Source organism: Nerophis lumbriciformis, linkage group LG05 (assembly GCF_033978685.3).
Source record: "Nerophis lumbriciformis linkage group LG05, RoL_Nlum_v2.1, whole genome shotgun sequence".
Taxonomy (NCBI): domain Eukaryota; kingdom Metazoa; phylum Chordata; class Actinopteri; order Syngnathiformes; family Syngnathidae; genus Nerophis; species Nerophis lumbriciformis.
This window is the reverse complement of record NC_084552.2, coordinates 3,565,469-3,637,557: the sequence shown is the minus strand read 5'-3', so window position 1 is coordinate 3,637,557 and position 72,089 is coordinate 3,565,469. Positions and strand designations below refer to the sequence as shown.

At 40.6% G+C, this 72,089-nt stretch overlaps 2 protein-coding genes across 4 annotated transcripts; both read right to left on the bottom strand.

Annotated features, from left to right (window-relative positions):
* Nucleotides 1-42,180: 42,180 nt before the first annotated feature.
* gpr85 (G protein-coupled receptor 85) lies at nucleotides 42,181-55,362 on the bottom strand. 3 transcript variants are annotated; one of them, XM_061961400.1, is made up of 2 exons: nucleotides 55,344-55,362; nucleotides 42,181-44,284 (listed from the first exon to the last, which is right to left on the bottom strand). In XM_061961400.1, exon 2 carries the CDS (start codon nucleotides 44,058-44,060, stop codon nucleotides 42,927-42,929), a length of 1,134 nt encoding a protein of 377 aa, XP_061817384.1. In that variant the 5' UTR covers nucleotides 44,061-44,284; nucleotides 55,344-55,362; the 3' UTR covers nucleotides 42,181-42,926. The 3 variants fall into 3 exon arrangements, with proteins under 3 accessions (XP_061817384.1, XP_061817381.1, XP_061817382.1); XM_061961397.1 differs by lacking the exon at nucleotides 55,344-55,362 and adding an exon at nucleotides 44,720-44,953; XM_061961398.1 differs by lacking the exon at nucleotides 55,344-55,362 and adding an exon at nucleotides 44,865-44,950.
* A 4,115-nt stretch (nucleotides 55,363-59,477) lies between these two features.
* Nucleotides 59,478-60,204, bottom strand: LOC133605816 (small integral membrane protein 30). Its single transcript, XM_061959122.2, has one exon. The coding sequence runs from the start codon at nucleotides 60,146-60,148 to the stop codon at nucleotides 59,957-59,959; it is 192 nt and encodes a 63-aa protein (XP_061815106.1). The 5' UTR covers nucleotides 60,149-60,204; the 3' UTR covers nucleotides 59,478-59,956.
* Nucleotides 60,205-72,089: the final 11,885 nt, after the last annotated feature.

The following is a 72,089-nucleotide window of genomic DNA, read 5'->3' as shown; positions in this document are numbered from 1 at the left end:
GCGAGGAGTAATCAGACCCGCGTTTGTCGGGAAAAAAAGGCAAAAGTCTCACGAGAATCATCAGTCAGTGTGCGGCGTTTGAGTCCAGTCAGTGACAATAATGTGGTGTTCCCCCTTTAAAAGGGGAGGAATGAATGGAGTATTTAACAGCAACACATCTGCATTTGGACTTGAATAGACGGGTATTTTTCTCATGGGAGCAAATGCTGCGCAGTAATTCCACTCAGGAAATAAAATGTATAAATGCAGGATTGAAAATAATACATTTATTTGCTAAACAGAGCGTCCTGAGAATGGATCTGAATGCATATTAAAGGCCTACTGAAAGCCACCACTACCGACCACGCAGTCTGATAGTTTGATGAAATCTTAACATTGCAACACATGCCAATACGGTTAGTTTACTAAAGTGCAATTTTAAATTTCGCGCGAAATATCCTGCTGAAAACGTCTCGGTATGATGACGCATGCGCGTGACGTCACGGATTGTAGAGGACATTTTAGGACAGCATGGTGGCCAGTAGTGATGGGTCCGGCAACACCGATGCATCGGCGCATGCGTCGAGCTCATAGAGCAAAACCCTGTGTCGGTGCGCGTACCGCTTTTAGAAAGTCACGTGACCGATCATGAGCTGTTTTGGTCACGTGACCGATACGCGAACTGTGTCGCACTGACGCCTCCTCTGTGCCCTGTGAGCGGGTCTTTTCTACAGCCGGAGAAATAATAACTAAGAGAAATCGTCTAAAATGTAATACCGTATTTTCCGCACTATTAGCCGCACCTAAAAACCACAAATTTACTCAAAAGCTGACAGTGCGGCTTTTAACCCGGTGCGCTTTATATATGGATAAATATTAAGATTCATTTTCATAAAGTTTCGTTCTCGCAACTTCGGTAAACAGCCGCCATCTTTTTTCCCGGTAGAGCAGGAAGCGCTTCTTCTTCTACGCAAGCAACCGCCAAGGTAAGCACCCGCCCCCATAGAACAGGAAGCGCTTCTTCTTGTACTGTAAGCAACCACCCGCCCCCGGAAGAAGAAGAAGCGCGCGGTGCATGCTGGGATATGTGACGTTACATTTCCATTTGTGTGTTTATGTAAAGACCCCAAAATGGCTCCTATTAAGTGTGTTGTCTGTCTAATTATAAATAATGCAGACGAGGCGTGTTAACTGAGTTCTCAACGTTTACTCACAGCGTGCTCATAACCAAATTCTAACTGCCAGCATACAACAACGCTTCTCAGGGCTACCGCGCATGCTCGTAACTATCGTTGCATGCTGGGTAGTGTAGTTGTTATATTTGCTAGCTCATAACATCACATTAAGAGACACGCTTACGCGCTTAATTCAATACTCGCCGTCATTCCGGGTGGATTGACAAAAGACCTCCAGCCGCTAGATATTGGTGTCAACAGGGCATTCGAAGCTAGACTGCTAACTGCGTGGGAACAATGGATGACAGAAGGCGAACACACCTTCACTAAGACAGGGAGGCAGCGCCAGACGACGCCAACATTTGCCAGTGGATCGTAAATGCCTGGGCAGATATTTCGGTCACAACTGTGGTCCGAGCTTTCCGGAAGGCAGGATTCACAGAACTGCTGGATAACAGTGACACTGACTCCGATGACTTCGACGAGACGGAACCGGCCATTTTGGATCTCACATTTGCCCAACTTTTCACTTCGGACACCGAAGACGAAGGATTTACGAATGAAGAATAACTTCAGAAAGTGAGCGCTATGTTTATTTTGTGTGTTGTGACATTAACGTTCGAGCAACATTATGTTGCTATTGCTCTGCACTATTTTGAATTTTACTATGTTTGTGATTGCACATTTGCGTACATTTTGGGAGTGAACAGAGTTGTTAGAACGCTGGTTTTTAATATATTATTAAAGTTTGACTGACCTATCTGACTCTTTTTTTGACATTCCCTTTAGCGCAGCATAGGCGCGGCTTATAGTCCGGGGCGGCTTATTGGTGGACAAAGTTATGAAATATGCCATTCATTGAAGGTGCGGCTAATAATCCGGTGCGCCTTATAGTGCGGAAAATACGGTACGTCGGAATTTTTTTTTTTTTTTTTTTAATAAAAATGTGTAAAAAAATAAAATTAAAAAAATTCCCAGTCCACAATCATCCACAACACGTTCTCTTAGATTTCCATGTTATGATACATGTTCACATTATTTATTTACTGTATCTAAAAAAGATAAAAATATATTTTTATTTAAATGAAGATATGAAATAATCCTAAATGAAATACAATGACTTGGTTTATATTATTGTATATACTAGGGCAGGGGTCACCAACGCGGTGCCCGCGGGCACCAGGTAGCCCGTAAGGACCAGATGAGTTGCCCGCTTGCCTGTTCTAAAAATAGCTCAAATAGCAGCACTTACCAGTGAGCTGCCTCTATTTTTTAAATTGTATTTATTTACTAGCAAGCTGGTCTCGCTTTGCTCGACATTTTTAATTCTAAAAGAGACAAAACTCAAATAGAATTTGAAAATCCAAGAAAATATTTTAAAGACTTGGTCTTCACTTGGAATAAGCGGTAGAAAATGGATGGATGGATGGGTCTTCACTTGTTTAAATAAATTCATTTATTTTTTACTTTGCTTCTTATTACTTTTAGAAATACAATTTTAGAGAAAAAATATAACCTTAAAAGTGATTTTAGGATTTTTAAACAAATATACCTTTTTACCTTTTAAATTTCTTCCTCTTCTTTCCTGACAATTTAAGTCAATGTTCAAGTAATTTTTATTTTATTTTTATTGTAAAGAATAATAAATATTTTAGCTTCTGGTTTTTCGACGAAGAATATTTGTGAAATATTTCTTCAAACTTACTATGATTAAAATTCAAAAAAAATATTCTGGCAAATCTAGAAAATCTGTAGAATCAAATTTAAATCTTATTTTAAAGTATTTTGAATTTCTTTTAACATTTTTGTTCTGGAAAATCTAGAAGAAATACTGATTTGTCTTTGTTAGAAATATAGCTTGGTCCAATTTGTTAAATATTCTAACAAAGTGCAGATTGGATTGTAACCAATTTAAAACATGTCATCAAAATTCTAAAATGTATCTTAATCAGGAAAAATTACCAATGATGTTCCATAAATTTTTATTTTTTATTTTTTCAAAAAGATTCAAATTAGCTAGTTTTTCTCCTTTTTGTCGGTTGAATTTTGAATTTTAAAGAGTCGAAATTGAAGATAAACTATGTTTCAAAATTCTTTTTTTTTTTTTTCGTGTTTTCTCCTCTTTTAAACCGTTCAATTAAGTGTTTTTTTCATAATTTATTCTCTACAAAAAACCTTCCGTAAAAGGGAAAAAAAATGTACGACGGAATGACAGACAGAAATACCCATTTTTTTATATATATAAATTTATTTATTTAGCTATTCTTGTTTAAATCACACTTACGTGTAACTTACAAATGACAATATATTTATTTATTTAAGTGTGTATCAAACTGGTAGCCCTTCGCATTAATCAGTACCCAAGAAGTAGTTTTTGGTTTCAAAAAGGTTGGTGACCCCTGTACTAGGGCATCAAATCAGTGTCAGTTGAGTCGGTCCATAGGTTGCCTGTAGGGATTTTTAATGTCCAGCAGATGTCAGTATTTAGTGACACAGTATCGACACAGTATCAATACAGTTTTGCAATGTGTCGAAACGCTTCATGACGCCTCATCAACCCATCACTAGTGGCCAGCTATTAAGTCGTCTGTTTTCATCGCAAAATTCCACAGTATTCTGGACATCTGTGTTGGTGAATCTTTTTCAATGTGTCCAATGAACAATGGAGACAGCAAATAAGAAAGCTGTAGGTGGGAAGCGGTGTATTGCGGCAGGTGTTGTGCTGGATAACGCACCCCCGCCGTAGAATGAACCCCCTGACTGTTGTGCCGGATAACACAGCCTGTGTTTCATTGTTTACATACCCGAAAGATGACAGTCATGCTTTACCATCAGCCTGTGGAGAACTGGGATAAGAGAGACTCTTACCAGGAGGACTTTGAGTTGGATACGCAGACGCGGTACCGTGAGTACGCATGTAGCTGCGGCTTCCAAACATTTGATCGCTCGCCCGTACGTGCGTGCCGCTATGTGCATGTCACGTACGTAACTTTGGGGGACTTTGGGGAAATATATGTGCTGTATGAACTTTTGGGGAGGTGAACGGTACTTTGGGCTGTGGGATTGAGTGTGTTGTGCAGGTGTTTGAGTTGTATTGGCGGCAGGGCCGGCCCGTGGCATAGGCCGTATAGGCAAATGCTAAGGGCGCCGTCCATCAGGGGGCGCCACGCCAGTGCTACAAATGTTGGAGAAAAAAAAAAAAAAGTTGGTACTATTATTTCTAAATACAAAAAATAATCCCACGTTAATTAAAATGCAAAGTAAAGCCTATATAATAGAAATATTATTTGTTACAACATTCGCCCGGTGCGCCCCCTCCCTTCCCGTATCAAGACTCTTTTTGGACGTCACCACATCAAAAAATCAACACAAGATGTCAAAACGGCCAAAACTGTCAGGTGCCCAGGGAAGAAAAAAGAGAAAAGAAGAGGAGGAGAAACGAGAAAAAGACAAGAGGTAGCAGGTAGGTAACGTTAGCCTACATGAAATTATTTGTCTGTTACAGAATGTGATAGTAACCTGGCTTTTTAGCATTAAGCTAATGTTACATGATTCGGCAATTGCTAATCAATAAATAGCTAGTTCTGTTTTAACGTCGGGTTAATATTGTGGAGGGGGCTAAATTGTTATGGAAAATAATAATGTAACGTTAGGTAATTACAGTACTCCCACCTTACATACCTCAGGGACATTTGTATTAGATCTTTTAAGCAGGTATTTTTTGTTTACATTGTTATTGCCTTCTGGTTAGCTAATATTTGCCCTGCAGGTAATAGTCACTTTTCCACCCATTAGGTATAGTTGTAAGCCTAGTTGTTAAAGTGCACATCATTAATGTTAATTAAGCAATATGTATGTAAAAAATATTGTATTTCATATATTCATTTTTTATTTTTTGCATTCATTTATTTATTCATATTTTTTTTTATCTTGTTAACTATTCTGATTGTTAATTTGCTTTCTTTAAGTAAAAAAAAGGTCAAAGACAAAGCTATTTGGTTTCTTGTGAGTATATACAGTTCACTGCCGATGTGGGGGGGCGCCATCTAAAATCTTGCCTAGGGCGCCAGATTGGTTAGGGCCGGGCCTGATTGGCGGGTTATATGGACGGGAGGGGGGGAGGTGTTTGTTATGCGGGATTAATTTGTGGCATATTAAATATAAGCCTGGTTGTGTTGTGGCTAATAGAGTTGTGTTTATTTACTGTTTTAGTCATTTCCCAGCTGAATATCAGGTCCCACCCGCCTCTCACAGCATCTTCCCTATCTGAATCGCTCCCACTGCCCTCTAGTCCTTCACTCTCACTTGCCAAAAATATGGCAATATCGCAAAATGATCAAGTATGACACATAGAATGGACCTGCTATCCCCGTTTAAAGAAGAAAATCGCATTTCAGTAGGCCTTTAAGTAAATGCAATTCAAAAGATTAATCTAAACTGGACAAATGGTGTATATCCTTGTTTCCTGAAGTCAGATTTGTACCATCAAAAATAGAACAATATTTTCCGTACCATAGGGCGCACCGGATTATAAGACGCATTAAAAGAGTCATATTATGATTTTTTTCTAAATATAAAACACTTCCTTGTGGTCTACATAACATGTGATGGTGGTTCTTTGGTCAAAATGTTGCATAGATGATGTTTTACAGATCATCTTCAAGTCGCTTTCTGACAGTCGCTTCAGGATGCGCCGTTTTGTGGGCGGTCTTATTCACGTGGCTCCCCGTCATCTTTGTTGTAGCGATGTAGCGTGCAAGGACGGGTGTGGAAGAAGTGTCAAAAGATGGAGCTAACTGTTTTAATGACGTTCAGACTTTACTTCAATCAATAACGGAGCAGCGTCTCCTCATCCGTGGCTCACCAGTGCAAAAACGCCGGAAATGTGTCCCGTGAAAAACCGTCCGACCGGAACTCTCTAATAACCAGAGGTGGGTAGAGTAGCCAGAAATTGTACTCAAGTAAGAGTACTGTTACTTTAGAGATTTATTACTCAAGTAAAAGTAAGGAGTAGTCACCCAAATATTTACTTGAGTAAAAGTAAAAAGTATGTTGTAAAAAAACTACTCAAGTACTGAGTAACTGATGAGTAACATATACACACAAATCATATATATATATATATATATATATATATATACACACACACATACATACATATATATATATACACACACACACACACACACACACACACACACACACACACACACACACATACATATATATATATATATATATATATACAGTATATATACATACATTGATATATACAGTATATAATTTATATTTATTTTTTTTGCCGTTTTTGTTTACATGTTAATAGTGTTTTAATGAATATACATGCATGTTTAACACATATAGATTCCTTTCTTTCATGAAGACAAGAATATAAGTTGGTGTATTACCTGATTCTGATGACTTGCATTGATTGTAATCAGACAGTAGTGATGACAAACGTCCACGTTTTTAAATGGAGGAGAAAAAAAGTTCCTCCTTTCTGTCTAATACCACATGAAAGTGGTTGGTTTTTGGATTCTTATTTGTCCAGCTTCCATATTCGTTTTTATACACTTTACAAGAAATACATTGGCGGCAAACTCCGTAGCTTGCTAGCTTGTTTGCGCAGGCTTTCGGAGACTCTTATTTTGAAAGCGCAGGCGCGATGGAGCGGCACTTTTATTGTGAAGACAGGAACTGTGCAGTCAGTCTTTAGGCTTTTGACGGGATGTACGGTTGAAATAAAAAATTGTCTTTTTTCCTTCACACTTTTGATTGAATGATTGGAACTTTTATTAGTAGATTGCACAGTACAGTACATATTCCGTACAATTGACCACTAAATGGTAACACCCCAATAAGTTTTTCAACTTGTTTAAGTCAGGTCATGTGACCACCTGGCTCTGTTTGATTGTTCCAACGTCACCAGTGACTGCATCTGATTGGTGGAACGGAGTGAACGTCACCAGTGACTGCATTTGTTGAAACGCAGGCACTATGAAGGTCTGTCTGACAGACCAAAACAAACAAAGCGTGCATTAACAGATCGATAAAAATTAGTAGCGAGTAGCGAGCTGAATGTAGATAAAAGTAGCGGAGTAAAAGTAGCGTTTCTTCTCTATAAATATACTCAAGTAAAAGTAAAAGTATGTTGCATTAAAACTACTCTTAGAAGTACAATTTATCCCAAAAGTTACTCAAGTAGATATAACGGAGTAAATGTAGCGCGTTACTACCCACATCTGCTAATAACTAAAGTTCCTTGGGTAAATAATGTAAACTCACTACACCGGTAGTTTTTAGCGCTCCCATAGCGAGATATAAGTAATAAGAAATGGCAACAGCAGAGGGTTAATGTCCCATAACAAGAAGATAGTGAAAAAGAAGAAGCTTATCGACTAAGGCATGGGTGTTAAACTCTGGCCCGCGGACCAAATTTGGCCCGCCGTGTAATTTCACTTGGCCCTTGAGTCGATATCAAATTAACACTAGAGCCATACTTGCCAACCCTCCCGAATTTTCCGGGAGACTCCCGAAATTCAGCGCCTCTCCCCAAAACCTCCCGGGACAAATATTCTCCCGAAAATCTCCCGATATTCAGCCGGAGCTGGAAGCCACGCCCCCTCCAGCTCCATGCGGATCTGAGTGAGGACAGCCTTTTTTCATGACGGGAGGACAACAGGGTGACAAGAACTAAATCATCCAGACTAGAGATAAATTGTATTATTATGTTTATTTTACCTAAAAATAAATATATTTATTAATTAAAAAATAAAACAAAATAAATAAATTTTTACTATATTTTGCTAAAAGCATCAAAATTAATTGTATTTTTATTTGTATTTTTTGTGACTCCTTATTACATCCAGCCATAGAATTATACATTAAAATAAACATATTTGAATTAATTGATTTTAAATTATCATAATAATTCATTTAAAATGACCATATTTTATTATTAAAATAATTGCTTGTTTATCAACAACTTTAGCATTTTATTCATTACATTTTGAAACTCTAAGAAGCCAAGTTATGTTATATTCCTTAATATTTATTTATGCAAGTTTGAAGTATCAATTATCTAAACACAGTTTTGTTTGCATATTTTCAGGATGTAGATATCTATATATATATATAAATACCGTATTTTCCGCACTATTAGCCGCACCTAAAAACCACAAATTTACTCAAAAGCTGACGGTGCGGCTTATAACCCGGTGCGCTTTATATATGGATTAATATTAAGATTCATTTTCATAAAGTTTAGGTCTCGCAACTACGGTAAACAGCTGCCATCTTTTTTCCCCGTAGAAGAGGAAGTGCTTCTTCTTCTATGGCAAGCAACCGCCAAGGTAAGCACCCGCCCCCATAGAAGAGGAAGCGCTTCTTCTTCTACTGTAAGCAACCACCCGCCCCCGTAGAAGAAGAAGAAGCGCGCGGATATTACGTTTCATTTCCTTTGTGTGTTTACATCTGTAAAGACCACAAAATGGCTCCTACTAAGCGACAGGGATCCGGTTCATGAAAAGACGCAATCGCTCCATCCGCACACGGACTACTATTTCACAGCAACTGCCTAAAGACTTTCAAGAAAAGCTGGCTACTTTCCGTGCGTATTGTAAAAACAAGATAGCTGAAAAAAAGATCCGGCCAGAGAACATTATCAACATGGACGAGGTTCCACTGACTTTTGATATTCCTGTGAACCGCACTGTGGATACAACGGGAGCACGTACGGTGAATATTCGCACCACAGGGAATGAGAAGTCATCCTTCACTGTGGTTCTAGCTTGCCATGCTAATGGCCAGAAACTTCCACCCATGGTGATATTCAAAAGGAAGACCTTGCCAAAAGAGACCTTTCCAGCCGGCGTCATCATAAAAGATAACTCGAAGGGATGGATGGATGAAGAAAAGATGAGCGAGTGGTTAAGGGAAGTTTACGCGAAGAGGCCGGGTGGCTTTTTTCACGCAGCTCCGTCCATGTTGATATACGACTCCATGCGCGCCCACATCACGCTGGTTTTTAATATATTATTAAAGTTTGACTGACCTATCTGACTGTTTTTTTGACATTCCCTTTAGCGCAGTTAGATGCGGCTTATAACACGGGGCGGCTTATAGGTGGACAAAGTTTTGAAATATGCCGTTCATTGAAGGCGCGGCTTATAACCCAGGGCGGCTTATGGTTCGGAAAATACGGTATATATATATATATATATATATATATATATATATATATATATATATATATATATATATATATATATATTATATATATATATATATATTTTTTTATATATATATATATGTATGAAATACTTGACTTGGTGAATTCTAGCTGTCAATATACTCCTCCCCTCTTAACCACGCCCCCAACCACGCCCCGACCACGCCCCCACCCCCCGAAATCGGAGATCTCAAGGTTGGCAAGTATGACTAGAGCTGGCCCGCCGATTATATACAGCGGCGGTGCCACGGTACACCGCTAATTGTCATACTTGCCAACCCTCCCGGGAGACTCTCATATTTCGGTGCACCTCCCGAAAATCGTAACGTCCCCTTTTCGTCCAGTCCAACGAGTGCTGGCCCAGTCATATATTATGTGCGGCTATGGCACGCACCCACAATTGAATGCAACGCATACTTGATCTTCATTGAGACAGTTTACACTAAGGGTGCCCGTATAAAAAACTTTAATACTGTTAGAAATGTACGCCACACTGTGAATCCACACCAAAAAAGAATGACAAACACATTTCTGGATAACATCCGCACCGTAACACAACATAAACTTAACAGAACAAATACCCAGAAACTTTTGCAGCACTAACTCTTCCGGGACGCTACAAGGTGGGGGGGGGGGGGGGGTTGGTAGTAGCGGGAGGAGGGGGGGTGTATATTGTAGCATCCCGGAAGAGTTAGTGCTGCAAAGGGTTCTGGGTATTTGTTCTGTTGTGTTTATGTTGTGTCAAGGTGCGGATGTTCTCCCAAAATGTGTTTGTCATTCTTGTTTGGTGTGGGTTCACAGTGTGGCGTATATTTGTAACAGTGTTAAAGTTGCTTATACGGCCTCCCTCAGTGCAACCTGCATCGCTGTTGATGAAGTATGCGTTGAATTCATGTGTGTGCGTACAGAAGCCGCTCATATCTTGTGACTGGGCGGGCACGTTGTTAGAATGGATGAAAAGCTGACGTGACGACAGCTCGTAGAGGACATTAAAAGCAGTGCCTATAAGGCACGCCCCCAAGATTGTGGGATACGAGATATAATGACTGAGGAACACCTTTGTTCGATAATGAAGGTTGCCTCAGCTCAAAGCCTGAGCCCCGACATTAATGAACTAGCATCCAAGAAAAGATGTTAGGTATCTGGCTTGGGCACATTAGATTAGATCAGTGTCTTGATTATATCAAGACCCATGAGCCCAAAGATTCACACATCGAGTCACCGACGTGCATTATCTCGATATGGCGATAGCATTGAAATCTCAAATGTCGGCCGAAATTATCGTAAATATTAGGGGTGCACAAAAAAAATTCGATTCACACCCGAATTATTCATTCCGTATCTATATTGATTCAAAATAATCAAAAATATTTACAAAAAAAAAAAAGTTTTATTTATACATATTGTTTTTATTACAAATATATGTTTTTAAATACATTTTTAGGCCATCTCCATGAAACCAGAAGGATTTGTTCTAACCTGCAACCTGTTTATAGCTTTTATTCCAAATAATACATTGCGCGAATCGGTTTGAATCGAGAATTAGAATCGAATCGTCACCCAGGAATCGGATCGATATCGAGTAGATATCGCACAACACAAAGGGACACGACTGAATTTGAACCAAATTGTTGTTGTTTTGTCAAAAAACAAACTTACCGTATTTTTCAGACTATAAGGCGCACTTAAAATCCTTTCATTTTCTCAAAAATCGACAGTGCGCCTTATAACCCGGTGCGCCTAATGTACGGAATAATTCTGGTTGTGCTTACCGACCTCGAAGCAATTTTTATTTGGTACAGGGTGTAATGATAAGCGTGGCCAGTAGATGGCAGTCACACATAAGAGATACGTGCATCTAAATCGAATCATATTAAAAAAACTAAATAAATAAAAAACTTTTATAAATATATATACATTTTAAGATTTAATATTTTAAAAGACCCATGAGCCCAAAGATTCACACATCTAGTCACCGACGTGCATTATCTCGATATGGCAATAGCATTGAAATCTCAAATGTCGGCCGAAATTATCGTAAATATTAGGGGTGCACAAAAACATTTCCATTCACACCCGAATTATTAATTCCGTATCTATATTGATTCAAAATAATCACAAATATTTACAAAAAATAAAAAAGTTTTATTTATACATATTGTTTTTATTACAAATACATTTTTTAAATAAATTTTTAGACCATCTCCATGAAACCAGAAGGATTTGTTCTAACCTGCAACCTGATTATAGCTTTTATTCCAAATAATACATTGCGCGAATCGGTTTGAATCGAGAATTAGAATCGAATCGTCACCCAGAAATCAGATCGATATCGAGTAGATATCGCACAACACAAAGGGACACGACTGAATTTGAACCAAATTGTTGTTGTTTTGTCAGAAAACAAACTTACCGTATTTTTCAGACTATAAGGCGCACTTAAAATCCTTTCATTTTCCCAAAAATCGACAGTGCACCTTATAACCCGGTGCGCCTAATGTACGGAATCATTCTGGTTGTGCTTACCGACCTCGAAGCAATTTTTATTTGGTACAGGGTGTAATGATAAGCGTGACCAGTAGATGGCAGTCACACATAAGAGATACGTGCATCTAAATCGAATCACATTAAAAAAACAAAATAAATAAAAAACTTTAAAAAATATATATACATTTTAAGATTTAATATTTTAAAAGACCCATGAGCCCAAAGATTCACACATCTAGTCACCGACGTGCATTATCTCAATATGGCAATAGCATTGAAATCTCAATTGTCGGCCGAAATTATCGTAAATATTAGGGGCGCACAAAAAAATTTCGATTCACACCCGAAATATTCATTCCGTATCTATAGCGATTCAAAATAATCAAAAATATTTACAAAAAAAAAAGAAGTTTTATTTATATATATTGTTTTTATTACTAATACATTTTTTAAATACATTTTTAGACCATCTCCATGAAACCAGAAGGATTTGTTCTAACCTGCAACCTGTTTATAGCTTTTATTCCAAATAATACATTGCGCGAATCGGTTTGAATCGAGAATTAGAATCGAATCGTCACCCAGGAATCGGATCGATATCGAGTAGATATCGCACAACACCAAGGGACACGACTGAATTTGAACCTAATTGTTGTTGTTTTGTAAGAAAACAAACTTACCGTATTTTTCAGACTATAAGGCGCACTTAAAATCCTTTCATTTTCTCAAAAATCGACAGTGCGCCTTATAACCCGGTGCGCCTAATGTACGGAATAATTCTGGTTGTGCTTACCGACCTCGAAGCAATTTTATTTGGTACATGGTATAATGATAAGCGTGACCAGTAGATGGCAGTCACACATAAGAGATACATGTAGGCTGCAATATGACACCAATAAAAAACACCAAAACGTTAAATGTTCCATTGAAAATAAATAACAATACACACGGCACTCAAAAATCTGTCAAAATGTTTTAGTATGACTTTGAAGCCGCACCACTTGATGGATTGTCGGCGCATTACGGCTACCGTAGTCAGAGATACAAGTATTACTATGGTGTGTGTATAAGGACCAGTGTTGGGTTAGTTACTGAAAACCAGAACCAGTTACAGCTACTAGTTACTTTATTTCAAAAGTATTTCAATTGTTGTTTTGGGCAGTAGACGGGATCTTTGATCCAAGACACAACTTACATTTAACCAAAATGTTCTGTTCTTTGTGCTCGACAAAAGAAAAGAAGTGAGAATATCTCCATGTTAAAAAATTACCAAATTTCAATTTTCAAATCAATGCCAGAACACAACATTGATTAAACATCATCAAAAAGCATGTTGTTTCAACGTTGTATTTGTGTTGTAGAATATTGGTTAGGAAATAACCAAATTTCAATGGTCAAATCAACATGAAAACCCAACATTGATTAAACGTCGTCAAAAAGCATATTGTTTCAACTTTGTATTTGTGTTGTAGAATATTGGTTGGAAAATGACCAAATTTCAATGGTCAAATCAACATGAGAACCCAACATTGATTAAACGTCGTCAAAAATGCTTGTTGTTTCATATTTTATTTGTGTTGTAGAATATTGGTTGGAAAATGACCAAATTTCAAAGTTCAAATCAATGTCAGAACACAACATTGATTAAACGTCGTCAAAAAGCATGTTCTTTCAACGTTGTATTTGTGTTGTAGAAAACTGGTTGGAAAATTACCAAATTGCAATGGTCAAATAAACATGAGAACCCAACATTGATTAAATGTTGTCAAAAAGCATGTTGTTTCAACGTTGTATTTGTGTTGTAGAATATTGGTTAGGATATAACTAAATTTCAATGGTCAAATCAACGTCAGAACCCAACATTGATCAAACGTTGTCAAAAAGCATGTTGTTTCAACGTTGTATTTGTGTTGCAGAATATTGGTCGGGAAATGACCAAATTTCAATGGTCAAATAAACGAGAACCCAACATTGATTAAACGTCACCAAACAGCATGTTGTTTCAACGTTGTATTTGTGTTGTAGAATATTGGTTGGAAAATGACCAAATTTCAATGGTCAAATCAACATGAGAACCCAACATTGATTAAACATCGTCAAAAAGCGTGTCGTTTCAACGTTGTATTTGTGTTGTAGAATATTGGTTGGGAAATGACCAAATTTCAATGGTCAAATCAACATGAGAACCCAACATTGATTAAACGTCGTCAAAAAGCATGTTGTTTCAACGTTGTATTTGTGTTGTAGAATATTGGTTGGAAAATTACCTAATTCCAATGGTCAAATCAATGTCAAAACACAACATTGATTAAACGTCGTCAAAAAGCATGTTGTTTCAACGTTGTATTTGTGTTGTAGAATATTGGTTGGAAAATGACCAAATTTCAATGGTCAAATAAACATGAGAACCCAACATTGATCAAACGTCGTCAAAAAGCATGTTGTTTCAACGTTGTATTTGTGTTGTAGAATATTGGTTGGGAAATTACCAAATTTCAATGGTCAAATAAACATGAGAACCCAACATTGATTAAATGTTGTCAAAAAGCATGTTGTTTCAACGTTGTATTTGTGTTGTAGAATATTGGTTGGGAAATTACCAAATTTCAATGGTCAAATAAACATGAGAACCCAACATTGATCAAACGTCGTCAAAAAGCATGTTGTTTCAACGTTGTATTTGTGTTGTAGAATATTGGTTGGGAAATGACCACATTTCAATGTTCAAATCAACATAAGAACCCAACATTGATTAAACGTCGTCAAAAAGCATGTTGTTTCAAAGTTGTATTTGTGTTGTAGAATATTGGTTGGAAAATTACCAAATTTCAATGGTTAAAAAAAAAAGAGAACCCAACATTGATTAAACGTTGTCAAAAAGCATGTTGTTTCAACATTGTATTTGTGTTGTAGAATATTGGTTAGGAAATAACTACATTTCAATGGTCAAATCAACATGAGAACCCAACATTGATTAAACGTCATCAAAAAGCATGTTGTTTCAACGTTGTATTTGTGTTGTAGAATATTGGTTGGAAAATGACCAAATTTCAATGGTCAAATCAACATGAGAACCCAACATTGGTTAAACGTCGTCAAAAAGCATGTTGTTTCATATTTTATTTGGGTTGTAGAATATTGGTTGGAAAATGACCAAATTTCAATGGTCAAATCAACATAAGAACCCAACATTTATTAAATGTCATCAAAAAGCATGTTGTTTCAACGTTGTATTTGTAGTGTAGAATATTGGTTGGAAAATTACCAAATTTCAATGGTCAAATAAACATGAGAACCCAACATTGATTAAACGTCGTCAAAAAGCATGTTGTTTCAACGTTGTATTTGTGTTGTAGAATATTGGCTGGAAAATGACCAAATTTCAATGCTCAAATCAACGTCAGAACACAACATTGATTAAACGTCGTCGAAAAGCATGTTGTTTCAACGTTGTATTTGTGTTGTAGAATATTAATTGGAAAATTACCAAATTTCAATGGTCCAATCAACATGAGAACCCAACATTGATCAAACGTTGTCAAAAAAAAAAAGATGTTTCAACGTTGTATTTGTGTTGTAGAATATTGATTGGAAAGTTACCAAATTTCAATGGTCAAATCAACATAAGAACCCAACATTTATTAAACGTCGTCAAAAAGCATGTTGTTTCAACGTTGTATTTGTGTTGTAGAATATTGGTTAGGAAATAACTACATTTCAATGGTCAAATCAACATGAGAACCCAACATTGATTAAACGTCATCAAAAAGCATGTTGTTTCAACGTTGTATTTGTGTTGTAGAATATTAATTGGAAAATTACCAAATTTCAATGGTCAAATCAACATGAGAACCCAACATTGATTAAATGTTGTCAAAAAGCATGTTGTTTCAACGTTGTATTTGTGTTGTAGAATATTGGTTGGAAAATTACCAAATTTCAATGCTCAAATCAACGTCAGAACCCAACATTGATTAAACATCGTCAAAAAGCATGTTGTTTCAACGTTGTATTTGTGTTGTAGAATATTGGTTAGGAAATAACCAAATTTCAATGGTCAAATCAACATGAGAACCCAACATTGATTAAACGTTGTCAAAAAGCATGTTGTTTCAACGTTGTATTTGTGTTGTAGAATATTGGTTGGAAAATGACCAAATTTCAATGGTCAAATAAACATGAGAACCCAACATTGATTAAACGTCATCAAAAAGCATGTTGTTTCAACGTTGTATTTGTGTTGTAGAATATTGGTTGGATAATGACCAAATTTCAATGTTCAAATCAATGTCAGAACCCAACATTGGTTAAACGTCATGAAAAAGCATGTTGTTTCAACGTTGTATTTGTGTTGTAGAATATTGGTTAGGAAATAACCAAATTTCAATGGTCAAATCAACATGAAAACCCAACATTGATTAAACGTCGTCAAAAAGCATATTGTTTCAACTTTGTATTTGTGTTGTAGAATATTGGTTGGAAAATGACCAAATTTCAATGGTCAAATCAACATGAGAACCCAACATTGATTAAACGTCGTCAAAAATGCTTGTTGTTTCATATTTTATTTGTGTTGTAGAATATTGGTTGGAAAATGACCAAATTTCAAAGTTCAAATCAATGTCAGAACACAACATTGATTAAACGTCGTCAAAAAGCATGTTCTTTCAACGTTGTATTTGTGTTGTAGAAAACTGGTTGGAAAATTACCAAATTGCAATGGTCAAATAAACATGAGAACCCAACATTGATTAAATGTTGTCAAAAAGCATGTTGTTTCAACGTTGTATTTGTGTTGTAGAATATTGGTTAGGATATAACTAAATTTCAATGGTCAAATCAACGTCAGAACCCAACATTGATCAAACGTTGTCAAAAAGCATGTTGTTTCAACGTTGTATTTGTGTTGCAGAATATTGGTCGGGAAATGACCAAATTTCAATGGTCAAATAAACGAGAACCCAACATTGATTAAACGTCACCAAACAGCATGTTGTTTCAACGTTGTATTTGTGTTGTAGAATATTGGTTGGAAAATGACCAAATTTCAATGGTCAAATCAACATGAGAACCCAACATTGATTAAACATCGTCAAAAAGCGTGTCGTTTCAACGTTGTATTTGTGTTGTAGAATATTGGTTGGGAAATGACCAAATTTCAATGGTCAAATCAACATGAGAACCCAACATTGATTAAACGTCGTCAAAAAGCATGTTGTTTCAACGTTGTATTTGTGTTGTAGAATATTGGTTGGAAAATTACCTAATTCCAATGGTCAAATCAATGTCAAAACACAACATTGATTAAACGTCGTCAAAAAGCATGTTGTTTCAACGTTGTATTTGTGTTGTAGAATATTGGTTGGAAAATGACCAAATTTCAATGGTCAAATAAACATGAGAACCCAACATTGATCAAACGTCGTCAAAAAGCATGTTGTTTCAACGTTGTATTTGTGTTGTAGAATATTGGTTGGGAAATTACCAAATTTCAATGGTCAAATAAACATGAGAACCCAACATTGATTAAATGTTGTCAAAAAGCATGTTGTTTCAACGTTGTATTTGTGTTGTAGAATATTGGTTGGGAAATTACCAAATTTCAATGGTCAAATAAACATGAGAACCCAACATTGATCAAACGTCGTCAAAAAGCATGTTGTTTCAACGTTGTATTTGTGTTGTAGAATATTGGTTGGGAAATGACCACATTTCAATGTTCAAATCAACATAAGAACCCAACATTGATTAAACGTCGTCAAAAAGCATGTTGTTTCAAAGTTGTATTTGTGTTGTAGAATATTGGTTGGAAAATTACCAAATTTCAATGGTTAAAAAAAAAAGAGAACCCAACATTGATTAAACGTTGTCAAAAAGCATGTTGTTTCAACATTGTATTTGTGTTGTAGAATATTGGTTAGGAAATAACTACATTTCAATGGTCAAATCAACATGAGAACCCAACATTGATTAAACGTCATCAAAAAGCATGTTGTTTCAACGTTGTATTTGTGTTGTAGAATATTGGTTGGAAAATGACCAAATTTCAATGGTCAAATCAACATGAGAACCCAACATTGGTTAAACGTCGTCAAAAAGCATGTTGTTTCATATTTTATTTGGGTTGTAGAATATTGGTTGGAAAATGACCAAATTTCAATGGTCAAATCAACATAAGAACCCAACATTTATTAAATGTCATCAAAAAGCATGTTGTTTCAACGTTGTATTTGTAGTGTAGAATATTGGTTGGAAAATTACCAAATTTCAATGGTCAAATAAACATGAGAACCCAACATTGATTAAACGTCGTCAAAAAGCATGTTGTTTCAACGTTGTATTTGTGTTGTAGAATATTGGCTGGAAAATGACCAAATTTCAATGCTCAAATCAACGTCAGAACACAACATTGATTAAACGTCGTCGAAAAGCATGTTGTTTCAACGTTGTATTTGTGTTGTAGAATATTAATTGGAAAATTACCAAATTTCAATGGTCCAATCAACATGAGAACCCAACATTGATCAAACGTTGTCAAAAAAAAAAAGATGTTTCAACGTTGTATTTGTGTTGTAGAATATTGATTGGAAAGTTACCAAATTTCAATGGTCAAATCAACATAAGAACCCAACATTTATTAAACGTCGTCAAAAAGCATGTTGTTTCAACGTTGTATTTGTGTTGTAGAATATTGGTTAGGAAATAACTACATTTCAATGGTCAAATCAACATGAGAACCCAACATTGATTAAACGTCATCAAAAAGCATGTTGTTTCAACGTTGTATTTGTGTTGTAGAATATTAATTGGAAAATTACCAAATTTCAATGGTCAAATCAACATGAGAACCCAACATTGATTAAATGTTGTCAAAAAGCATGTTGTTTCAACGTTGTATTTGTGTTGTAGAATATTGGTTGGAAAATTACCAAATTTCAATGCTCAAATCAACGTCAGAACCCAACATTGATTAAACATCGTCAAAAAGCATGTTGTTTCAACGTTGTATTTGTGTTGTAGAATATTGGTTAGGAAATAACCAAATTTCAATGGTCAAATCAACATGAGAACCCAACATTGATTAAACGTTGTCAAAAAGCATGTTGTTTCAACGTTGTATTTGTGTTGTAGAATATTGGTTGGAAAATGACCAAATTTCAATGGTCAAATAAACATGAGAACCCAACATTGATTAAACGTCATCAAAAAGCATGTTGTTTCAACGTTGTATTTGTGTTGTAGAATATTGGTTGGATAATGACCAAATTTCAATGTTCAAATCAATGTCAGAACCCAACATTGGTTAAACGTCATGAAAAAGCATGTTGTTTCAACGTTGTATTTGTGTTGTAGAATATTGGTTGGGAAATTACCAAATTTCAATGTTCAAATCAATGTCAGAACACAACATTGATTAAACGTCGTCAAAAAGCATGTTGTTTCATTGTTGTATTTGTGTTGTAGAATATTGGTTGGGAAATTACCAAATTTCAATGGTCAAATAAAAATGAGAACCCAACATTGATCAAACGTCGTCAAAAAGCATGATGTTTCAACATTGTATTTGTGTTGTAGAATATTGGTTAGGAAATAACCAAATTTCAATGGTCCAATCAACATGAGAACCCAACATTGATTAAACGTCGTCAAAAAGCGTGTTGTTTCAACGTTGTATTTGTGTTGTAGAATATTGTTTGGAAAATTACCAAATTTCAATGGTCAAATAAACATGAGAACCCAACATTGATTAAACGTCGTCAAAAAGCATGTTGTTTCAACGTTGTATTTGTGTTGTAGAATATTGGCTGGAAAATGACCAAATTTCAATGCTCAAATCAACGTCAGAACACAACATTGATTAAACGTCGTCGAAAAGCATGTTGTTTCAACGTTGTATTTGTGTTGTAGAATATTAATTGGAAAATTACCAAATTTCAATGGTCCAATCAACATGAGAACCCAACATTGATCAAACGTTGTCAAAAAAAAAAAGATGTTTCAACGTTGTATTTGTGTTGTAGAATATTAATTGGAAAATTACCAAATTTCAATGGTCAAATCAACATAAGAACCCAACATTTATTAAACGTCGTCAAAAAGCATGTTGTTTCAACGTTGTATTTGTGTTGTAGAATATTGGTTAGGAAATAACTACATTTCAATGGTCAAATCAACATGAGAACCCAACATTGATTAAACGTCATCAAAAAGCATGTTGTTTCAACGTTGTATTTGTGTTGTAGAATATTAATTGGAAAATTACCAAATTTCAATGGTCAAATCAACATGAGAACCCAACATTGATTAAATGTTGTCAAAAAGCATGTTGTTTCAACGTTGTATTTGTGTTGTAGAATATTGGTTGGAAAATTACCAAATTTCAATGCTCAAATCAACGTCAGAACCCAACATTGATTAAACATCGTCAAAAAGCATGTTGTTTCAACGTTGTATTTGTGTTGTAGAATATTGGTTAGGAAATAACCAAATTTCAATGGTCAAATCAACATGAGAACCCAACATTGATTAAACGTTGTCAAAAAGCATGTTGTTTCAACGTTGTATTTGTGTTGTAGAATATTGGTTGGAAAATGACCAAATTTCAATGGTCAAATAAACATGAGAACCCAACATTGATTAAACGTCATCAAAAAGCATGTTGTTTCAACGTTGTATTTGTGTTGTAGAATATTGGTTGGATAATGACCAAATTTCAATGTTCAAATCAATGTCAGAACCCAACATTGGTTAAACGTCATCAAAAAGCATGTTGTTTCAACGTTGTATTTGTGTTGTAGAATATTGGTTGGGAAATTACCAAATTTCAATGTTCAAATCAATGTCAGAACACAACATTGATTAAACGTCGTCAAAAAGCATGTTGTTTCATTGTTGTATTTGTGTTGTAGAATATTGGTTGGGAAATTACCAAATTTCAATGGTCAAATAAAAATGAGAACCCAACATTGATCAAACGTCGTCAAAAAGCATGATGTTTCAACATTGTATTTGTGTTGTAGAATATTGGTTAGGAAATAACCAAATTTCAATGGTCCAATCAACATGAGAACCCAACATTGATTAAACGTCGTCAAAAAGCGTGTTGTTTCAACGTTGTATTTGTGTTGTAGAATATTGTTTGGAAAATTACCAAATTTCAATGGTCAAATCAACATGAGAACCCAACATTGATTAAACGTCGTCAAAAAGCATGTTGTTTCAACGTTGTATTTGTGTTGTAGGGTATTGGTTAGGAAATAACTACATTTCAATGGCAAATCAACATGAAAACCCAACATTGATCAAACGTCGTCAAAAAGCATGTTGTTTCAACGTTGTATTTGTGTTGTAGAATATTGGTTGGGAAATTACCAAATTTCAATGGTCAAATAAACATGAGAACCCAACATTGATCAAACGTCGTCAAAAAGCATGTTGTTTCAACGTTGTATTTGTGTTGTAGAATATTGGTTGGAAAATGACCAAATTTCAGTGGTCAAATCAACATAAGAACCCAACATTGATTAAACGTCGTCAAAAAGCATGTTGTTTCAACGTTGTATTTGTGTTGTAGAATATTGATTGGAAAATTACCAAATTTCAATGGTCAAATCAACATAAAACCCAACATTTATTAAACGTCGTCAAAAAGCATGTTGTTTCAACGTTGTATTTGTGTTGTAGAATATTGGTTGGAAAATGACCAAATTTCAATGGTCAAATAAACATGAGAACCCAACATTGATTAAACATCGTCAAAAAGCTTGTTGTTTCAACGTTGTATTTGTGTTGTAGAATATTGGCTGGAAAATTACCAAATTTCAATGGTCAAATCAACATGAGAACCCAACATTGATTAAACATCGTCAAAAAGCATGTTGTTTCAACGTTGTATTTGTGTTGTAGAATATTGGTTAGGAAATAACCAAATTTCAATGGTCAAATCAACATGAGAACCCAACATTGATTAAACGTCATCAAAAAGCATGTTGTTTCAACGTTGTATTTGTGTTGTAGAATATTGGTTGGGAAATTACCAAATTTCAATGGTCAAATCAACATGAGAACCCAACATTGATTAAACGTTGTCAAAAAGCATGTTGTTTCAACGTTGTATTTGTGTTGTAGAATATTGGTTGGAAAATGACCAAATTTCAATGGTCAAATAAACATGAGAACCCAACATTGATTATACGTCATCAAAAAGCATGTTGTTTCAACGTTGTATTTGTGTTGTAGAATATTGGTTGGATAATGACCAAATTTCAATGTTCAAATCAATGTCAGAACCCAACATTGGTTAAACGTCATCAAAAAGCATGTTGTTTCAACGTTGTATTTGTGTTGTAGAATATTGGTTGGGAAATTACCAAATTTCAATGGTCAAATAAAAATGAGAACCCAACATTGATCAAACGTCGTCAAAAAGCATGATGTTTCAACATTGTATTTGTGTTGTAGAATATTGGTTAGGAAATAACCAAATTTCAATGGTCCAATCAACATGAGAACCCAACATTGATTAAACGTCGTCAAAAAGCGTGTTGTTTCAACGTTGTATTTGTGTTGTAGAATATTGTTTGGAAAATTACCAAATTTCAATGGTCAAATCAACATGAGAACCCAACATTGATTAAACGTCGTCAAAAAGCATGTTGTTTCAACGTTGTATTTGTGTTGTAGGGTATTGGTTAGGAAATAACTACATTTCAATGGCAAATCAACATGAAAACCCAACATTGATCAAACGTCGTCAAAAAGCATGTTGTTTCAACGTTGTATTTGTGTTGTAGAATATTGGTTGGGAAATTACCAAATTTCAATGGTCAAATAAACATGAGAACCCAACATTGATCAAACGTCGTCAAAAAGCATGTTGTTTCAACGTTGTATTTGTGTTGTAGAATATTGGTTGGGAAATTACCAAATTTCAATGGTCAAATCAACATGAGAACCCAACATTGATTAAACGTTGTCAAAAAGCATGTTGTTTCAACGTTGTATTTGTGTTGTAGAATATTGGTTGGAAAATGACCAAATTTCAATGGTCAAATAAACATGAGAACCCAACATTGATTATACGTCATCAAAAAGCATGTTGTTTCAACGTTGTATTTGTGTTGTAGAATATTGGTTGGGAAAGGACCGAATTTCAATGGTCAAATAAACATGAGAACCCAACATTGGTTAAACGTCACCAAAAAGCATGTTGTTTCAACGTTGTATTTGTGTTGTAGAATATTGATTGGAAAATGACCAAATTTCAATGGTCAAATCAATGTCAGAACACAACATTGATTAAACATCGTCGAAAAGCATGTTGTTTCAACGTTGTATTTGTGTTGTAAAATATTGGTTGGGAAATTACCAAATTTCAATGGTCAAATCAACATGAGAACCCAACATTGATTAAACGTCGTCAAAAAGCATGTTGTTTCAACGTTGTATTTGTGTTGTAGAATATTGATTGGAAAATGACCAAATTTCAATGGTCAAATCAACATGAGAACCCAACATTGATTAAACGTCGTCAAAAAGCATGTTGTTTCAACGTTGTATTTGTGTTGTAGAATATTGGTTGGAAAATGACCAAATTTCAATGGTCAAATCAACATGAGAACCCAACATTGATTAAACATCATCAAAAAGCATGTTGTTTCAACGTTGTATTTGTGTTGTAGATTATTGGTTGGAAAATGACCAAATTTCAATGGTCAAATCAACATGAGAACCCAACATTGATTAAACGTCGTCAAAAAGCATGTTGTTTCAACGTTGTATTTGTGTTGTAGAATATTGGTTGGAAAATGACCAAATTTCAATGGTCAAATCAACATGAGAACCCAACATTGATTAAACGTCGTCAAAAATGCTTGTTGTTTCATATTTTATTTGTGTTGTAGAATATTGGTTGGGAAATTACCAAATTTCAATGGTCAAATCAACATGAGAACCCAACATTGATTAAACGTCGTCAAAAAGCATGTTGTTTCAACGTTGTATTTGTGTTGTAGAATATTGGTTAGGAAATAACCAAATTTCAATGCTCAAATCAACGTCAGAACCCAACATTGATTAAACGTCGTCAAAAAGCATGTTGTTTCAACGTTGTATTTGTGTTGTAGAATCTTGGTTGGAAAATTACCAAATTTCAATGGTCAAATCAACATGAGAACCCAACATTGATTAAACGTCGTCAAAAAGCATGTTGTTTCAACGTTGTATTTGTGTTGTAGAAAACTGGTTGGAAAATTACCAAATTTCAATGGTCAAATAAACATGAGAACCCAACATTGATTAAATGTTGTCAAAAAGCATGTTGTTTCAACGTTGTATTTGTGTTGTAGAATATTGGTTGGAAAATGACCAAATTTCAATGTTCAAATCAATGTCAGAACACAACATTGATTAAACATCGTCAAAAAGCATGTTGTTTCAACGTTGTATTTGTGTTGTAGAATATTGATTGGAAAATTACTAAATTTCAATGCTCAAATCAACATAAGAACCCAACATTGATTAAAGGTCATCAAAAAGCATGTTGTTTCAACGTTGTATTTGTGTTGTAGAATATTGGTTAGGAAATAACTACATTTCAATGGTCAAACCAACATGAGAACCCAACATTGATTAAACGTCGTCAAAAAGCATGTTGTTTCAATGTTGTAATTGTGTTGTAGAATATTGGTTGGGAAATTACCAAATTTCAATGGTCAAATCAATGTCAGAACACAACATTGATTAAACATCGTCAAAAGGCATGTTGTTTCAACGTTGTATTTGTGTTGTAGAATATTGGTTGGAAAATTACCAAATTTCAATGGTCAAATCAACATAAGAACCCAAAATTGATAAAACGTTGTCAAAAAGCATATTGTTTCATTGTTGTATGTGTGTTGTAGAATATTGGTTGGAAAATTACCAAATTTCAATGGTCAAATAAAAATGAGAATCGAACATTGATCAAACGTCGTCAAAAAGCATGTTGTTTCAACGTTGTATTTGTGTTGTAGAATATTGATTGGAAAATTACCAAATTTCAATGGTCAAATCAACACTAGAACCCAACATTGATTAAACGTCGTCAAAAAGCATGTTGTTTCAACGTTGTATTTGTGTTGTAGAATATTGGTTGGAAAATGACCAAATTTCAATGGTCAAATCAACATGAGAACCCAACATTGATCAAACGTCGTCAAAAAGCATGTTGTTTCAATGTTGTACTTGTGTTGTAGAATCTTGGTTGGAAAATGACCAAATTTCAATGGTCAAATCAATGTCAGAACACAACATTGATTAAACATTGTCAAAAAGCATGTTGTTTCAATGTTGTATTTGTGTTGTATAATATTGATTGGAAAATTACTAAATTTCAATGCTCAAATCAACATAAAAACCCAACATTGATTAAAGGTCGTCAAAAAGCATGTTGTTTCAACGTTGTATTTGTGTTGTAAAATATTGGTTAGGAAATAACTACATTTCAATGGTCAAACCAACATGAGAACCCAACATTGATTAAACGTCGTCAAAAAGCATGTTGTTTCAATGTTGTAATTGTGTTGTAGAATATTGGTTGGGAAATTACCAGATTTCAATGCTCAAATCAATGTCAGAACACAACATTGATTAAACATCGTCAAAAGGCATGTTGTTTCAACGTTGTATTTGTGTTGTAGAATATTGGTTGGAAAATTACCAAATTTCAATGGTCAAATCAACATAAGAACCCAAAATTGATAAAACGTTGTCAAAAAGCATATTGTTTCATTGTTGTATGTGTGTTGTAGAATATTGGTTGGAAAATTACCAAATTTCAATGGTCAAATAAACATGAGAACCCAACATTGATCAAACGTCGTCAAAAAGCATGTTGTTTCAACGTTGTATTTGTGTTGTAGAATATTTGTTGGAAAATTACCAAATTTCAATGTTCAAATCAATGTCAGAACACAACATTGATTAAACATCGTCGAAAAGCATGTTGTTTCAACGTTGTATTTGTGTTGTAGAATCTTGGTTGGGATATGACCAAATTTCAATGTTCAAATCAATGTCAGAACACAACATTGATTAAACGTCGTCAAAAAGCATGTTGTTTCAATGTTGTATTTGTGTTGTAGAATATTGATTGGAAAATTACCAAATTTCAATGGTCAAATCAACATAAGAACCCAACATTGATCAAACGTCGTCAAAAAGCATGTTGTTTCAACGTTGTATTTGTGTTGTAGAATATTGATTGGAAAATTACCAAATTTCAATGGTCAAATCAACATAAGAACCCAACATTGATCAAACGTCGTCAAAAAGCATGTTGTTTCAACGTTGTATTTGTGTTGTAGAATATTGGTTGGAAAATGACCAAATTTCAATGGTCAAATCAACATGAGAACCCAACATTGACTAAAATGTCGTCAAAAAGCATGTTGTTTCAATGTTGTATTTGTGTTGTAGAATATTGGTTGGAAAATGACCAAATTTCAATGGTCAAATCAACATGAGAACCCAACATTGACTAAAATGTCGTCAAAAAGCATGTTGTTTTAACGTTGTATTTGTGTTGTAGAATCTTGGTTGGGATATGACCAAATTTCAATGTTCAAATCAATGTCAGAACACAACATTGATTAAACATCGTCAAAAAGCATGTTGTTTCAACGTTGTATTTGTGTTGTAGAATATTGGTTAGGAAATAACCAAATTTCAATGGTCAAATCAACATGAGAACCCAACATTGATCAAACGTCCTCAAAAAGCATGTTGTTTCAACGTTGTATTTGTGTTGTAGAATATTGGTTGGAAAATTACCAAATTTCAATGGTCAAATCAACATAAGAACCCATTATTTATTAAATGTCATCAAAAAGCATGTTGTTTCAACGTTGTATTTATATTGTAGAATATTGGTTGGAAAATGACCAAATTTCAATGGTCAAATCAACATGAGAACCCAACATTGATTAAACGTCGTCAAAAATGCTTTTTGTTTCATATTTTATTTGTGTTGTAGAATATTGGTTGGAAAATGACCAAATTTCAATGTTCAAATCAATGTCAGAACACAACATTGATTAAACGTCGTCAAAAAGCATGTTGTTTCAACGTTGTATTTGTGTTGTAGAAAACTGGTTGGAAAATTACCAAATTTCAATGGTCAAATAAACATGAGAACCCAACATTGATTAAATGTCGTCAAAAAGCATGTTGTTTCAACGTTGTATTTGTGTTGTAGAATATTGGCTGGGAAATTACCAAATTTCAATGGTCAAATCAATGTCAGAACACAACATTGATTAAATGTTGTCAAAAAGCATGTTGTTTCAACGTTGTATTTGTGTTGTAGAATATTGGTTGGGAAATGACCAAATTTCAATGGTCAAATCAACATGAGAACCCAATATTGATTAAACGTCGTCAAAAAGCATGTTGTTTTAACGTTATGTTTGAGTTGCTCAACGTCAGGACCTAACTCAACAAGTTCTCAACGTTGTTTCAATGTCTTGTGCCTGCTGGGATATTTGGATTATTTTTCATGCAAGAAACTCACTCCTGTTACTTTCAGTGCTGTTATGCAATTGACTCATCTTCCAAACAAAGATGGCCTGAGAAACATTTTGAGTAGTTCAAGATGAATGTTATTAGATTTGGAGTTGAACAAGGCGGACAGTTCAGTTCAAAACTTGGGCGACAAACATTTTTGCAGAAAATTCCTAAAAACTTGGAGAGTGCTCCTGTTGTGTAGAGGAACTTGGACCACTCCACAGGCGCTTCACAACGCTCGCATTTCCCTTCAACAACAACAAACACATTAAGTCACGACTAACTTAATGAGAGACAACAAAGACCACATTGGGACTAATGACAATCCAGAACTTTATATTTTTGAGCCTGAATGTAAAGAAGATGAGCGACACGTTTTAGAAGCTGAGTGCTAAACAGATCCAGATTTAAGTGAAACACCAAGCATCATGTGGCATTTTTGCAAAACAAGAAAAAAGAACTCCGACCATAATAAACCAATCACTTACTGTGCAATGTCTGCTCTCACTGGGATGCCGACTGATGGGATGTCCATATCTCATACTTGCCAACCTTGAGACCTCCGATTTCGGGAGGTGGGGCGGGGGGCGTGGTTGGGGGCGTGGTTAAGATATATATATATATAAGAAATACTTGACTTTCAGTGAATTCTAGCTATATATATATATATATATATATATATATATATATGTGTGGGGAAAAAAATCACAAGACTATTTCATCTCTACAGGCCTGTTTCATGAGGGGGGGTACCCTCAATCATCAGGAGATTTTAATGGGAGCATTCGCATACCATGGTTTATATAGGGCACAGAGTGGGTGGGTACAGGCTGGCGTAGGGGCGTGGTGATTGGCTCATGTGTTACCTAGGAGGTGTTTCCGTCTGTGGCGGCATGCTGTTACAATTTCGCTGCGCTTGTTGAGGGATGACAGGTCTGGACGGTAAATAATAAACAGTTTCTCTTTCAAGCATAGGTTGCATCTTTTATTACCACTACTGTAAGGTGTGCTGGATGCAAGAATTTGCCATGTTATTGAATATTCAACATTATTGGACAGAGCGACTCCAAAACCAACAAAGGCTGTAACTGTCGAAAGAAACCTGATTGCCCTCTCAACGGGGGGTGCTTACAAACATCAGTTGTCTACCAACCTAAGGTAATACGCAAGGACATTAACACATCCGACACATATGTAGGATTAACCGAGGGAGAATTCAAAACCAGATGGAACAATCACAAGGCTTCTTTCAGGAACCAAAACCTGCTAAATACCACAGAACTCAGCAAACACATTTGGGACCTCAAAGACAATAATGTTGAATATTCAATAACATGGCAAATTCTTGCATCCAGCACACCTTACAATAGTGGTAATAAAAGATGCAACCTATGCTTGAAAGAGAAACTGTTTATTATTTACCGTCCAGACCTGTCATCCCTCAACAAGCGCAGCGAAATTGTAACAGCATGCCGCCACAGACGGAAACACCTCCTAGGTAACACATGAGCCAATCACCACGCCCCTACGCCCACTCTGTGCCCTATATAAACCATGGTATGCGAATGCTCTCATTAAAATCTCCTGATGATTGAGGGTACCCCCCCTCATGAAACAGGCCTGTAGAGATGAAATAGTCTTGTGATTTTTTTTTTTTCCCACACATACATATATTGCACTCTACTACGGTACCGAGCACTATTTTTTGGATAACCTTATTAAGACATATATATATATATATATATATATATATATATATATATATATATATATATATATATATATATATATATATATATATATAAAATAAATACTTGAATTTCAGTGTTCATTTACAAACTACAACTCACAAACACTTTAGAGTTAGGCTCCACCATCAGAATGTGTACTTAAACTTATAAAGATCACATGGATATTATTCAGTGAGTTGATTCACCAAAACTAACCTGTTATACAGGAGGAAAAAGCACACAGGACGTTTCAATTGTTCACAGACTGGTCGCGCTCATCAGAATGACAAGACACGTCCGGTCTGCAGGCGATAGCATTCAATTGGGAAGAAACGCCCTACTGCCCCCTACTGACCAATGTGAATACTGATAAATGTGAAAACGAATTCAAACCACAAAATAAAATAAATAAATCAACACAAAAATGTGACACATTATGGGTGGGTCACATATGCATGTACAGTAGATGGCAGTATTGTCCTGTTTAAAAGTGTCACAACATTGCTGTTTACGGCAGACGAACTGCTTTACGGTAGACACTGTTGTTGTGTGTTGTCAACACGTCACTCAGGTCCGCCTGAATTTCGGGAGTCTTTCGGGAGAAAATTTGTCCCGGGAGGTTTTCGGGAGAGGCGCTGAATTTCGGGAGTCTCCCGGAAAATCCGGGAGGGTTGGCAAGTATGCCATATCTTCCCCGTTTAGATGAAGATTTAATCATAATCTTCACGATATGTTATAAAAGGGGCCATAAAGCTAACGTCCTTTCATGTCTTTCTTCGCCTAAGTCTTCTCGGTTTATGACCACAACCTTCTACTATCCAGGCGAGAAGCTTTATTTATAATCTACAATTAACTTTGTGTCAATATAGCGGCATAAGCTAGTTAGCTCTCTAGCCGCTAAAAATAGTTTATCTGCGTTAGCGCTTGTAATAACACTTGGTTAATACTCAGGTCTTAAGATGTAAATGTGTATTGTCGGCGATGTTTTTAGAGGGCTTTATGGGCGGAATAGTGTACTCCGATTAGCTGCGTCGTTAGCCACCTCTTACTTGCTGTATTTTACGACTTAGAATACATACAAAATGAGACGTGTTGTTGTCTTACATAAGGAAAAGTACAAAAAAAAAAAAAAAAATGCAGTTCCCCTTTAAGAGCGCTAGCATTGACATGTGTCACAATTTAGCTCGCAACACATAAGTGAAGTGAATTATATTTACAGGTAAAAGCCAGTAAATTAGAATATTTTGAAAAACTTGATTTATTTCAGTAATTGCATTCAAAAGGTGTAACTTGTACATTATATTTATTCATTGCACACAGACTGATGCATTCAAATGTTTATTTCATTTAATTTTGATGATTTGAAGTGGCAACAAATGAAAATCCAAAATTCCGTGTGTCACAAAATTAGAATATTACTTAAGGCTAATACAAAAAAGGGATTTTTAGAAATGTTGGCCAACTGAAAAGTATGAAAATGAAAAATATGAGCATGTATGAGCATGTACAATACTCAATACTTGGTTGGAGCTCTTTTTGCCTCAATTACTGCGTTAATGCGGCGTGGCATGGAGTCGATGAGTTTCTGGCACTGCTCAGGTGTTATGAGAGCCCAGGTTGCTCTGATAGTGGCCTTCAACTCTTCTGCGTTTTTGGGTCTGGCATTCTGCATCTTCCTTTTCACAATACCCCACAGATTTTCTATGGGGCTAAGGTCAGGGGAGTTGGCGGGCCAATTTAGAACAGAAATACCGTGGTCCGTAAACCAGGCACGGGTAGATTTTGCGCTGTGTGCAGGCGCCAAGTCCTGTTGGAACTTGAAATCTCCATCTCCATAGAGCAGGTCAGCAGCAGGAAGCATGAAGTGCTCTAAAACTTGCTGGTAGACGGCTGCGTTGACCCTGGATCTCAGGAAACAGAGTGGACCGACACCAGCAGATGACATGGCACCCCAAACCATCACTGATGGTGGAAACTTTACACTAGACTTCAGGCAACGTGGATCCTGTGCCTCTCCTGTCTTCCTCCAGACTCTGGGACCTCGATTTCCAAAGGAAATGCAAAATTTGCATGGTTGGGTGATGGTTTGGGGTGCCATGTCATCTGCTGGTGTCGGTCCACTCTGTTTCCTGAGATCCAGGGTCAACGCAGCCGTCTACCAGCAAGTTTTAGAGCACTTCATGCTTCCTGCTGCTGACCTGCTCTATGGAGATGGAGATTTCAAGTTCCAACAGGACTTGGCGCCTGCACACAGCGCAAAATCTACCCGTGCCTGGTTTACGGACCATGGTATTTCTGTTCTAAATTGGCCCGCCAACTCCCCTGACCTTAGCCCCATAGAAAATCTGTGGGGTATTGTGAAAAGGAAGATGCAGAATGCCAGACCCAAAAAGGCAGAAGAGTTGAAGGCCACTATCAGAGCAACCTGGGCTCTCATAACACCTGAGCAGTGCCAGAAACTCATCGACTCCATGCCACGCCGCATTAACGCAGTAATTGAGGCAAAAGGAGCTCCAACCAAGTATTGAGTATTGTACATGCTCATATTTTTCATTTTCATACTTTTCAGTTGGCCAACATTTCTAAAAATCCCTTTTTTGTATTAGCCTTAAGTAATATTCTAATTTTGTGACACACGGAATTTTGGATTTTCATTTGTTGCCACTTCAAATCACCAAAATTAAATGAAATAAACATTTGAATGCATCAGTCTGTGTGCAATGAATAAATATAATGTACAAGTTACACCTTTTGAATGCAATTACTGAAATAAATCAAGTTTTTCAAAATATTCAAATTTACTGGCTTTTACCTGTATATAGCGCTTTTCTCTAGTGACTCAAAGCGCTTTACATAGTGAAACCCCATTATCTAAGTTGCATTTTTTGAACCAGTGTGGGTGGCACTGGGTGGGTAAAGTGTCTTGCCCAAGGACACAACGGCAGTGACTAGGATGGCAGAAGCGGGAATCGAACCTGGAACCCTCAAGTTGCTCGACCAACCGAGCCATACCGCCCCTAAAACACATCGCAACTGTATGTTTTAGAAAACATTTTTTCAATCTGGAACAAAAATTGAAATGATCCCAAAACACATTTTAGCAATATATGAAAAAAAAAACATGTTGCAAAATGAGAAACTTTCTTTTTTTTATTTTTGGAAGAAAAAAAAAAAGAAAAAAAAGCAACAAATATACACAGTTAACTTTCAGCGGGAAAAAAAAAAAATTGCAATCCTAAACTGAAACTGTACTCACATTCGGGACTCCAAAAAGTAATGAAAGACTCACATACTTACACACCATCTATAATTTACAAAAAGGAACACAGTTAATTATTCTAAAACCAAAAAAAAAAAAAAAAAATGGCCACGAGAGATTGAGAGAGAGAAAGTAATTTCCGAAACAATCAGTAGAGAGCAAATGTCGGGAAAGTAGAAACAAGAGTGTGCCTTAAATGTCCCCCTTTTTTTGTCTTTTGACTCTTTTTTGTACAAATTGTGCAAGATATCATACTAAGGCTCTTGAAGGTCTTGAAGTGTTTGATGCACACACACACACACACACACACATACACACACACACACCATTGTTGCCTGCAGTGGGCGGAGCTTTGCCGGGGTAGAAAACAATAATAAAAAAAAAAAAGTGGATGGACCTGCTTTTTCAAAACAAACATGCACCTTGCGTGATGAAAATAAGAGCAAAAAAATCATGTTTGCATCCAAGGAATGACTTCGCGGGAGTGCGCCAAATCATGAAGGAAATTGGAACCGTTAAGGCAAGAACACCCGGGGTGGCATCGGTAACAATACGTGTTGAGGGTACATGGATATGATGACACATTTATCTTCAGTCTTTTTTTTAAGCACACATTTGATCCCCAATTTTTTTATTTTTTTTTTATTTTTTATTTTTTTTAAGAAAAATTACCAACCCCTTCCCACCCTCTTCCCACCCCCCTACTGTAAAAAGAAAAATAACAATGTCGGACACTATTATAGGGGACATACTGTATGGATAAAACCAGACAGTTCGTGGCCAACTCGGTTTCAAAGTTGGTAGCAAACATGGCGTGAGGGGCTTTTGACCAATCAGAGAGAGGATCTCCTAAATCGGGGGTTCTTAACCACTACCGACTCAAATATTAACACCGAATGAGTAATCTTGGAATTAGATAATCACATCTAACTGAACAATACACAAAGAACGCCATTGTAAGTTAATAATACTAACACAGACACTCAGAAATGTGTTAGCATATCAGCTAATGCTAACGACGCTAGGTTCACAACATTACGGTAGCACGTACAAATGTGCATAAAAACACTACTACAGACACGGTACCTTCAGTCAGAGGTGTGGACTCGAGTCACATGACTTGGACTCGAGTCTGACTCGAGTCATGAATTTGATGACTTTAGACTCGACTTGACAAAATGTAAAAAGACTTGCAACTCGACTTAGACTTTAACATCAATGACTTGTGACTTCACTTGGACTTGAGCCTTTTGACTTGACATGACTTGCTACTTTCCCCAAAACCCAAAGATGAAAAAGTTATTCGGGAGCGCTCCGTATTTTTCATCGTGTACTCGTCTATCAGCGTTGCGTGTGTCAGCTGGTGTGCTCTCAGTACAACAGCCAATCAAATTAGATCTACTTTGTTTTCATCACACAGCATTCATCCAATCAAATTGCAGGACAACCAACGAAGAAGACATGTCCAAACCACACGCCAGTGAACAAAAAATGATACCTAAAATAATTTTGTTTGGGTATAAAAATGACGAGGTGGTCAACACAAAACGGTTTGCAGTATGCAACACATGCGGTTCCAAAATGACTGATGGAGAGGCAACAACTTCCAACTTCGTCCGGCATTTGAAGTTGCACAAAGAACGGTAAGTTTTGAATGTAAGATAACGTTTATTGGCTAAGTGACGTGACTTTTATTTGCTGCGTAGTTAAATCAGTGAGGCTGTAAACTCACTGCTAACGTTATAACGTTATTGCAAACACGGGAATCTGTTGCAGTTCACTACCTTATTCATACTTTTTGTTCAGTGATTTTTTTCAAGCAGGGTTACGTTAGTCAATATATCACACGTAACGTTAGACGGCGGTCAGCAGCACCGCATATTTTAGCCACCTAAAAAAAGACAAAAATAGTAAAATAAAGGTCAGTTAAAATGTGTACTATATTATGAATATGTGTACCGTTCTAGCTAGCTTTCTGACATACTGTTGGTTGTTTACCTCAGTGGTCCCCAACCACCGGGCCGTGGCCCGGTACTGGTCCGTGGATCGATTGGTATCGGGCCGCACAAGAAATATTTTTTTTTTTTTTCTTTTTTTAATTAAATCAACATAAAAAACACAAGATACACTTACAAGTAGTGCACCAACCCAAAAAAACTCTCTCCCCCCTTTTGTTCTGGGCATTGAACATGAAGACTCTTCCTTCACTGTTCCGAGTGGCCATGAGAGTCTTGGCAGTGCCTGCCTCCAGTGCTCCAGTGGAGCGAGTTTTCAGCCATGGTGGCATCATACTACGCCCCCATCGTGCACAAATGACTGACAAGACTCTTGGCTAATTTGGTCTTTTGCAAATGCAATGCAGCATAGGGCCCTGACATATAAAAAGTACAACTTTTTTGTTATGTTCACGTATATGTCATGTTTTTTCAATGTTAACACTTTTGTACAAATAAGTACATTTGCACTTTATTTTTCAATGTGTTTGTTCTGTAAAGGAATGAGTTAATGTTTAAAATGACTGGTTAATAGTGCTATTATAAAGTGCAATGTCAGCACAATTTTCTTTCCTGCAATTTAAAATGCACTTGTTTTAATAAATAAATACAGCGTTTGAAAAGCATACACAATCTGTGTTAATATATTAGTCTGTGGTTAAAAGGACTTGAAAGGACTCGAAACTCAAAATGCAGGACTTAGGACTTGACTTGAGACTTTCCAGTCTTGACTTTGGACTTGACTCGGGGCTTGCCTGTCTTGACTCGGGACTTGACTCGGACTTGAGGGCAAAGACTTGAGACTTACTTGTGACTTGCAAAACAATGACTTGGTCCCACCTCTGCCTTCAGTATATCAGTATGTGGAATTAAATGATGGAATGTATTAAGCAAAGCAATCAAACAATGTACTAATATGATCCACTTCAAGAAACTCTTCAAACTTAAAGTGTTTACAAAGTACAAAGAAGAAGAACCATGATAAACATTCTGAATTTATTTAATTCATCCATTCTTTCACTCTCAAAATAATCGTACTTATCTCATCATATGAAATGTAACTTACTTCACCAATTTTTTATTTATTTACTTATTTTTTTTTGTGATTACTTATGGAGTATATTGTGAATAAATTGAGAACGGGAAGTGAACAAACGTTTTAGCAATTGTTATGTAAAAGAAAAGGGGTAGGATTAAATAAGCTCTGCTTCTTCCTACTCCTTTTCGAACATGTTGAAAAGAGAAACTGGAGATTGTGATGTATCATGTTGTATGCTTGCATGTTCGAAATAAACTCAAACTCAACTCAACTCAACCTACTTACAGTTTACAACCTTATCAAATGATATGAAAGCATGTGTTAATCACAAAGATTATTATCAAGGCTTAGGTCAGGCTGATGACAAAAAATAAAGAAGGGACTCATGAAAATTGATGAAAATAAATACATTCTAACTAAATTGATAATACAAATAATTAGGGATGTCCGATAATGGCTTTTTGCCGATATGAATGAATGAAATAAGTTGAATGAAATAAGTTTATTTCGGTCATATAATCAACCATCAACCATTAACCATTTTGTGTGACTAGTTTAAGAGTACAGACTATACATATACAGTATAACAATCATACACATTTACACACAAAAGGAAAAGAAAAGAAAAGAAAAAGCATGACCGAAAAAGGAATAGGCTGAAGCCAAAGCTTATATTTGCCTATCCTATACCTTCACTGAAAATAAGATTACCTGGAACATCAATGTTAAAAAAAAAAAAAAAAAATCAATGGGATGAAAGTAATTGTTACTATATTTTATAATTTTCAATTATCTCACCTTTCAATGTTTTCTTAAACCTTAACAAATAAGTACATGTCTTCAACTCATCACTGAGCTTATTCCACCATTTAACTCCTAAAACTGAAATACATTTGTATTTAATATTCGTTCTTGCTTTACCTATTTCAAAAATCAATACCCCCAGTAAATTATGGGTTTCTCCTCTTAATTGAAATAACCTAAGAATACAAGCTGGAAGGCTGTTGTTCTTTACTGGAAACATAATTTCCATTGTTTTTAAAAACACAATATCTGAACATTTTAACACATTAGAACTTATAAATAATGGATTGGTATGTTCATAGTAGCACGCTTTGTGTATTATTCTAATTACCCTTTTTTGAAGTTTAATTATTGGGTCTATGTTTGTTCTATAAACATTTCCCCAAACTTCAACACAATATGTTAAATATGGAAAAATAAAAGAATAATATAACATATGCAGACATTTCTTATACAGCATGTGTTTTACTTTATAAAGAATGGCAATGGATTTGGATATTTTTCCCTTTATATATTCAATATGCGGTTTCCAACATAATTTATGATCAATTATTATTCCCAAGAATTTAGTTTCATGTACTCTATCAATTTCCACTTGATTTAATTTTAGTTTTACTTCACGATTTGTTCTTGCACCACTAAACACCATAAATTTAGTTTTCTTATCATTTAATGATAACTTATTGATATCAAAACCATTTTTTTAGCTGAATCAACTCAACCTCTAATACCCTCAACACTTCCTTCAAGTCTTCTCCTGAACAATATACATTTGTATCATCTGCAAACATAATAAATTTCAATTTATTAGACACTGAACAAATATCATTTAAATATAGTATAAATAACTTAGGTCCCAATACCGAGCCTTGTGGAACCCCACAAGTTACTCTTCTTGGCTGTGATTTAGTCTTATTGATTTCCACATATTGAGATCTATTACTTAAATAACTACTTAACCACTCTTGTGAAACACCTCTTATGCCATATTTTTCCAATTTTTTATCCGATATTGTCCAACTCTTTAATTACCGATACCGATATCAACCGATATATACAGTCGTGGAATTAACACATTATTATGCCTAATTTGGACAACCAGGTATGGTGAAGATAAGGTACTTTTCTTTTTTAATTAATAAAATAAAATAAAATAAATAAATTAAAAACATTTTCTTGAATAAAAAAGAAAGTAAAACAATATAAAAACAGTTACATAGAAATTAGTAATTAAAGAAAATGAGTAAAATTAAGTGTTAAAGGTTAGTACTATTAGTGGAGCAGCAGCACGCACAATCATGTGTGCTTACGGACTGTATCCCTTGCAGACTGTATTGATATATATTGATATATAATGTAGGAACCACAATATTAATAACAGAAAGAAACAACCCTTTTGTGTGAATGAGTGTAAATGGGGGAGGGAGGTTTTTTGGGTTGGTGCACTAATTGTAAGTGTATCTTGTGTTTTTTATGTTGATTTAATAAAAAAATAAAATAAAAAAAAAAATAAAAAAGATACCGATAATTTAAAAAAACGATACCGATAATTTCCGATATTACATTTTAACGCATTTATCGGCCGATATTATCGGACATCTCCACAAATAATAGTAAACCGTCAAAATTCAAGTGTGCATGAAAATACAGCGTCGTCACTTTAGTCATATTTTTTTGCGCTTAAGAAACTTCTCTATGGCTTGAGCTCCAGACTTTTTTCTGTTTGTTTGATCAAGTGGTGGACAAGTGTATTACAACCAAACCCATCCATCCATCCAATTTTCTACCGCTTGTCCCTTCCGGGGTGGCGTGGGGGTACCGGAGACTATCTCAGCTGCATTCGGGCGGTAGGCGGGGTACATTCTAACTAAATTAATAATGAAAATAATAGTATATGTTTCTTAAAAAACTTTTAAAAAAGTGCCAAAATTAAAGTGTACTTGAAAATACAGCTTTACCCCTTTAGTCATATTTTTTGCGCTTAAGAAACTTTTCTGTGACTTGAGCTCCAGTATTCTTCTGTTTGTTTGATCTTGTCCTTACTGCCACAAATGGTCGAAAAGTGTATTACAACTGAACCTATGCATCCATCCATTATCTACCGCTTGTCCCTTTTAGGGTGGCGGGGGGTGCTGGAGCCTATCCCAGCTGCATTCGGGCGGTAGGCGGGGTACGCCCTGGACAAGTCGCCACCTCATGGCTGGGCCAAATACTGATCAAATATACGGCAAAAGAAGGGACTCGTGAAAACTAATGAAAATAAATACATCCTAACTAAATTAATACAAAAAATTCAAGTGTACATGAAAATACAGTTTCACCACTTTAGTCATATTTTTTGCGCTTAAGAAACTTTTCTATGACTTGAGCTCCAGTCTTCTTCTGTTTGTTTGATCTTGTCATTACTGCCACAAGTGGTGGAAAAGTGTATTGTAACTTAACCCATTCAGCCATTCATTTTCTACCGCTTGTCCCTTTTAGGGTGGCGGGGGTGCCGGAGCCTATCCCAGCTGCATTCAGGCGGTAGGCGAGGTACACCCTGGACAAGTCGCCACCTCATGGCAGGGCCAAATACTGATCAAATATACGGCAAAAGAAGGGACTCGTGAAAACTAAAGAAAATAAATGCATTCTAACTAAATGAATACAAAAAAATTAAAGTGTACATGAAAATACAGCTTTACCCCTTTAGTCATATTTTTTGCGCTTAAGAAACTTTTCTATGACTTGAGCTCCAGTCTTCTTCTGTTTGTTTGATCTTGTCCTTACTGCCACAAATGGTGGAAAAGTGTATTACAACTGAACCCATGCATCCATCCAATTTTCTGCCGCTTGTCCCTTTTAGGGTGGCGGGGGGTGCCGGAGCCTATCCCAGCTGCATTCGGGCGGTAGGCGAGGTACACCCTGGACAAGTCGCCACCTCATGGCAGGGCCAAATACTGATCAAATATACGGCAAAAGAAGGGACTCATGAAAACTAATGAAAATAAATACATTCGAACTAAATTAATACAAAAAAATTCAAGTGTACATGAAAATACAGTTTCACCCCTTTAGTCATATTTTTTGCGCTTAAGAAACTTTTCTGTGACTTGAGCTCCAGTATTCTTCTGTTTGTTTGATCTTGTCCTTACTGCCACAAGTGGTGGAAAAGTGTATTATAACTGAACCCATCCAGCCATTCATTTTCTACCGCTTGTCCCTTTTAGGGTGGCGGGGGGTGCCGGAGCCTATCCCAGCTGCATTCGGGCGGTAGGCGGGGTAGACCCTGGACAAGTAGCCACCTAATGGCAGGGCCAAATACTGATCAAATATACTGCAAAAGAAGGGACTCGTGAAAATAAATGCATTCTAACTAAATTAATACAAAAAAATTCAAGTGTACATGAAAATACAGTTTCACCACTTTAGTCATAATTTTTGCGCTTAAGAAACTTTTCTGTGACTTGAGCTCCAGTCTTCTTCTGTTTGTTTGATCTTGTCCTTACTGCCACAAATGGTCGAAAAGTGTATTACAACTGAACCCATGCATCCATCCATTTTCTACCGCTTGTCCCTTTTAGGGTGGCGGGGGGTGCCGGAGCCTATCCCAGCTGCATTTGGGCGGTAGGCGAGGTACACCCTGGACAAGTCGCCACCTCATGGCAGGGCCAAATACTGATCAAATATACGGAAAAAGAAGGGACTCGTGAAAACTAATGAAAATAAATGCATTCTAACTAAATGAATACAAAAAAATTCAAGTATACATGAAAATACAGCTTTACCCCTTTAGTCATATTTTTTGCGCTTAAGAAACTTTTCTATGACTTGAGCTCCAGTATTCTTCTGTTTGTTTGATCTTGTCCTTACTGCCACAAGTGGTGGAAAAGTGTATTATAACTGAACCCATCCAGCCATTAATTTTCTACCGCTTGTCCCTTTCGGGGTGGCAGGGGTGCTGGAGCCTATCCCAGCTGCATTTGGGTGGCAGGCGGGGTAGACCCTGGACAAGTCGCCACCTCATGGCAGGGCCAAATACTGATCAAATATACGGCAAAAGAAGGGACTCGTGAAAACTAATGAAAATAAATGCATCCTAACTAAATTAATACAAAAAATTCAAGTGTACATAAAAATACAGCTTCACCCCTTTAGTCATATTTTTTGCGCTTAAGAAACTTTTCTATGACTTGAGCTCCAGTCTTCTTCTGTTTGTTTGATCTTGTCCTTACTGCCACAAGTGGCGGAAAAGTGTATTATAACTGAACCCATTCAGCCATTCATTTTCTACCGTTTGTCCCTTTTGGGGTGGCGGGGGTGCTGGAGCCTATCCCAGCTGCATTCGGGCGGTAGGCGAGGTACACCCTGGTCAAGTCGCCACCTCATGGCTGGGCCAAATACTGATCAAATATACTGCAAAAGAAGGGACTCATGAAAACTAAAGAAAATAAATGCATTCTAACTAAATTAATACAAAAAATTCAAGTGTACATGAAAATACAGTTTCACCACTTTAGTCATATTTTTTGCGCTTAAGAAACTTTTCTGTGACTTGAGCTCCAGTCTTCTCCTGTTTGTTTGATCTTGTCCTTACTGCAACAAGTGGTGGAAAAGTGTATTGTAACTGAACCCATTCAGCCATTCATTTTCTACCGCTTGTCCCTTTTGGGGTGGCGGGGGGTGCCGGAGCCTATCCCAGCTGCATTCGGGTGGTAGGCGAGGTACACCCTTGACAAGTCGCCACCTCATGGCAGGGCCAAATACTGATCAAATATACTGCAAAAGAAAGGACTCGTGAAAACTAATGAAAATAAATACATTCTAACTAAATTTATACAAAAAATTCAAGTGTACATGAAAATACAGCTTTACCCCTTTAGTCATATTTTTTGCGCTTAAGAAACTTTTCTGTGACTTGAGCTCCAGTCTTCTTCTGTTTGTTTGATCTTGTCCTTACTGCCACAAATGGTCGAAAAGTGTATTACAACTGAAGCCATGCATCCATCCATTTTCTACCGCTTGTCCCTTTTAGGGTGGCGGGGGTGCCGGAGCCTATCCCAGCTACTTTCGGGCGGTAGGCGAGGTACACCCTGGTCAAGTCGCCACCTCATGGCAGGGCCAAATACTGATCAAATATACTGCAAAAGAAGGGACTCATGAAAACTAATGAAAATAAATACATTCTAACTAAATTAATAATAAAAATAATAGTAAACTGTCAAAATTCAAGTGTACATGAAAATACAGCTTTACCACTTTAGTCATATTTTTTTGCGCTTAAGAAACCTCTCTATGACTTCAGCTCCAGACTTCTTCTGTTTGTTTGATCTTGTCCTTACTGCCACAAGTGGTGGAAAAGTGTATTACAACTGAACCCATCCATCCATACATTTGCTACCGCTTGTCCTTTTCGGGGTTAACGGAGAGGACTGGAGCCTATCTCAGCTGCATTCGGGCGGTAGGCGGGGTACACGGTACACCCTGAACAAGTCGCCACCTCACGGCGGGGCCAAATAAACTGTCAAAATTAAAGTGTGCATGAAAATGCAGTTTCACCACTTTAGTCATATTTTTTGCGCTTAAGAAACCTCTCTGACTTGAGCTCCAGACTTCTTCTGTTTGTTTGATCTTGTCCTTACTGCCACAAGTGGTGGAAAAGTGTATTACAACTGAACCCATCCATCCACCAATTTCCTATCGCTTGTCCCTTTTGGGGTCGCTCTCCCAGCTGCATTCGGGCGGTAGGCGGGGCACACCCTGGACAAGTCGCCACCTCATGGCAGGGTCAAATAAACTGTCAAAATTAAAGTGTCCATGAAAATGTAAAACTTTAGTCATATTTTTTGCGCTAAAGAAACCTCTCTATGACTTGAGCTCCAGACTTCTCCTGTTTGTTTGATCTTGTGCTTACTGCCACAAGTGGTGGAAAAGTGTATTACAACTGAACCATAGCTGGGAATCATATTCTTTTCGGGGTTAAGAAACACTGTCCTAAATGATTGGTCAAAAGGGCGCCATGTTTGCTACCAACTTTGAAACCCAGTTGGCCCCGTACTCTTCCGGATAAAACTACATGAAAGCGATGCTAGTTGAAACTTCACGTTCAAAATTGATTATTATTATTATTTTTTTTAAGCCCCACCTTCTATATATAAAAAAAAACAACCAAAAAAAGTTACCACTTACATTAAAACCGTTTTTACCCTCCTCCGCCTTTTTTGCCTTACTTACAGCGATTGTTTGCGTGTAGTCTGTTGCAAATTAAAGCATCCATTGTTTGGGGGAGGGACCACAATGTTGTCCTTGCAACGGCAACGACCCAAATCTTCTCTTTTTTTTGTAGTGCAACTCTTAAAAATGTAAAACTGGCGATTCCTCGAGAGGCGTCGTTTCTTTCTTCTTTTTCTTCTTCTTTTTTTTTTTTTTTTAGTGTTTCGCATCTCACAGAGTAATCTGGGGGGAAAAAATCCTTTTGTCAATTTTTTTTTGTTCTCCTATTTTTTGGGACTTTTTGCTTCTCTGCACGGGCAAACGACAGTGGGCGATGCATTGAGCCCTGTTGCACACCTCCATTATTTGGGATGGGCCAATGATTGGCGCTGGAAAAGGGGGGGGGGGTTGGGGAAGCTAGCAGAGAAAGAGAGAGAGGGGGCTGTACAAGAGCCCCGATTGAGGGGTTTGTGGGGGCGTCGGGGTAAAAACCTTCATATAACGCAGTAGGGTTCCCGCGGTAACCTGGATTTCCGGCAGTAGAGGAGCGTGGTGCTGAAGCAGCGCCGCAGCTCCCGGTTGGAGAAGATGCAGATGAAGGGGTTGACCCCGGCCTGGGCAAAGCTCATCCACACGGCGGCCGTCAGGTAGCCCGCCGGCACCACGGGGCCCCTGGCGAACACCCGCCAGTAGCAGGCCACCAGATACGGCCCCCAGAGCGCCAGGAAGAAAAAAGTCATGATGTAGAACATCCTACTAATCCTCTTCTCCGTTTTGAACTCGTCCAACACCAGGAGACGCCGGCGGCCCGCCGCGTTGCTGTTCTGCCGGATGCCCAGCAAAGTAGGCGGGGTGGGGCCTCGTCCGAATCCGGCCAGCCAGTTGGCGGCCGCCTGCCCGCTGGCCCCCGGCCCGTGGAAGGTCCAGTTCTGGCTGACGGCGGGCACGAACTGGACGGGCTTCATTTTTCGGCGATCGTGCACAAAGAAGATGAGCTTGAGGTAAACCAGCTGCGTGGCCAGCAGGATGAGCGCCAGCAGCAGCATGAAGCCCAGCGAGTCGTTGGCGCGGAAGGACCGGTGCTGGAAGGTGCACTGGTCCTCCTCCTGGATGAAGGAGTAGGTGCCCACGTCCAAAACCGGCGGGAAGGCCATGGCCACCGACAGCGTCCACACCATGCAGATGACGGCCAGGCAGGTCCAGAAGGTCAGCCTCTTGGTGTAGAAGCGGTGGTGGGCGATGGCCAGGTAGCGGGTGACGCTGACGCAGAAGAGCATGAACGCCGTGTGGAAACAGGAGAGCACGCCCAGGAAGGCGATCACCTTGCAGGTCAGCGTGCCGTAGCTCCACGCCGAGCCATTCTTCACCGAGGTGAAGACGAAGGGGAAGCAGATGGCCGAGCGCAGGATGTCGGAGGCGCACAGGTCCAGCAGGAAGTAGTAGGGCGCCCGGTGCAGGCTCTTGTCTTTGACCAGCAGGATGGAGATCAGGAGGTTCCCGACCACGCCGACGCCGATGATGAAGCCCAGCGAGGTCAGTTTGAGGAAGGTGGCGAGAGGAGAGACATTCTGCAAGATGGTGTGGTCCCCTGCATGGCTATAGTTCGCCATAGATGGAGGAGGGATCATAAAGATAAGCAGGGGGGGGGGGTGGGGGGATGGGGATGGGGGTGGGGGAGGTAGTGGGGAGGGGGGGTGGGTTCCTTCAGCCTAGTATCATGATCTGGAGGTGGCGGCGGCGGCGGCGGAGGGAGGCGTTAGATCCATTTGGCGGCGATGCGCTCTGAGGAGGTTTCCGGGCGTGTTGGCGAGCTCCCGTCTAAGGCATCCTTTGTTCCTTTGTCTCATCACACCTACAGGAAGTGAGACGGAAGGGACACAAAACAGGGGGTGGGGGGCGGTGGGGGGGGGGACACAAAAAACAAAGAATCATCCGCCGCATTCTAGCACGTCATGTTGCACAATTAGTCCATCTCCTCTCCTCCTCATCATAACACACAACATGGCAGCACGTTATTATAGGCGCAGTGGGGGGCGGGGGGGGGGGGTGCTTTTTTTTTTTTTAAAGCAAGAACGAGCACCGTTAAAAAGAAATGCAAAAAAAAAAAAAAAAAAGAGGGTGCACTCGATTGCACAAGCACATTAAATAAAAGCGCCAAGTCAGCTTTAATTAATGTTCTTGCACATATTTGCATCCAAATACCATTTAAAAAAATTAAATAAAATAAAAAAATAAAATACACTTGCATGCATCTTTACTCGTCATAACAACAAAGATGTGTACTTACGTTGTTTGGGTTTAAAAAAAAAAAAATGATGAGAAAAAATTAAAAAAAAACGTCCTCCTGCGAGTGCGGAATGATGGAAGAAAAAAAGAAAAAAAATGGAGAAACCAGCAGGATTCTGTGATGAAGCAAAATCCCCGCGTCTTACCCGCCGAGGTAAAACACGACAGTGGCGCCGAGCCTCACGTCGACGAGACCGCGATCATGTCCGCGTCGTCCGCTTGCCATCAAAAACAAGCGCGGTCATCGCGGAGGGGGTGGAGGGTAGGGGGGGGGGAGACGCGATCCATACAGTCCGAACCTGTTGACAAACGGTCCGTTGCTCGACACCCCGCGGGGGGTGGGGGAATGATTTCGTCGTGTTTTCCCCCTAAAAAAAAAAAAAATCCCGATGGTTGCCTCCCGAGCCCCTTTTTTCCACCACGGCGAATATCATACAGTAAAACGGAGAGCAGTGCGCATGCGCCCTGCATCCCTATTTGTGATCCAAGACGCGTCCTAGTCTCTTGTTGCAGCAGCTCGACTGGGCCCCTGCTGCCCGCTGGAGCCACTGCACCTCCCCTGCTTCTAGAAGCACTTTTACACCACATGCCGCAAAATAATCCAACACATTGCATCATGTAAAATACACTCTTTTTCAAGACTGAGCAGCTTTTAGGCCGCGAAAACATTTAAAAGGTGCAGAAATAGCAGCCATCCATCCATTTTCTATACTGTTCTCTCTAAAGAAATACACTGGCTAAATTGGGGCCCCTGAGCAGAATTTATTCAGAGGCCCCCCACCCTTGCCCATTACAACGTTTCTTCAGACATTTTTATTTGCGTGAAATGATATTTAAACCAGGGGTCTTTAAAGTTGGAACCCCCTACTTGTTTTTAAAAAAGGCTGTTTTATCATAAACTGGCCCTAAAGGTACCTTGTTTTTGCAGTAGTACCGCTAATCGCTAGCTGGCAACTGTCACACTAATCACTAGCCGGCACTTGAATCGCTAATTGGTAGCTAAATTAAAAAAAAAAAAAAAAAAAAAAAAAAAAAAACAGGAGCGCTAATCGCTAGCTAGCAATTAGACTGCTAATCGTGAGCTAGCATCGAGGGCGCAAATCACTAGCTGGCAACTAGTGCGCTAACGACTATCTGGCTACTAGTCCGCAAATTGCTAGCTGACAACTATACAGCACTAATTGCCATCTAGATACTAGACCGCTGATCGCTAGCTAAAAAAATAATAGTGAAAAAACAGGAGCGCTAATCGCTAGCTAGCATCTAGTTGAAGTTGAAATACCAATGATTGTCACATTGGCGAAATTAGACCGCTAATCGCGAGCTAGCAATTAGACTGCTAATCGCTAGCTGGCAACTGTCACACTCGTCGCTAGCTGGCAACTGTCGCATTAATCACTAGCCACCAGCCACCAGCCACCACTCCAATCACTAATCGCTGGCTAAAAAACAATAATAATATTTTTTTAAAACAGGAGTGCTAATCGCTAGCTAGCAATTAGACCGCTAATCGTGAGCTAGCATCTAGGGCGCAAATCACTAGCTGGCAACTAGTGCGCTAACGACTATCTGGCTACTAGTCCGCAAATTGCTAGCTGACAACTATAGAGCGCTAATTACTATCTAGTTACTAGACCGCTGATCGCTAGCTAAAAAACTATTTAAAAAAACAGGAGCACGAATCGCTAGCTCGCAGTTAGTTGAAGTTGAAGTTGAAGTACCAATGATTGTCACACACACACACTAGGTGTGGCGAAATTAGACCGCTAATCGTAAGCTAGCATCGAGGGCGCAAATCACTAGCTGGCAACTAGCGCGCTAACAACTATCTGGCTACTAGTCCGCAAAAATCGCTAGCTGACAACTATACAGCGCTAATTGCCATCTAGTTACTAGACCGCTGATCGCTAGCTAAAAAAATAATAGCGAAAAAACAGGAGCGCTAATCGCTAGCTAGCATCTAGTTGAAGTTGAAATACCAATGATTGTCACACACACACACTAGGTGTGGCGAAATTAGACCGCTAATCGTGAGCTAGCAATTAGACTGCTAATCGCTAGCTGGCAACCGTCACACTCGTCGCTAGCTGGAAACTGTCGCACTAATCACTATCCGCCACTTGAACCGCTAATCGCTAGCCAAAAAAAGAAGAAAAAAAGAGCGCTAATCGCTAGATAGCAATTAGACCGCTAATCATGAGCGAGCATCGAGGGCGCAAATCACTAGCTGGCAACTAGGGAGCTAACGAATATCTGGCTACTTGTCCGCAAATCGCTAGCTTACAACTATACAGCGCTAATTGCCATCTAGTTACTAGACCGCTGATCGCTAGCTAAAAAATTATTTTAAAAAACAGGAGCACGAATCGCTAGCTAGCATCTAGTTGAAGTTGAAATACCAATGATTGTCACGCACACACACTAGGTGTGGCGAAATTAGACCGCTAATCGTGAGCTAGCAATTAGACCGCTGGCAACTGTCACACTCGTGGCTAGCTGGAAACTGTCGCACTAATCACTAGCCACCACTTGAATCGCTAATCGCTGGCTAAAATAACAATAAAAAACAGGAGCGCTAATCGCTAGCTAGCAATTAGACCGCTAATCGTGAGCCAACATCGAGTGCACAAATCGCTAGCTGGCAACTAGCGCGCTAACGACTATCTGGCTACTAGTCCGCAAAAATCGCTAGCTGACAACTATACAGCGCTAATTGCCATCTAGTTACTAGACCGCTGATCGCTAGCTAAAAAAATAATAGCGAAAAAACAGGAGCGCTAATCGCTAGCTAGCATCTAGTTGAAGTTGAAATACCAATGATTGTCACACACACACACTAGGTGTGGCGAAATTAGACCGCTAATCGTGAGCTAGCAATTAGACTGCTAATCGCTAGCTGGCAACCGTCACACTCGTCGCTAGCTGGAAACTGTCGCACTAATCACTATCCGCCACTTGAACCGCTAATCGCTAGCTAAAAAAGAAGAAGAAAAAAAGAGCGCTAATCGCTAGATAGCAATTAGACCGCTAATCATGAGCTAGCATCGAGGACGCAAATCACTAGCTGGCAACTAGGGAGCTAACGAATATCTGGCTACTTGTCCGCAAATCGCTAGCTTACAACTATACAGCGCTAATTGCCATCTAGTTACTAGACCGCTGATCGCTAGCTAAAAAATGATTTAAAAAAACAGGAGCACGAATCGCTAGCTCGCAGTTAGTTGAAGTTGAAGTTGAAGTACCAATGATTGTCACACACACACACACACTAGGTGTGGCGAAATTAGACCGCTAATCGTGAGCTAGCATCGAGGGCGCAAATCACTAGCTGACAACTACCGCGCTAACAACTATCTGGCTACTAGTCCGCAAAAATCGCTAGCTGACAACTATACAGCGCTAATTGCCATCTAGTTACTAGACCGCTGATCACTAGCTAAAATGATAATAATGAAAAAACAGGAGCGCTAATCGCTAGCTAGCATCTAGTTGAAGTTGAAATACCAATGATTGTCACACACACACACTAGGTGTGGCGAAATTAGACCGCTAATCGTGAGCTAGCAATTAGACCGCTAATCGCTAGCTGGCAACTGTCACACTCGTCGCTAGCTGGAAACTGTCACACTAATCACTATCCGCCACTTGAACCGCTAATCGCTAGCTAAAAAAAGAAGAAAAAAAGAGCGCTAATCGCTAGATAGCAATTAGACCGCTAATCATGAGCGAGCATCGAGGGCGCAAATCACTAGCTGGCAACTAGGGCGCTAACGACTATCTGGCTAATAGTCTGCAAAAATCGCTAGCTGACAACTATAGAGCGCTAATTACTATCTAGTTACTAGACCGCTGATTGCTAGCTAATTATTATTATTATTATTTTTTTTTTAAAGGAGCGCTAATCGCTAGCTAGCAATTAGACGGCTAATCGTGAGCTAGCATCGAGGGCAAAAATCACTATATGGCAACTGGGTCGCTAACGACTATCTGGCTACGAGTCCGCAAATCGCTAGCTGAGAACTATAGAGCGCTAATTACTATCTAGTTACTAGACCGCTGATCGCTAGCTAAAAGATAATAATAAAAAAACAGCAGCGCTAATTGCTAGCTAAAAATTTGACCGCTAATTGTGAGCTTGCATCGAGGGCGCAAATCACTAGCTGGCAACTAGCGCGCTAACGACTATCTGGCTACTAGTCCGCAAAAATCGCTAGCTGACAACTATACAGCGCTAATTGCCATCTAGTTACTAGACCGCTGATCGCTAGCTAAAAAAATAATAGCGAAAAAACAGGAGCGCTAATCGCTAGCTAGCATCTAGTTGAAGTTGAAATACCAATGATTGTCACACACACACACTAGGTGTGGCGAAATTAGACCGCTAATCGTGAGCTAGCAATTAGACTGCTAATCGCTAGCTGGCAACCGTCACACTCGTCGCTAGCTGGAAACTGTCGCACTAATCACTATCCGCCACTTGAACCGCTAATCGCTAGCTAAAAAAGAAGAAGAAAAAAAGAGCGCTAATCGCTAGATAGCAATTAGACCGCTAATCATGAGCTAGCATCGAGGACGCAAATCACTAGCTGGCAACTAGGGAGCTAACGAATATCTGGCTACTTGTCCGCAAATCGCTAGCTTACAACTATACAGCGCTAATTGCCATCTAGTTACTAGACCGCTGATCGCTAGCTAAAAAATGATTTAAAAAAACAGGAGCACGAATCGCTAGCTCGCAGTTAGTTGAAGTTGAAGTTGAAGTACCAATGATTGTCACACACACACACACACTAGGTGTGGCGAAATTAGACCGCTAATCGTGAGCTAGCATCGAGGGCGCAAATCACTAGCTGACAACTACCGCGCTAACAACTATCTGGCTACTAGTCCGCAAAAATCGCTAGCTGACAACTATACAGCGCTAATTGCCATCTAGTTACTAGACCGCTGATCACTAGCTAAAATGATAATAATGAAAAAACAGGAGCGCTAATCGCTAGCTAGCATCTAGTTGAAGTTGAAATACCAATGATTGTCACACACACACACTAGGTGTGGCGAAATTAGACCGCTAATCGTGAGCTAGCAATTAGACCGCTAATCGCTAGCTGGCAACTGTCACACTCGTCGCTAGCTGGAAACTGTCACACTAATCACTATCCGCCACTTGAACCGCTAATCGCTAGCTAAAAAAAGAAGAAAAAAAGAGCGCTAATCGCTAGATAGCAATTAGACCGCTAATCATGAGCGAGCATCGAGGGCGCAAATCACTAGCTGGCAACTAGGGCGCTAACGACTATCTGGCTAATAGTCTGCAAAAATCGCTAGCTGACAACTATAGAGCGCTAATTACTATCTAGTTACTAGACCGCTGATTGCTAGCTAATTATTATTATTATTTTTTTTTTTTTAAAGGAGCGCTAATCGCTAGCTAGCAATTAGACGGCTAATCGTGAGCTAGCATCGAGGGCAAAAATCACTATATGGCAACTGGGTCGCTAACGACTATCTGGCTACGAGTCCGCAAATCGCTAGCTGAGAACTATAGAGCGCTAATTACTATCTAGTTACTAGACCGCTGATCGCTAGCTAAAAGATAATAATAAAAAAACAGCAGCGCTAATTGCTAGCTAAAAATTTGACCGCTAATTGTGAGCTTGCATCGAGGGCGCAAATCACTAGCTGGCAACTAGCGCGCTAACGACTATCTGGCTACTCGTCCGCAAAAATCGCTAGCTGGCAACTAGCGTCCAAACAACTATCTGGCTACTAGTCCGCAAAAATCACTAGCTGACAACTATACAGCGCTAATTGCCATCTAGTTACTGGACCGCCGATCGCTAGCTAAAAAAATAATAGTGAAAAAACAGGAGCGCTAATCGCTAGCTAGCATCTAGTTGAAGTTGAAATACCAATGATTGTCACACACACACACTAGGTGTGGCGAAATTAGACCGCTAATCGTGAGCTAGCAATTAGACTGCTAATCGCTAGCTGGCAACCGTCACACTCGTCGCTAGCTGGAAACTGTCGCACTAATCACTATCCGCCACTTGAACCGCTAATCGCTAGCTAAAAAAAAGAAGAAAAAAAGAGCACTAATCGCTAGCTAGAAATTAGAACTGCTAATCGTGAGCTAGCATCGAGTGCACAAATCACTAGCTGGCAACTAGGGCGCTAACGACTATCTGGCTAATAGTCAGCAAAAATCGCTAGCTGACAACTATACAGCGCTAATTGCCATCTAGTTACTAGACCGCTGATCGCTAGCTAAAAAAATAATAGTGGAAAAAACAGGAGCGCTAATTGCTAGCTAGCATCTAGTTGAAGTTGAAATACCAATGATTGTCACACACACACACTAGGTGTGGCAAAATTAGACCGCTAATCGTGAGCTAGCAATTAGACTGCTAATCGCTAGCTGGCAACCGTCACACTCGTCGCTAGCTGGAAACTGTCGCACTAATCACTATCCGCCACTTGAACCGCTAATCGCTAGCTAAAAAAAGAAGAAAAAAAGAGCGCTAATCGCTAGATAGCAATTAGACCGCTAATCATGAGCGAGCATCGAGGGCGCAAATCACTAGCTGGCAACTAGGGAGCTAACGAATATCTGGCTACTTGTCCGCAAATCGCTAGCTTACAACTATACAGTGCTAATTGCCATCTAGTTACTAGACCGCTGATCGCTAGCTAAAAAATTATTTAAAAAAACAGGAGCACGAATCGCTAGCTCGCAGTTAGTTGAAGTTGAAGTTGAAGTAACAATGATTGTCACACACACACACTAGGTGTGGCGAAATTAAACCGCTAATCGTGAGCTAGCAATTAGACCGCTAATCGCTAGCTGGCAACTGTCACACTCGTGGCTAGCTGGAAACTGTCACACTAATCACTAGCCACCACTTGAATCGCTAATTGCTGGCTAAAATAATAATAATAAAAATACAGACGCGCTAATCGCTAGCTAGCAATTAGAACTGCTAATCGTGAGCTAGCATCGAGTGCACAAATCACTAGCTGGCAACTAGGGCGCTAACGACTACCTGGCTAATAGTCCGCAAAAATCGCTAGCTGACAACTATAGAGCGCTAATTACTATCTAGTTACCAGACCGCTGATCGCTAGCTAATTTTTTTTTTTTTTTAAACAGGAGTGCTAATCGCCAGCTAGCAATTAGACCGCTAATCGTGAGCTAGCATCGAGGGCAAAAATCACTAGATGGCAACTGGGTCGCTAACGACTATCTGGCTACGAGTCCGCAAATCGCTAGCTGAGAACTATAGAGCGCTAATTACTAGCTGACAACTATACAGCGCTAATTGCCATCCAGTTACTAAACCGCTGATCGCTAGCTAAAAAATTAATTAAAAAAACAGGAGCACGAATCGCTAGCTCGCAGTTAGTTGAAGTTGAAGTTGAAGTACCAATGATTGTCACACACACACACTAGGTGTGGCGAAATGAGACCGCTAATCGTGAGCTAGCAATTAGACCGCTAATCGCTAGCTGGCAACTGTCACACTCGTGGCTAGCTGGAAACTGTCGCACTAATCACTAGCCACCACTTGAAACGCTAATTGCTGGCTAAAATAATAATAATAATAAAAATACAGGAAAGCTAATCGCTAGCTAGCAATTAGAACTGCTAATCGTGAGCTAGCATCGAGTGCACAAATCACTAGCTGGAAACTAGGGCGCTAACGACTATCTGGCTAATAGTCCGCAAAAATCGCGAGCTGACAACTATAGAGCGCTAATTACTATCTAGTTACTAGACCGCTGATTGCTAGCTAAAAAAATATTTAAAAAAACAGGAGCACGAATCGCTAGCTCGCAGTTAGTTGAAGTTGAAGTTGAAGTAACAATGATTGTCACACACACACACTAGGTGTGGCGAAATTAAACCGCTAATCGTGAGCTAGCAATTAGACCGCTAATCGCTAGCTGGCAACTGTCACACTCGTGGCTAGCTGGAAACTGTCACACTAATCACTAGCCACCACTTGAATCGCTAATTGCTGGCTAAAATAATAATAATAAAAATACAGACGCGCTAATCGCTAGCTAGCAATTAGAACTGCTAATCGTGAGCTAGCATCGAGTGCACAAATCACTAGCTGGCAACTAGGGCGCTAACGACTACCTGGCTAATAGTCCGCAAAAATCGCTAGCTGACAACTATAGAGCGCTAATTACTATCTAGTTACCAGACCGCTGATCGCTAGCTAATTTTTTTTTTTTTTTTAAACAGGAGTGCTAATCGCCAGCTAGCAATTAGACCGCTAATCGTGAGCTAGCATCGAGGGCAAAAATCACTAGATGGCAACTGGGTCGCTAACGACTATCTGGCTACGAGTCCGCAAATCGCTAGCTGAGAACTATAGAGCGCTAATTACTAGCTGACAACTATACAGCGCTAATTGCCATCCAGTTACTAAACCGCTGATCGCTAGCTAAAAAATTAATTAAAAAAACAGGAGCACGAATCGCTAGCTCGCAGTTAGTTGAAGTTGAAGTTGAAGTACCAATGATTGTCACACACACACACTAGGTGTGGCGAAATGAGACCGCTAATCGTGAGCTAGCAATTAGACCGCTAATCGCTAGCTGGCAACTGTCACACTCGTGGCTAGCTGGAAACTGTCGCACTAATCACTAGCCACCACTTGAAACGCTAATTGCTGGCTAAAATAATAATAATAATAAAAATACAGGAAAGCTAATCGCTAGCTAGCAATTAGAACTGCTAATCGTGAGCTAGCATCGAGTGCACAAATCACTAGCTGGAAACTAGGGCGCTAACGACTATCTGGCTAATAGTCCGCAAAAATCGCGAGCTGACAACTATAGAGCGCTAATTACTATCTAGTTACTAGACCGCTGATTGCTAGCTAAAAAAATATTTAAAAAAACAGGAGCACGAATCGCTAGCTCGCAGTTAGTTGAAGTTGAAGTTGAAGTAACAATGATTGTCACACACACACACTAGGTGTGGCGAAATTAAACCGCTAATCGTGAGCTAGCAATTAGACCGCTAATCGCTAGCTGGCAACTGTCACACTCGTGGCTAGCTGGAAACTGTCACACTAATCACTAGCCACCACTTGAATCGCTAATTGCTGGCTAAAATAATAATAATAATAAAAATACAGGAAAGCTAATCGCTAGCTAGCAATTAGAACTGCTAATCGTGAGCTAGCATCGAGTGCACAAATCACTAGCTGGAAACTAGGGCGCTAACGACTATCTGGCTAATAGTCCGCAAAAATCGCGAGCTGACAACTATAGAGCGCTAATTACTATCTAGTTACTAGACCGCTGATTGCTAGCTAAAAAAATATTTAAAAAAACAGGAGCACGAATCGCTAGCTCGCAGTTAGTTGAAGTTGAAGTTGAAGTAACAATGATTGTCACACACACACACTAGGTGTGGCGAAATTAAACCGCTAATCGTGAGCTAGCAATTAGACCGCTAATCGCTAGCTGGCAACTGTCACACTCGTGGCTAGCTGGAAACTGTCGCACTAATCACTAGCCACCACTTGAATCGCTAATTGCTGGCTAAATTAATAATAATAAAAATACAGACGCGCTAATCGCTAGCTAGCAATTAGAACTGCTAATCGTGAGCTAGCATCGAGGAGATCTTGCCCCAAGTGGAGGAGTTCAAGTACCTCGGAGTCTTGTTCACGAGTGAGGGAAGAGTGGATGGTGAGATCGACAGGCGGCGTCTTCAGTAATGCGGACGCTGTATCGATCCGTTGTGGTGAAGAAGGAGCTGAGCCGGAAGGCAAAGCTCTCGATTTACCGGTCGATCTACGTTCCCATCCTCACCTATGGTCATGAGCTTTGGGTCATGACCGAAAGGACAAGATCACGGGTACAAGCGGCCGAAATGAGTTTCCTCCGCCGAGTGGCGGGGCTCTCCCTTAGAGATAGGGTGAGAAGCTCTGTCATTCGGGGGGAGCTCAAAGTAAAGCCGCTGCTCCTCCACATCGAGAGGAGCCAGATGAGGTGGTTCGGGCATCTGGTCAGGATGCCACCCGAACGCCTCCCTAGGAAGGTGTTTCGGGCACGTCCGACCGGTAGGAGGCCACGGGGAAGACCCAGGACACGCTGGGAAGACTATCTCTCCCGGCTGGCCTGGGAACGCCTCGGGATCCCCCGGAAAGAGCTGGACGAAGTGGCTGGGGAGAGGGAAGTCTGGGCTTCCCTGCTTAAGCTGCTGCCCCCGCGACCCGACCTCGGATAAGTGGAAGAAGATGGATGGATGGCTTGACTTGCAGTGTCAACATTATTCTAATATCTGATGCCTAATTTTGCGAATGCTAAATGTCCATGTTGGGACGTCGACGGGCGAAACCAGACTGGCAAGTTCACTCGAGGTAGAAATGCTTCCCATGTACTGTAGATGCATAATTGACAAGCACTTTGCTCACTGTTGTTCCCCCCCCGTCCTGGGCAGCATCACAAATTCATAGAACTGGAGTCATGTATGTTTGGATGGAGAGGCGACATGTCAGGAGCCCGTCTGACAACGTGGTATTTTTTTTTTGTACCCGCGCTGTGAAACATGAATTAATAATAGTCATACCACAGGGATGTATCAGTATGGATCTTACCTTGGGACACAACTGTTCTTCACCCAGTAGGCGAGTGTTCTTTTCTGTCCAGGAAAATGCAAAAACAAGCTAATAGGTAACATTTGGGTTTTCTTTTTGAAGGAATTTCACACACAAAAAAAAGGGTTTTGAACATTCTGTAACATTACTTATTTTGATGTCATTTTCCTACCAGTTAAAAATGTTTTTAACTGCCACTCTTCTTTACCAATCACTTGTGTGTAACATTATTTACTTTCCCCATTTCCTGTATCTCTTGTTAGACATCCATCCATCCATCCATCTTCTTCCGCTTATCCGAGGTCGGGTCGCGGGGGCAGCAGCCTAAGCAGGGAAGCCCAGACTTCCTTCTCCCCAGCCACTTCGTCCAGCTCTTCCTGTGGGACCCCGAGGCGTTCCCAGGCCAGCCGGGAGACATAGTCTTCCCAACGTGTCCTGGGTCTTCCCCGCGGCCTCCTACCGGTTGGACGTGCCCTAAACACCTCCCTAGGGAGGCGTTCGGGTAGCATCCTGACCAGATGCCCGAACCACCTCATCTGGCTCCTCTCGATGTGGAGGAGCAGCGGCTTTACTTTGAGCTCCCCCCGGATGGCAGAGCTTCTCACCCTATCTCTAAGGGAGAGCCCCGCCACCCAGCGGAGGAAACTCATTTCGGCCGCTTGTACCCGTGATCTTGTCCTTTCGGTCATAACCCAAAGCTCATGACCATAGGTGAGGATGGGAACGTAGATCGACCGGTAAATTGAGAGCTTTGCCTTCCGGCTCAGCTCCTTCTTCACCACAACAGATCGATACAGCGTCCGCATTACTGAAGACGCCGCACCGATCCGCCTGTCGATCTCACGATCCACTCTTCCCTCACTCGTGAACAAGACTCCGAGGTACTTGAACTCCTCCACTTGGGGCAAGATCTCCTCCCCAACCCGGAGATGGCACTCCACCCTTTTCCGGGCGAGAACCATGGACTCGGACTTGGAGGTGCTGATTCTCATCCCAGTCGCTTCACACTCAGCTGCGAACCGATCCAGTGAGAGCTGAAGATCCTGGCCAGATGAAGCCATCAGGACCACATCGTCTGCAAAAAGCAGGGACCTAATCCTGCAGCCACCAAACCAGATCCCCTCAACGCCTTGACTGCGCCTAAAAAAATTCTGTCCATAAAAGTTATGAACAGAATCGGTGACAAAGGGCAGCCTTGGCGGAGTCCAACCCTCACTGGAAACGTGTCCGACTTACTGCCGGCAATGCGGACCAAGCTCTGGCACTGAGCATACAGGGAGCGGACTGCCACAATCAGACAGTCCGATACCCCATAATCTCTGAGCACTCCCCACAGGACTTCCCGAGGGACACGGTCGAATGCCTTCTCCAAGTCCACAAAACACATGTAGACTGGTTGGGCAAACTCCCATGCACCCTCAAGGACCCTGCCGAGAGTATAGAGCTGGTCCACAGTTCCACGACCAGGACGAAAACCACACTGTTCCTCCTGAATCCGAGGTTCGACTATCCGGCGTAGCCTCCTCTCCAGTACACCTGAATAGACCTTACCGGGAAGGCTGAGGAGTATGATCCCACGATAGTTAGAGCACACCCTCCGGTTCCCCTTTTTAAAGAGAGGAACCACCACCCCGGTCTGCCAATCCAGAGGTACCGCCCCCGATGTCCACGCGATGCTGCAGAGTCTTGTCAACCAAGACAGCCCCACAGCATCCAGAGCCTTAAGGAACTCCGGGCGGATCTCATCTACCCCTGGGGCCTTGCCACCGAGGAGCTTTTTAACTACCTCAGCAACCTCAACCCCAGAAATAGGAGAGCCCACCACAGAGTCCCCAGGCACTGCTTCCTCATAGGAAGACGTGTTGGTGGGATTGAGGAGGTCTTCGTAGTATTCCCTCCACCGATCCACAACATCTGCAGTCGAGGTCAGCAGAACACCATCCTCGCCATACACGGTGTTGATAGTGCACTGCTTCCCCTTCCTGAGGCGGCGGATGGTGGTCCAGAATTGCTTCGAAGCCGTCCGGAAGTCGTTTTCCATGGCTTCCCCGAACTCCTCCCATGTCCGAGTTTTTGCCTCTGCGACCGCTGAAGCCGCACACCGCTTGGCCTGTCGGCACCTGTCCTCTGCCTCAGGAGTCCTATGAGCCAAAAGAACCCGATAGGACTCCTTCTTCAGCTTGACGGCATCCCTCACCGCCGGTGTCCACCAACGGGTTCTAGGATTACCGCCACGACAAGCACCAACTACCTTGCGGCCACAGCTCCAATCAGCCGCCTCGACAATAGAGGCGCGGAACATGGTCCATTCGGACTCAATGTCCAGCACCTCCCTCGTGACATGTTCAAAGTTCTTCCGGAGGTGGGAATTGAAACTCTCTCTGACAGGAGACTCTGCCAGACGTTCCCAGCAAACCCTCACAATGCGTTTGGGCCTGCCAGGTCTGTCCGGCATCCTCCCCCCACCATCGCAGTCAACTCACCACCAGGTGGTGATCGGTAGAAAGCTCCGCCCCTCTCTTCACCCGAGTGTCCAAAACATGAGGCCGCAAATCCGATGACACAACTACAAAGTCGATCATGGAACTGCGGCCTAGGGTGTCCTGGTGCCAAGTGCACATATGGACACCCTTATGTTTGAACATGGTGTTCGTTATGGACAATCTGTGACGGGCACAAAAGTCCAATAACAAAACACCGCTCGGGTTCAGATCCGGACAGCCATTCTTTCCAATCACGCCTCTCCAGGTTTCACTGTCGTTGCCAACATGAGCATTGAAGTCCCCCAGTAGACATCCTGTTTACATAAATTCCTACCATTTTCTGTCATTATACTATTCCATACCAAACAAAACGTTTAGTTTATTTACTACAAATTAAAACATCACTTCAAGGTGATCAGAAAGTTGTTTGGATAAAAAATACACCAAAAAAAATAGTTTTCAACTTTCTGTACATCACTTATTTTCTGTCATTTTCCTGCCAGTTAAATGTTTTTAACTGACACTTTTCTTTACCAATCACTTGTGTGTAACATTATTTACTTCCCCCATTTCCTGTATCTCTTGTTAGACTTCCTGTTTACATCAATTCCTACCATTTTCTGTCATTATACTATTCCATACCAAACAAAACGTTTAGTTTATTTACAACAAATAAAATCGGCACTTCAAGGTGATCAGAAAGCTGTTTTGGAAAAAAATTACATATCTAAACATCCTCGTTTATGTTCTTTTATTTTGCTAATAATGTTGAAAACACACGTATTGTTTAGAAAAAATTTTACATAACTAAACATCCTCGTCTATGTTCTTTTATTTTACAAATAATGTTGAAAACACACGTATTGTTTAGAAAAAAAATAGATAACTTAACATCCTTGTTTATTTTAATTTGCAAATTATGTTGAAAACACACGTATTGTTTAGAAAAAAAAACATAACTAAACATCCTCGTTTATGTTCCTTTATTTAGGAAATTATGTTGAAAACACACGTATTGTTTATTTAAAAAACACATAACTAAACATCCTCGTTTATGTTCCTTTATCTAGGAAATTATGTTGAAAACACACGTATTGTTTATTTAAAAAACATAACTAAACATCCTCGTTTATGTTCTTTTATTTTGCAAATAATGTTGAAAACACACGTATTGTTTAGAAAAAAAAAACATGACTAAACATCCTCGTTTATGTTCCTTTATTTAGGAAATGATGTTGAAAACACACGTATTGTTTATTTAAAAAACACATAACTAAACATCGTCGTTTATGTTCTTTTATTTTGCAAATAGTGTTGAAAACACATATATTGTTTAGAAAAAAATTACACCTCGTTTATGTTCTTTTATTTTGCAAATAGTGTTGAAAACACACGTATTGTTTAGAAAAAAAAACATAACTAAACATCCTCGTTTATGTTCTTTTATTTTGCAAATAATGTTGAAAACACACATTGTTTAGAGAAAAAAATACACCTCGTTTATGTTCTTTTATTTTGCAAATGTTGAAAACACACGTATTGTTTAGGAAAAAAAATACATAACTAAACATCCTCGTTTATGTTCTTTTATTTTGAAAATCATGTAAAAACACAGCTATTGTTTAGAAAAACAAATACATAACTAAACAACCTCGTTTAAGTTCTTTTATTTTGCGAATGATGTTGAAAACACACATACTGGGCTGTGGAATTAAGAAAAAGCAAGAATGTTACAGAGAATATTCAACAAAAGCATTAAAGTAAAGCAGTATTTGAAGTGCATGTTGCTACTTCCGGTTCTTGTCCAGCACGTATTTCCGGTACTGCTTTTACAAACTTTTGTGATCCAAATTTTGCCCCCAAAATATCCACAAAAGGAGATACATTCATACATTGTGTTGTGTTGAAGTCTTATAGCAAAGAAGCAACAGCGGTATTTGGTGCTGAAAAAAAAAAGAAGAAGTGCAAGTTGATAATATTTTTTCCTTCCGGTTCTGCTCCAGCACGTGTTTCCGGTTCTGGAATCATCAAACTTTACTCCAGGACGTCCACAGAAGGAAATAAGTTCATATTCAGTTTTTAGTTGGATAATAAGAAGGCAGGGCAGCAGAAGAAGCAAGATATGCTTTCTCACAGCAGTCTGTTTCGCTTCCTCGCATACCAGCCCAGGCAGGTGCAGAAGCCCACAATGGCGATGACAGTTCCCAGCAGCAGGGCCACCGCGTCGCCGCCGTCGTACGCCGCGGCGGGGGGGATCGTCTGGAGGAACGTCAGGCCGGTAAGAGCTGTCGCGACGCGGGGAAATTGGCGTTCGGGCGTCATGTTTTGGCTCTTCTGTCGCTTGAGTGTTGCGTCACAGTCACCTGACAGAAGCGCGGGACTTCCGGCATTGATCAGCCAATAGCAACGCAGCTTCTCTTAAGGCACGCCCCCTTCCGATGAACGCAACATTAATTCAGTTCCAGTTGATTTTAGGCTGACCATATTGCGAAATCCCAAAAAGAGGACACATACAGTGAAGAAAATCAGTATTTGAACACCCTGCTATTTTGCAAGTTCTCCCACTTAGAAATCATGGAGGGGTCTGACATTTTCATGGTAGGTGCATGTCCACTAGAGATGCGCGGATAGGCAATTATTTCATCTGCAACCGCATCAGAAAGTCGTCAACCATCCGCCATCCACCGATCTAGCATTTGATCAGAACCGCACCCGCCCGTTGTTATATATCTAATATAGACGATGCAAGGCATTAGTGAGGTTATAAAGCTTTTGCCTGTTAAAGAAAGGAGACTGATCCAATGCAGCACAGACATTCACGTGCCACACTGTCACGACCCAGACGCACACCAGTGCGCAATCATATGGGAGCCGCGCTGAGCGCCCCTCCAAGCGCGTCTCGCTGCCGGCGACGGCCGGGTATATGGGCCCGACGCTCCAGCGCCATCCATTTTCAGGGCTAGTTGATTCAGCAGGTGGGTTGTTACACACTCCTTAGCGGGTTCCGACTTCCAGCTGCTGTCTATATCAACCAGGGTGAGGCCCACCCCTTTCGTGAGCGCACTGCGCGCGGAGTGACCCCTGTTACGCGCCCCCGGCAACGGGGGTGGCGGGCAGGTAAGCTGTGCGGGCGGAGCGCGCGGAGTGACCCCTGTTACGAGCCCCCGGCAACGGGGGTGGCGGGCAGGTAAGCTGCTTACCTGCTGCGCGTGACGCCGGCCGCGGCGAAGGCGGACGAGGCGGGGTGTCGGTGCGGTGGGCGCGGTGGTGACCCTGGACGTGCGTCAGGCCCTTCTCGCGGATCGCCTCAGCTACGGCTCCCGGTGGGGCCCTCTCGGGGGTAGGGACCTCGGTCCCGGACCCCGATGCCAACAGACAAACATCCATCCATCCATATATATATATATATATATAAATATATATATATATATATTAGAGATGCGCGGATAGGCAATTATTTCATCCGCAACCGCATCAGAAAGTCGTCAACCATCCGCAATCCACCCGATCTAACATTTGATCAGAACCGCATCCGCCCGCCATCCGCCCGCACCCGCCCGTTGTTATATATCTAATATAGACGATGCAAGGCATTAGTGAGGTTATAAAGCTTTTGCCTGTTAAAGAAAGGAGACTGATCCAATGCAGTGCAGACATTCACGTGCCACGCTGTCACGACCCAGACGCACACCAGTGCGCAATCACATGGGAGCCGCGCTGAGCGCACCTCCAAGCGCGTCTCGCTGCCGGCGACGGCCGGGTATATGGGCCCGCCGCTCCAGCGCCATCCATTTTCAGGGCTAGTTGATTCGGTAGGTGGGTTGTTACACACTCCTTAGCGGGTTCCGACTTCCATGGCCACCGTCCTAGCTGCTGTCTATATCAACCGGGGTGGCGGGCAGGTAAGCTGCGCGGGCGGAGCGCTCGGAGTGACCCCTGTTACGAGCCCCCGGCCACGGGGGTGGCGGGCAGGTAAGCTGCTTACCTGCTGCGCGTGACGCCGGCCGCGGCGAAGGCGGACGAGGCGGGGTGTCGGTGCGGTGGGCGCGGTGGTGACCCTGGACGTGCGTCGGGCCCTTCTCGCGGATCGCCTCAGCTACGGCTCCCGGTGGGGCCCTCTCGGGGGTGGGGACCTCGGTCCCGGACCCCGATGGCAACAGACAAACATCCATCCATCCATATATATATATATATATATATATATATATATATATATATATATATATATATATATATATATATATATATATATATATATATATATATATATATATTAGAGATGCGCAGATAGGCAATTATTTCATCCGCAACCGCATCAGAAAGTCGTCAACCATCCGCAATCCACCCGATCTAACATTTGATCAGAACCGCATCCGCCCGCCATCCGCCCGCACCCGCCCGTTGTTATATATCTAATATAGACGATGCAAGGCATTAGTGAGGTTATAAAGCTTTTGCCTGTTAAAGAAAGGAGACTGATCCAATGCAGTGCAGACATTCGCGTGCCACGCTGTCACGACCCAGACGCACACCAGTGCGCAATCATATGGGAGCCGCGCTGAGCGCACCTCCAAGCGCGTCTCGCTGCCGGCGACGGCCGGGTATATGGGCCCGACGCTCCAGCGCCATCCATTTTCAGGGCTAGTTGATTCGGCAGGTGGGTTGTTACACACTCCTTAGCGGGTTCCGACTTCCATGGCCACCGTCCTAGCTGCTGTCTATATCAACCGGGGTGGCGGGCAGGTAAGCTGCGCGGGCGGAGCGCTCGGAGTGACCCCTGTTACGAGCCCCCGGCCACGGGGGTGGCGGGCAGGTAAGCTGCTTACCTGCTGCGCGTGACGCCGGCCGCGGCGAAGGCGGACGAGGCGGGGTGTCGGTGCGGTGGGCGCGGTGGTGACCCTGGACGTGCGTCGGGCCCTTCTCGCGGATCGCCTCAGCTACGGCTCCCGGTGGGGCCCTCTCGGGGGTAGGGACCTCGGTCCCGGACCCCGATGGCAACAGACAAACATCCATCCATCCATATATATATATATATATATATATATATATATATATATATATTAGAGATGCGCGGATAGGCAATTATTTCATCCGCAACCGCATCAGAAAGTCGTCAACCATCCGCAATCCACCCGATCTAACATTTGATCAGAACCGCATCCGCCCGCACCCGCCCGTTGTTATATATCTAATATAGACGATGCAAGGCATTAGTGAGGTTATAAAGCTTTTGCCTGTTAAAGAAAGGAGACTGATCCAATGCAGTGCAGACATTCGCGTGCCACGCTGTCACGACCCAGACGCACACCAGTGCGCAATCATATGGGAGCCGCGCTGAGCGCACCTCCAAGCGCGTCTCGCTGCCGGCGACGGCCGGGTATATGGGCCCGACGCTCCAGCGCCATCCATTTTCAGGGCTAGTTGATTCGGCAGGTGGGTTGTTACACACTCCTTAGCGGGTTCCGACTTCCATGGCCACCGTCCAGCTGCTGTCTATATCAACCAGGGTGAGCCCCACCCCTTTCGTGAGCGCACTGCGCGGCGAGTGACCCCTGTTACGCGCCCCCGGCAACGGGGGTGGCGGGCAGGTAAGCTGCGCGGGCGGAGCGCGCGGAGTGACCCCTGTTACGAGCCCCCGGTCACGGGGGTGGCGGGCAGGTAAGCTGCTTACCTGCTGCGCGTGACGCCGGCCGCGGCGAAGGCGGACGAGGCGGGGTGTCGGTGCGGTGGGCGCGGTGGTGACCCTGGACGTGCGTCGGGCCCTTCTCGCGGATCGCCTCAGCTACGGCTCCCGGTGGGGCCCTCTCGGGGGTAGGGACCTCGGTCCCGGACCCCGATGGCAACAGACAAACATCCATCCATCCATATATATATATATATATATATATATATATATATATATATATATATATTAGAGATGCGCGGATAGGCAATTATTTCATCCGCAACCGCATCAGAAAGTCGTCAACCATCCGCAATCCACCCGATCTAACATTTGATCAGAACCGCATCCGCCCGCCATCCGCCCGCACCCGCCCGTTGTTATATATCTAATATAGACGATGCAAGGCATTAGTGAGGTTATAAAGCTTTTGCCTGTTAAAGAAAGGAGACTGATCCAATGCAGCACAGACATTCGCGTGCCACGCTGTCACGACCCAGACGCACACCAGTGCGCAATCATATGGGAGCCGCGCTGAGCGCACCTCCAAGCGCGTCTCGCTGCCGGCGACGGCCGCGTATGAGCCCGACGCTCCAGCGCCATCCATTTTCAGGGCTAGTTGATTCGGCAGGTGGGTTGTTACACACTCCTTAGCGGGTTCCGACTTCCATGGCCACCGTCCTAGCTGCTGTCTATATCAACCAGGGTGAGCCCCACCCCTTTCGTGAGCGCACTGCGCGCGGAGTGACCCCTGTTACGCGCCCCCCGGCAACGGGGGTGGCGGGCAGGTAAGCTGCGCGGGCGGAGCGCTCGGAGTGACCCCTGTTATGAGCCCCCGGCCACGGGGGTGGCGGGCAGGTAAGCTGCTTACCTGCTGCGCGTGACGCCGGCCGCGGCGAAGGCGGACGAGGCGGGGTGTCGGTGCGGTGGGCGCGGTGGTGACCCTGGACGTGCGTCGGGCCCTTCTCGCGGATCGCCTCAGCTACAGCTCCCGGTGGGGCCCTCTCGGGGGTAGGGACCTCGGTCCCGGACCCCGATGGCAACAGACAAACATCCATCCATCCATCCATATATATATATATATATATATATATATATATATCAAATCAAATCAAATCAACTTTATTTATAGAGCACATTTAAAATTTACCACAGGGGTAGCCAAAGTGCTGTACAATGAACAGGTTAAAAGATAAAACGAGTACCGAGCAAACACAACACAATACAAACAGAACACGATAAAAAATAAATAATTAAAATAGAATTAATAAAAACATAAAAACATAAAAACAGGATCACAGCAGGTGTATTATGGGGCGCCATTTCAGGATGGATATCACTCAGTGTTAAAAGCCATGGAATAAAAGTATGTTTTTAAGAGAGATTTAAAAACAGGAAGAGAGGAGGCTTGTCTAACACTCAGGGGTAGGTCGTTCCAGAGCTTGGGAGCAGCAACGGCAAAAGCTCTGTCACCTCTAAGCTTCAGCCTTGTGTCAGGGACCGTCAACAGCAGCTGATCGGCTGATCTTAAGGATCGGGTGGGGCAGTAAGGCTGAAGGAGGTCGGAGAGATAGGTTGGCGCGAGGTTGTTTAGACATTTAAAAACAAATAAAAGGAGTTTAAAATGTATTCGGTAACGCACAGGGAGCCAGTGAAGGGACGCTAAAATAGGGGTGATGTGCTCACGTCTGCGGGTCTGTGTTAGCAGACGAGCAGCAGAGTTCTGCACGAGCTGCAGGCGGGCGAGGGAGGCCTGGCTAATGCCAACATACAGGGCATTGCAGTAGTCAAGACGAGTCGAGATAAAAGCGTGGATTAATTTCTCAAGATCATGTCTTGATAGAAGCGGTTTCACTTTCGCTATTTGGCGTAATTGATAAAAGCTTTTTTGAACGACGCTGCTGATTTGTTTTTCGAATTTAAAATCTGAGTCAAACTTTACCCCCAGGTTTGTGACAGAGTCGCTGAGATACGGGGTCAGAGTGCCGAGGTCAACGTTGGGGGAGGGAGAGCGACTTGGACCGAACAACATAACTTCTGTTTTATCTTCATTTAGGCTCAGGAAGTTAGCTGAAAGCCAGACTTTGATGTCGTGCAGGCAGTCAATAAGACGTTGAACCGTGTTATTTTGTGCCATGGGAAAATAAATCTGGCAATCATCGGCATAAAAATGAAATGCAATACTGTACTTCCTAAAAATAGAACCAAGGGGGAGAAGGTAAAGTGCAAATAAAATTGGGGCAAGGATTGAGCCCTGGGGGACCCCATGTGGTAAAGGAGCTGTGGACGACATAAAACTGTCTACTTTTACACAAAAACTCCTGTCGGTTAGGTACGACCGGAACCAGTTGAGGGCGGCGCCCTTAATGCCCACACAGTTCTCAAGACGAGTGATTAAGGTGGCGTGGTCGACGGTGTCGAACGCAGCAGACAGATCTAAAAGCACCAGGACAACATATTTACCAGAATCAGTGGACAGGAGGACATCGTTAAAAACTTTTAGAAGCGCTGACTCTGTGCTGTGGAGGGCTTTAAAACCGGACTGGAACAGCTCAGTGATACCATTATCCTCTAAGAAGGGCAACAACTGACTGTAGACAACCTTCTCTAATATTTTGGAAATGTATGGAAGATTAGAGATAGGTCTGAAGTTAGAGAGGAGAGAGGGGTCGAGGCTGGGTTTTTTAAGTAGAGGTCGTACCACTGCATGTTTAAACTCTACTGGAACTATTCCAGAAGAGTATATATATATATATATATATATATATATATATATATTAGAGATGCGCGGATAGGCAATTATTTCATCCGCAACCGCATCAGAAAGTCGTCAACCATCCGCAATCCACCCGATCTAACATTTGATCAGAACCGCATCCGCCCGCCATCCGCCCGCACCCGCCCGTTGTTATATATCTAATATAGACGATGCAAGGCATTAGTGAGGTTATAAAGCTTTTGCCTGTTAAAGAAAGGAGACTGATCCAATGCAGTGCAGACATTCGCGTGCCACGCTGTCACGACCCAGACGCACACCAGTGCGCAATCATATGGGAGCCGCGCTGAGCGCACCTCCAAGCGCGTCTCGCTGCCGGCGACGGCCGGGTATATGGGCCCGACGCTCCAGCGCCATCCATTTTCAGGGCTAGTTGATTCGGCAGGTGGGTTGTTACACACTCCTTAGCGGGTTCCGACTTCCATGGCCACCGTCCTAGCTGCTGTCTGTATCAACCAGGGTGAGCCCCACCCCTTTCGTGAGCGCACTGCGCGGCGAGTGACCCCTGTTACACGCCCCCGGCAACGGGGGTGGCGGGCAGGTAAGCTGCGCGGGCGGAGCGCGCGGAGTGACCCCTGTTACGAGCCCCCGGCCACGGGGGTGGCGGGCAGGTAAGCTGCTTACCTGCTGCGCGTGACGCCGGCCGCGGCGAAGGCGGACGAGGCGGGGTGTCGGTGCGGTGGGCGCGGTGGTGACCCTGGACGTGCGTCGGGCCCTTCTCGCGGATCGCCTCAGCTACGGCTCCCGGTGGGGCCCTCTCGGGGGTAGGGACCTCGGTCCCGGACCCCGATGGCAACAGACAAACATCCATCCATCCATATATATATATATATATATATATATATATATATATATATATATATATATATATATATATATATATATTAGAGATGCGCAGATAGGCAATTATTTCATCCGCAACCGCATCAGAAAGTCGTCAACCATCCGCAATCCACCCGATCTAACATTTGATCAGAACCGCATCCGCCCGCCATCCGCCCGCACCCGCCCGTTGTTATATATCTAATATAGACGATGCAAGGCATTAGTGAGGTTATAAAGCTTTTGCCTGTTAAAGAAAGGAGACTGATCCAATGCAGTGCAGACATTCGCGTGCCACGCTGTCACGACCCAGACGCACACCAGTGCGCAATCATATGGGAGCCGCGCTGAGCGCACCTCCAAGCGCGTCTCGCTGCCGGCGACGGCCGGGTATATGGGCCCGACGCTCCAGCGCCATCCATTTTCAGGGCTAGTTGATTCGGCAGGTGGGTTGTTACACACTCCTTAGCGGGTTCCGACTTCCATGACCACCGTCCTAGCTGCTGTCTATATCAACCAGGGTGAGCCCCACCCCTTTCGTGAGCGCACTGCGCGGCGAGTGACCCCTGTTACACGCCCCCGGCCACGGGGGTGGCGGGCAGGTAAGCTGCTTACCTGCTGCGCGTGACGCCGGCCGCGGCGAAGGCGGACAAGGCGGGGTGTCGGTGCGGTGGGCGCGGTGGTGACCCTGGACGTGCGTCGGGCCCTTCTCGCGGATCGCCTCAGCTACGGCTCCCGGTGGGGCCCTCTCGGGGGAAGGGACCTCGGTCCCGGACCCCGGCGAGGCGTCCCTTCTCCGCAGGGCCGGCCCGTGGCATAGGCCGTATAGGCAAATGCTAAGGGCGCCGTCCATCAGGGGGCGCCACGCCAGTGCCACAAATGTTGGAGAAAAAATAAAAAATAAAAAAAATAAAAATTGGTACTATTATTTCTAAATACAAAAAAATAATCCCACGTTAATTAAAATGCAAAGTAAAGCCTATTTAATAGAAATATTATTTGTTACAACATTACGCCCCCCGCACGGTGCGCCCCCTCCCTTCCCGTATCATGACTCTTTTTGGACGTCACCACATCAAAAAATCAACACAAGATGTCAAAACGGCCAAAACTGTCAGGTGCCCAGGGAAGAAAAAAGAGAAAAGAAGAGGAGTAGAAACGAGAAAAGACAGAAGTAGCAGGTAGGTAACGTTAGCCTACATGAAATTATTTGTCTGTTACAGAATGTGATAGTAACCTGGCTTTTTAGCATTAAGCTAATGCTACATGATTCGGCAATTGCTAATCAATAAATAGTTAGTTCTGTTTTAACGTCGGGTTAATATTGTGGAGGGGGCTAAATTGTTATGGAAAATAATAATGTAACGTTAGGTAATTACAGTACTCCCACCTTACATTCCTTGTATTAGATCTTTTAAGCAGGTGTTTTTTTTTTGTTTACATTGTTATTGCCTTCTGGTTAGCTAATGTTTGCCCTGCAGGTAATAGTCACTTTTCCACCCCTTTATATATTAGGTATAGTTGTAAGTAAAAAAAAAAGGTCAAAGACAAAGCTATTCGGGTTCTTGTGAGTATATACACTTCACTGCCGATGTGGGGGGGGGGGCGCCACCTAAAATCTTGCCTAGGGCGCCAGATTGGTTAGGGTGCATGTCCACTGTATGAGAGACATACTTGCCAACCTTGAGACCTCCGATTTCGGGAGGGGGGTGGGGGTGGGCGTGTTTGGGGTGGGACGGGGGCGTGGCTAAAAGGGGAGGAGTATATTTACAGCTAGAATTCACCAAGTCAAGTATTTCATATATATATATATATACATACAGTGGGGCAAAAAAGTATTTAGTCAGCCACCAATTGTGCAAGTTCTCCCACTTAAAATGATGACAGAGGTCTGTAATTTTCATCATAGGTACACTTCAACTGTGAGAGACAGAATGTGAAAAAAAAATCCAGGAATTCACATTGTAGGATTTTTAAATAATTTATTTGTAAATTATGATGGAAAATAAGTCATCGAAGATTTGCGTCAGCCTGCAACACACAGTCATTTTGATAGTAGGCTAATATAGACATTTACATCATGTGTTGTCTTTATTTTTAAGACCTAAATGAAGCTTTACATTTTTGCGGCTCTCGACAGATTTATTTTTAAATTTTTGGTCTAATATGGCTCTTTCAACATTTTGGGTTGCCGACCCCTGCAATAAACGCTCACACAATCATTGATGACATGTTAACAAGGCTAACTAGTTGGCTAACGAGTTGCCATCCATCATTGTTATTGGTACTAATCATAGGAACTTTTTGACTATTTGTGTTTCACGGTTATAAAACTGCTATGTTAAGCCCGCGGCACATTGGCACATTTTCACTTTGGCCTTTGGAGACAAAAAGTTTAGGCACCCCTGGTTTACACAAATATTTGTTGCTGGTGATTAATTATGCCCTGAAATTGATTTCTCGCAAACCCGAGACCCTTTCAAGCAATGCTGCTTTTACGGCGCTCCGGTGCACCATCCATTATAAATTGCGCACAGCAAAGGGGACATGTCAAATGGATTTTCCCTGTGTCTTGTGTGTTGAAATACACAGCATGGCCTAAACCACGCTCATTTAGGGATGTGGAATGCAGTAAAATACCGATACGTTGGTCACATATACCTAACGTGTCTGCTAAAATTTTAACATTTGGGTATTTTCAAATAATATCTATAAAAAAAAACAACAACAGTGAAAATGTAAGATTAAAGAGCAAAATATCGGAATGTAATGAGAAAAAGCTGGAAATGTGTGTATATATATATATATATATATATATATATATATATATATATATATATATATATTTGTTTTTTAATTTATTTATTTATTTTAATGCTAAAAACATATATATATATATATATATATATATATATATATATATATATATATATACATATATATATATATATAATATATTTTAATTCTAAAGACAGATATATATATATATATATATATATATATATATATATATGTATGTGTGGGAAAAAAATCACAAGACTATTTCATCTCTACAGGCCTGTTTCATGAGGGGGGGGTACCCTCAATCATCAGGAGATTTTAATGGGAGCATTCGCATACCATGGTTTATATAGGGCACAGAGTGGGTGGGTACAGGCTGGCGTAGGGGCGTGGTGATTGGCTCATGTGTTACCTAGGAGGTGTTTCCGTCTATGGCGGCATGCTGTTACAATTTCGCTGCGCTTGTTGAGGGATGACAGGTCTGGACGGTAAATAATAAACAGTTTCTCTTTCAAGCATAGGTTGCATCTTTTATTACCACTATTGTAAGGTGTGCTGGATGCAAGAATTTGCCATGTTATTGAATATTCAACATTATTGTCTTTGAGGTCCCAAATGTGTTTGCTGAGTTCTGTGGTATTTCGCAGGTTTTGGTTCCTGAAAGAAGCCTTGTGGTTGTTCCATCTGGTTTTGAATTCTCCCTCGGTTAATCCTACATATGTGTCGGATGTGTTAATGTCCTTGCGTATTACCTTAGATTCGTAGGCAACTGATGTTTGTAAGCACCCCCCGTTGAGAGGGCAATCAGGTTTCTTTCGACAGTTACAGCCCCCAGTGCTGCCCTAAAAAAAAATATATATATATATATATATATTTTTTTTTTGTTGTTGTTTGTTTTTATTTGTTTTGTTTTTAATGCTAAAAACATATATATATATATATATATATATATATATATATATATATATATATATATATATATATATATATATATATATATATATATATATTAGCATTAAAAAAAAATATATATATATATATATATATATATATATATATATATATATATATATATATATTTATATCTGTTTTTAGCATTAAAAAAAAAAAAAATATATATATATATATATATATATATATATATATACACATTTCCAGCTTTTTCTCATTACATTCCGATATTTTGCTCTTTAATCTTACATTTTCACTGTTGTTGTTTTTTTTTATAGATATTATTTGAAAATACCCAAATGTTAAACATTTTTATTTTTGTTTTTAATGCTAAAAACAGATATATATATATAGTATATTTTAATGCTAAATATATATATATATATAGATATATATATATATATGTATATATATATATATATATATATATATATATATATATATATATATATATATATATATATGTCTTAATAAGGTTATCCAAAAAATAGTGCTCGATACCGTAGTAGAGCGCAATATATGTATGTGTGGGAAAAAAAAATCACAAGACTATTTCATCTCTACAGGCCTGTTTCATGAGGGGGGGTACCCTCAATCATCAGGAGATTTCATCTCCTGATGATTGAGGGTACCCCCCCTCATGAAACAGGCCTGTAGAGATGAAATAGTCTTGTGATTTTTTTCCCCACACATACATATATATATATATATATATATATATATATATATATATATATATATATATATATATATATATATATATATATATATATATATATATATATATATATATATATATATATATATATGTTTTTAGCAGGGCTTCACGGTGGCAGAGGGGTTAGTGCATCTGCCTCACAATACGAAGGTCCTGAGTAGTCTTGGGTTCAATCCCGGGCTCGGGATCTTTCTGTGTGGAGTTTGCATGTCCTCCCCGTGACTGCGTGGGTTCCCTCCCGGTACTCCGGCTTCCTCCCACCTCGAAAGACATGCACCTGGGGATAGGTTGATTGGCAACACTAAATTGGCCCTAGTGTGTGAATGTGAGTGTGAATGTTGTCTGTCTATCTGTGTTGGCCCTGCGATGAGGTGGCGACTTGTCCAGGGTGTACCCCGCCTTCCGCCCGATTGTAGCTGAGATAGGCTCCAGCGCCCCCCGCGACCCCAAAGGGAATAAGCGGTAGAAAATGGATGGATGGATGTTTTTAGCATTTTTTTATTTTTTATTTAAATAATATCAGAACGGTCTCCCTATACTAGACTTTTCAGTA

Coding starts and splice junctions, on each gene's coding strand:
- gpr85 (XM_061961400.1), bottom strand. CDS start 44,060: ATGATCCCTCCTCCATCTATGGCGAACTATAGCCATGCAGGGGACCAC.
- LOC133605816 (XM_061959122.2), bottom strand. CDS start 60,148: ATGACGCCCGAACGCCAATTTCCCCGCGTCGCGACAGCTCTTACCGGC.